This window comes from Phragmites australis, chromosome 11 (genome assembly GCF_958298935.1).
Source record: "Phragmites australis chromosome 11, lpPhrAust1.1, whole genome shotgun sequence".
Classification (NCBI taxonomy): Eukaryota; Viridiplantae; Streptophyta; class Magnoliopsida; order Poales; family Poaceae; genus Phragmites; species Phragmites australis.
In genome coordinates, this window is record NC_084931.1 from 23537669 (window position 1) to 23598616 (window position 60948).

The window sequence follows — 60948 nt, forward strand, 5'->3', positions numbered from 1 at the left end:
ATCAGAGCCTCGTGCTCTTGATAGGATTAACATACTAGAGTTGTGACGTCCGGGGTTGGGATGGTTACCCATAACGCTCCACTTTTTAATGGCACTAACTTTTTCCGTTGGAAAATTAATTCCAATGTCTTGTTATTTGCAAGCTAAAGGCTTAGATGTTTGGAGAGTCACCAAGGAAGGGATGAGACCTTACATCACCAACAAGGCAATTAGATGCATTGGTGAAGAGTATCCTTTTATCATCTTTAAATGTTGATGCATTTAATCATGCTTATTCTCTCACCAATGTACATGATATTTGGAATAGTCTTATTGAAATATATGAAGGCACAAAGGATATGCGCAATGAAAAATATCATGTGCTTGTTACTAAGCTCAATAGCATCAAACAATTTGTCCATGAAAATGCTTATGACATACTCACGTTTGAATATTCTTGTCAATGAGATCAATTGGCTAGGTTTGATGCCAATTGACGATGATCAAGTGGTGAGAAGAATACTTCAAGCTCTTCTTCCAAAGTACAAGTTGATAGTCTCTATCATCTACAACAACAACGATATCAAGAAGATGGCTCTAAGTCAAGTGCTTGGCAAGATCACCGCCTATGAGATAACTATGAATATAGGGGTGGAAGCCTCTTCCTCATTCGACGCTAAGAACCTTGCCCTCATAAGAAAGCAAGCACCATGCCCACACATGAAGGCGAAGACGAGGAGGCAAGAGCAAGAGTCAAGCTCAAGCGAAGATAATAGAGATGAAGATGAAGATGAAGAGAGCAATGAAGATGATGAGCAATGTAAATCAAGTGATGAAGAAATAGACTCCGAAGTCGCCAAGGCCATCTCTCAAGTGGAGAACATCAAGAAGATCAATGACAAGATTGATCATCGAATCTCCATAAAAGACTTGGTCACAACTATTGATCACATCAAGAAGGAGAAGAAGACCAAGAGAAAGAGGGAGACAGGGGGAAGAGTCAAAGCTTTTACAAACATGGGAAGATGGGTGAGTGAAGATGAAGATTCAAGTTCAAGTGATGAGAGCTTAGCCACCCACTCCTCCAAGAGAAGATCTTTCTCAAGGTCGTCATCATGCAAGCCATCATCATACAAGTACCTTATGACCAAAGGTATGGAAAGTGATTTAAGTGATGATGAATTCAATGAGGATTCTCTCTTATATGATGAACTCTTTCATTTGATCGATGAGCAACAAAGGGCTCTTAAGAAACAATCAAAAGAGCTTAAGAAATTCAATATATTTAATGACATTCATGCTACATTTATTTCTAATTATGAATAATTATTGAGAAATTTTAATTTTCTAAACAAAGAGTATGATGAGCTTAAGGTAAAATTTGAGTGCATTGAATCTCAATCTAAGGCCTCTTTAGAGAAATCTACCTCCCTATTTAATTTTAATCCTAAGGTAGATGCTTGCACTTCTTGTGATGATTTAATTGATATATCATGCTCACCCCTTTGCAATGAGATATGTATTCAAAATGTTCTTGTAGAACCATCTAATGAACTCATTGCACAATAAAATGATGAGCTTAAGCAAGAAGTGGAAAAGCTCAAGAAAAACTTGGCAAGATTAAAGGGCAATAACTATATCCAACCTCCTCAAGATAACCATGCAACCATGGTGAAGAAGCTTACGGAGGAGTCCACCATGACATGCTTCAAATGTCATCAAGAATGCCACAAGCCCTTCCAATACAAGAAAGTCAAGAATTCCACAAGCCCTTCCAATACAAGAAAGTCAAGAAGGAGATCAAGGAGAAGAATAAAGCAATGAACCTCTCTAACAAGACCTCCTCCTTCTACACCAATCTCAACTACGAGATCAAGGCTAAGATCAACCACTACAAGCTCAAGAAGAAGGACAATAGCAAGGTGGTTGCACACAAGGTCAGGAGAAAGGAATGGTGGTGGAATCAACCCATTTGGGTGTCCAAGAAGGTTGTCACCAACATGAAGGGGACCCAATCGGTTTGGGTTCCAAAGAAGACTTGAAGCCCAAGGCGGCTATGAGAATTTGAAGACTTGGCTCACAAGATAAAGTGAAGGTTCAAGCAAAGAAGTCAAGTGTATAAGATTAGGCGCTTTGATGAAGATCATGATCATCATATACCCAAATCTCCATCCAAAAGTAATGAGGTAACGGTAGCTAGACTTTTGTTTATATTTTGAAACATTGCTTTGTCTAGGATTGCATGTGCATATTTCAATTCATTGAAGTGCCAAGTGTTGGTTTTCATATGGTAGGTTGCTTGTGTTTCTCTGCTTCTTATGAGCAACCTACATAGTTTATTAGTTATAAGTTTCTTTCATGGCACTAGTTACGCAATTAGTATCTTTTATGTGCTATGAACCAATTTATATGGTACCCTCCCTATTGTTATTAATAACAAGTGCATATGTCTCGCAAGTATTCAAAACTTATATACACATATTTAGGGAGAGTATATCCTATGGGTTGTGATTTTGAGATGTTCCTGGAGATATGAAATGTTTAAATGCTTTAATTAGTATCATTCTCAAATCTTTTATTCATTTAAGATACCTCCATGCATAATATAGCTTAAACTTCCTATCTTGACATATTGTCTAGTTGTGTATATGTTTCTTTCTCATCATATGTATGCACACAAATAGGAGGATTTTAGACTATATTATGTGATTTTTATAAATTGTGATCTATGTGCTTTCATAGCCTACAACTAGTATTATTCATTTGTACTAATATCCATACAAATGGTATTCTTTTAATTGGATCATGATTTGTGAAGTTCTCTCCCATGTACTCTAATGTTTTCCATTTGAGTTCAACATGTGCATATAGCCTTTTGGGAAGTTATTGATAAAGGGAGAGAATTTTGACGACCAAAGCAAGATGCAAGTTTGCAAGATGAACAATGAGGAGAAGATTGTAGCAACTAGCAAGATGTCTAGAAATGTCGAAGTTGACAAAGGAGGAGGAGAAGAAGAATATCTTGCATGGGTCGACACATAAAGAAGCCACCACAGCTAGTACAAAGTTGGACTGAATTGGAGAAGTCCCAGGGAGATAGTGGCGATGGAGAAAGGGGGGCCACAACAAAAGGGGACTAAGTGGTAAGAACATACATCCAAGTAATGTGATAAGACATTGTGCTCGCTTATGATCTTTACATTTGGTATCATTCATTATTTGCCACTTGTTTTTGTTATGTTGTCATTAATCACCAAAAAGAGGGGAGATTGTAGCGAAAATGGCCCTATTAAGCTATGATTATGATTTGGTGATTAATGACAACATAGTCAATGGGACTACATGTTAGTAGGTCTCATGGATGCAATACATGAAGAAGCCACCATAGCCGGGACAAAGTTGGACTGAATTGGAGAAGTCCCAGGAAGATTTGCCTCACCAGATGGTCCGGTGCTCTGGGTGTTAAACTTACCGAAGCATATTAGACAAAGGGGGAGAAAGGGCTGAAGACCTCACCGGAAGATCCGATCATTAGCATATGTACACACCGGAGCATTTCTACTAGAGAAGGTTGCAACCATTGAAGTTGAAGATCAAAGCACCGGATAGTCCAATAATCAATGTGTTGCACACACCAGACAATGAACAGTACAAGAAAGAGTTCACCGGAAGGTCCGGTGTATATGTTGTACACACCGGAGCCTTAACACCGGACTAATTTACACAAAGAGGGTGCTAAGTGTTGAAAAATGAAGTTCAAGGCATCGGATATTCCGGTGATGAAGAGATGTACATTTGATGCTCTCACCGGAGCAATTTACACAGAGAAGAAGAAAATGCTCGGTGGCTCAGGATAACTCATCGGATAGTCCTGTGATGGAGATGAATTATATACCAGAGTGTTCAGTGTTCATAAAGGCTTGAGTGGGGGTTCCTACGGCTAGTTTGTGGGAGTGTACTCACCGGATGATCCAGTGTTAGTACTATTGTTCTCACCGGATCATCTGGTGTTAACAACTTTTCTGAGCCATTGGGTTAACAGCGAGTGTGTGGGTTTGGGTTATAAATACCCCTCCACTCAGTCATTTGAGGTTGTTGGAGTCTAGAGAAGTCCAAAAATATATGAGAAATCATCCAAGCCACCAAAGTTCTTAAAGTGATCATTCAAGGCGATTAAGCATAAAATTAGTAAGTGATTAGTGCTTATAGGACTAGAGAGAGTGTTTTTGGGTTATTGCTGGCTAGAGAGTGGATCAAGGAGTGATCTAACCTTGTACCAAGTGGTATGCTGGCACCTTGAAGTCTTGGTGACTCACCGGCAAGCTTGTTGACCCTTTGACTTGTTGTGGAGCGGCGGCAAGGCGATTATGCGGGGACAAGGAGACCCTTGCCTTTGTGGCTCAAGCTCCGAAGTGATCACGGCAGCAAGAGATCAGAAGAGAGGCTTGATGTGAGGCCTTGCTTTAGTGGCTTGGTGGCTCATCCGGGTTGAAACCTTATCTTTGTAACTTGGTGGCTCAATAGCCACGACCAGGTGCCGTCCGGGAGCATATTCTTGGTGGAGCTCCAACGTAGACTAGGGGTGACATTTATGCCATCGATACCACGAGATAAAAATCCTTGTATCGAGTTTGGTCTCTCTACCTTATTTACGTGCATTTACATTTTTGCAATTCACCTTCATAGATAGGTTGCAAGCTCTTTTGATTGGTAGAGTAGACGCACTAGATAAACCTATAACACATTTAGATATAAATTGATACAAGTTTATCTTGTGTGGTTTTTGGAGTCGAATAGATTCTAAGTATCCTAATTCATCCCCTCTTAGGACGTCACTGATCCCTTCACCCGGAAAGAGCTTCCTGGCTACCATTCACGATGGTGAAAGCACGGGAAAAGAGAGGGGGACACATGGAGTCGATTTTGCAAGGAGTTCGAGCGATGGAGGGGGGAGGCAAGGTCGAGCTTGGCAGTCGAGGCAGCGACACCTTTTCTTCACGCGTGCTTGTGCCGACGAGGTTCCTGGGTGAGAAACCAAGTTGAAATGTGACTTGGTTTATGTGTGATGAGTGATTGATAAAGTTGTCGTTTTGGTTTGTCATGTTTCAGATTGCTTGAGCTTGGTTCGCTTGAAATTCGATTATGTCCAGAATCCAGAAGTTCAGTCCAGAATCCGAAACGTCCGACCCAATCAGAACCTGGAACTCCCAGTCACAATTCAGAACTTCCGAGTGAACCAGAATCCAGAAATTCTGGGTTTAATCTGGAACTTCTGAATTGATGTGAAAGCTGAGATAGAGAAGAGTCATTCGGAGCTCAATCCAGAATTTCTGGAATCTCGAACTTCTAGATGAATAGTGATTTCAGCTCTAATGAATAGTGTTTTTAGCTTTGAATTTCTTCTCTGCATTGGATTTTTTGTGAAGTGCTTTGAATTGATTTGAGGTTTCAATTGAGAATTTTGATTATGGTCTAACTAGAGTTGGAGTTGGAGATATGTGGTTGCTTGGCTCATGATATGTAGGTAATGGGAGTACCTTGGCGGCCGATAGTGGGATGATCAGTGCCAAGCGGAGTGCTTGGTGCCGGAGATTCGAGGAGGCCGGACGGAGTCAAAGGTGATCCTAGCTATACATGTGAAGGTCAAGTAAAGCATTGAAGATGGATAGAGATAGTGTGTTAACAAAGTCAAGCGAAAGGAATGCTGGTACAAGTGACAAGGTGGCCCGAGGGATCGAGAGCGGGAGAGACTTGCCGACGGTCAAGATCACAAGATGGAGTACATTTGTCGACATTGAGGTTAAGAAAATGCCAGTGAGTTACGCTATGAGAAGCGTGCAATGGGTTTCGCTGTTTGGCCTCAAAACTGTGGAAAGAATGGAAGTGTACATGGTGCCATTGTGAAGCGTGCGTCGAGGTGAAGCTAAGTCATGAAGGCGCCATAGTCATTCAATGGATGGAGGAGAAAATGGACAAAAATACCCTCGGTGGTAGATAAGAATGTACTACAAGAGAGGAGTATTTTGGAAACAAGCTAGGAAACTTAGGGGTCAAGAAACCTAGGCTATAAATAGAAGGGGAGGGCTAGTTGAGCTCCTTGAACCAGCCACTTGAGCCCCTTGTGCCATACATATGAGAGCATTGTGCTAGGGTTTTAGAGGAGAGAGAGGAGTTCTTAGCCTATGTATTAGGTGTAAAATTTTGTCTGAAAAACTCTGTAATCCGTCTAAAATAGGGTTGACCTCTGCAAAAAGTAAAATTAATGTTTTTGCATGTGCTTTGAATTCCCCTCCTACTAGTTTCCCTATGTTGATTCCCTTGCATTTTTGCAAGTTTTTAATTCCCGGTTGCGATTTTCGTTTTCGTGCTTGAGCTGAAAATTTTTGCCTTGATGGAGTTGTTCTTCTTGTTGCTAGAGGCATAAATTCGCGCACAAATGTACACAATTAGGTATTGAATTCCCTTACCTCTTATCTATCGACTTGGAGATCATCTTCTCCTAGTGTTCATCTTTTGATCTTTGGGTGATTCTTCTCAAGTTTCAAGATTTGTGTGGGGATGAGTCATGGATTAGTTTACTGCCGAACCTACTATTCGATTCTAACCATGAGACCCACCTTCTGTTGGATTTGCATGTGTGAATTTTGAATTTCGAGCCGCTGTTATGTCCAACACGAAACTTCCAGATTGAAGTGTCACTTTGTGACAGAGAACCCTAACTCGGAAGTTCATCTGGAACTTCCGGAACCCGGATATTCCAGATTTCACCAGGAAGTTCTAGTGAATAGTGTTTTCAGCACTGAATTCCTGCTTTTCGTAGGATCTTTCGGTGTCCTTTGAGTGCATCTTTTTGTCGAGTTTCCGCTGCTTTTTTGTTGCGCCTTGTTGTGATTCTCTTGTGAGGTGCATTGGGTGACAAAATAGGAAAAGGCAGGCCATCTATTTCAAAAATTTTGTTAAGGTGCCTATTCACCCACCTCTAATCATCATTCTTGTTCCTACACAAGGTGTGAGATGCAGTGCGTGGCAACCGTGAGAGAGGAGCTGTGAAGTAGGGGCGATGTGGACGGCGACTTTACTAGTGGTACGGTGCAGTAGTAGAGGAGTTAGGCGGGCAGTGTTGTTACAGCTCGGTGACGGGATCCAACGGTTGCAGTGCTTGGGCACGGGTGTGAGCGGTGGGAGCGAGAGGAAGAAGAAAGGACGTCACTGATCCCTTCACCCGGAAAGGGCTTCCTAGCTAGGCCAAAGGGCCAAAGGGCGAGCTGGGCAGTGGGAAAGAAGAGAGAGAGAGAGAGAGAGAGAGAGAGAGAGAGAGAGAGAGAGAGAGAGAGAGAGAGAGAGAGAGAGAGAGAGAGAGAGAAAGAGAGATAGTGGGTCGGGGATAAGGAGTTGGGCCAGATTGAGCCTAAGGAGGGGGAGAAAAGGGAAAATGTTTTGAATTTTGTTTGGATTACTTTCTGATTTTTTATTTCAAAATTTGCTAGAATTTTGGGATGTTACGGGACATACGTACCACAAAATAAACGAGAAAGGTTTTTGCCGGTCTGTGCTTCTCGGTCCTTGGAAAAGCCCTGAATGAGGCTGGGCCTTCCCCCTGTTGAATGGTGAAGAAGCATCCAAGCAGCTCGTCACGCCACTTGACACCAATGTCCCTAGCCCCAACAGCGGCACCCGTGCAAGACAGACCCATCAGGAGCGATAAATCCTCATGTGTGGGCGCCATCTCACTACACGGGAGGTGAAACGTGTGCGTCTCTAGACACCACCTGTCGACAAGAGCCGCGAGCAAGGCTCGGCCATTGCTAAACCGCGTGGCCACCTCCGAGCCCCCAACCAACGTGTCCACCTCCAACAGCTGACATAGCGAAAGTACCCCAGTAGCACACAACCTACAAATATCATAGTTAGCAACATATACGGAAAACAAGTTGTGTACAACATTATATTGAAATGGTACAAATCTCAGGATCCAGCGCGTGTCAAACCTCATGAACTCCTCTGGCACACGGGGTCATAGTAGCGGGAGCTCCTCAACATGGACCGCTATGTGGTACGAATGGTGCTTAAGGTTGAGTTGAGGGTCAAGCAACTACAGCTATGCCATACCTGCTTACTGCACAAGTTATTTACAATTTTATAAGAACCAAACACAGAGGTAAGGAGTAAGCGTCCAATATATAACATAATTGATTGTTCAAAGCGTACACAAATATGTTAACAAATACCAACTTAACACTTACAACCTCAAACGTACTAGCAATCTCAGTACTACAATAGTAAACTATAATGTTGTGCACATGAATATCCATCACAACACAAATTACAACATATAACTCGACAAAGCCCACGATCGACAACCAAGAGGACATCTCCCATCTGCAGCTGAGCCGAAAGGACCTGCTTTAACAGGGTTAACACTTGGGACACCAATGGTGCATTTCTTGTAAGTGTGCCTAGTTCTGTTGCACTATTTCACGCGATGCTCGGCCTCTGCTTTGTCCATGCCATTACGGAGCCTCATAGTTCTGTGTTGTCCCTTCTTCTACTTCATCTTATCGGGATCAGGGATGAAGACACAATCGGGCCCAGGTTCCTTCATGAAAGATCCATAAATCCTGAAACCATAGACCTCATGGTTCTAAGTGTTGAACGGAGCTTCCTTCTTAAAGTAGTTGAAGACGTACCTCCGAGTCTTCATCCCCATCACAGCATATGCGGCAATCACATGTGAGCATGGCCTCTGTAGTAGCATCAGCTTGTAGCAGATGCAAACACACCTGTCATTAAAGATGGTGCACTCTTGGATAACTCTCTTATGCTTGCCCCTCCTCCTTCCTTTGTCCCTGCATAGAACTTTGTATATGTGTTGTGCAGTTTCCATGATCTTCATCCAGTGCATCTTTGCCTTCTCCGTCTTATCTTCCATGTACTTAGTCATCTTCGTCCCATAAATTAGACAAGTATCATTTAGCGTCGGGTGCGCTATTGCATAGCGATCCCTAAAATACTTGCAGGTCCTTTGAAGTATGAACTCTACAATCCCCACCAGCGGTAACCCCCTCACGCCTTTAATCACCTAGCAGTAAACATATGCTAAATTTGTAGTCATAATTCCATACGTAGTCCCGTTTGTGTCATAGAGAAGAGCCCACTCGTCCACTCATTCTCAATCTACTCGCTAAATGACATGGTAGATAACTTGTTACCACACGTGATTCCAACTTCATTGTCCATTGGTACAGTCACAAGAGGTGCTGGTTCACCCTTTGGTCCCCTCATGGGCCTTCTTGCATGCTCATGTGTTTTCTTCTTCGTCAGCTCATCTTGAATTGGCGGAAGAGATTCTTGTTCTTGAATTGGCGGTAGAAGTTTGTACCCAAATGCCGTATACACTACCTACTCTGCACATCTGGTCACACATGTCCAATCAAGCCATCGCCTATTCCATTTTGCAGATCATGAATTGCTACGAGCATCCCAGCATGCTGGTCATGTATACGGGACACGTTTGGCTGAGCACCAACAATTATCATCCTTACATGGTATAGGAACCAATATCAACTGTTGGTATTCTCACTCTCCACAAATGCAAAGGTCAACCTAGAACTTGGTTGTTCTCATCAACCCCAATAGCAGTCAAGATCTGTCCCCTTGAAGCCATGCACCTGCCACAAGCAACCTTCTTTCATGCACTTGACATCATATTCCTTCTTGCTTTACTTAACAACATAAAATTACCATCGAAGCGATGCCGTCCATTAAGTCACAGCATCCTTCGTAGCTAGATTGATAGGATACCTAGCACCCTCGGTCATCTCATTCTATGTATACTTCCAGGGCACCTGATTCCCCTCATTCACCATAAGGTTGTAAAGTTGGGATTGTTCCAGTCCATGGGAACATGAGTGTCATCCTCGTCATCTGAGATGTCATACTTAGGAGATTCGTCAGCCATCCCACTCAATCTGTTCAATTATAGTAGGGATTCATTCCCCCTCGTCTGCCTCACCGGTCAGTTCAGTCGGATAATCCGATAAATGTGCACCATTCGAAGTGACATCCTCATCACACTCTTCCTCATCACCCTCCTCCTATGTGTACCCTCTACCCTGCATCTCTCCAACTACCTCCTTATTCTTCCATTGCACAAGCAACATAGGAGGCTAATCTCCGTGCACAACATCCTGCATGTACCTCTTCCACACTTCATCTTCCCTAAGTGGATACACCTCCAAATACACACCCTTTCTCATATGGTTGCCCACTAATGGTCATCTCTTGAACCTCGCAATCTATTTTCAAACCCCGCACCAACCAGGCATACAAGTGTCATTGTCCCTATAAAAAATCCTAAGCTACCACTGGTCAGACATACTTGGCAACCATCGACAAAAACCGTAACATTATTGCGAGAGAATATAAAAAATTAAGTAAAACAATATCAATAATAATGCAAAATTCATTACATAGATAGTCCAACATGTAATCTATACTGCAAGAAATTATTTCCAGATCGCTACATCAAACACCTCTAAATCCTATATCTACTACTTCAGTTTTACGTACACTATGTCTAAATCCTGCATCTAGTACCTAACATATATCTAAATACTACATCTAATTACTCAAATATGAGTACAAACACGATCTAGTCTTAAACTGTGTCTAACCTTAATTCTAAACCTAGATCTACATTCTAACCTATGTCTAGTGGCTATCCTACCAGGTTTATAAAAAATCCTAGATATAACCTCTAACCTATGTTAAAATCTAGCACTAGTGGCTATCCTACGGGGTTTGTAAAAAACAGAGAAAACAAAAATACCTCTTTACTTCGATAGAGCATCGCCGCAAATTTTCTCCTCTCCTCCCCTCCCTCTCTCGGTTGAGTTCAAAGCAAATGGGGCGCTGACGTTGATAGGGCCGCGCCGACTGAATTATATATCTAAAAAATCTCATTCACTATTCGGACGAGACCTTTTGGTGGATCCACAGATATCGCAACAATGAAGAACTCGCCCACAAGACCTTAGGGAAAATGTGTGTGTGAGAGACCAGAGCCGAGCACTGTTTGGCCCAAGTGTATTTTTTTCGCCCAGATAACATGTAAGCTCAGCCCAGTTAGCATGTTTGACTGCACTAGTCCCGGTTTCTTTTTCTTCTTTTCGTTTTTTGTTTTTCGTGCATTTCCCTTTTCTTATTTACTCATTTTTTAAAGTATTTTCTTAGTCTTTGACTTTGCTTAGTTCATGGTTCTTTTAATAAAAATATATTCGCCATTTCATTTTTCAAATCTTCTTTGTTTATTTGTTTATTTTAGATGTCTTTAATTACTTTCATGGTATAATTTTTAAGTGTGTTCGTGCTACATTTCATCGTCCCATTAATATTTTTTAGATTTTCTCATGATATGTTGAATTATTTCCGTGGTACAATTGCATTGTTTCAGTTGTAGAATTCGATTGTTCCCTACTATTGCATTGTCGCGTAATGCAATTAGATTGTTCCTCTGATACCTGTAAGATGTTCTCATGACATGTTTTGAATAATTCCCATGGTATGCTTTTAATTGTTCCTACATAAAATCCATTGTGTTTTGTGGTATAATTGATTAATACATTTTCTTTTTCGGTGCCTTTATGGTATATCTTTGAATAATAGTCATGGTGTGATACATAAACAGTCTAATTTAAACAGCAGGTTGCGGTTACAACTAACTACCAGGCCCAATCTAAATAATCGTGGGCGGATAGAATAATGGGTTGGAAGTAGCTAACCAGTAGATTCCCCCCCCGGGGGGGGGGGGTGGACACACACTGTTTTCTGTCCTCCCACGCGACTAGAACGGCTCCCGCCCGTCTTCGCCGTCCCTCGGCTTACTGACTTCTAACTTTTCCTCACCAAGATTTCTCACTGCTGTCTCAAGTGAAAAGAAAATTATCACTGCCGCCCATAAGAATTCACGCTGCCGCCCAAGGGGTTTTTTTTTTTTTTTTGAGAACGTGCCTGAGCAAAGCCACCGCCCAAGTTAGTAGTAACCGAAGCCCTCCCTGCCAGGGTCCCCACTCAGCCTGTCGTCTCCGTCCCCAAAATCTTGCTGGCTTCTGCTGCCTCCCCCAGACATTTCCCCGCGAGTGACAGACCCCAACTCAACTCTTGCAGTGCCGGTTCCGATGGCGGATCCGTCCAGGAGCCCCGACTGGTCAAGCCTCCTAGTTGACATCCTCGTAGCCGTCCTGCGCCGCCTGGACGCCCCGTCAACCCTCACGTACGCCGCTGTCTGCGTCGCATGGCGCGCCGCGGCGTCTTCCGACGTGCCGGGGGGGGGGGGGGGCACGATCACCACGCTGCGCTGCGTCCTCAACGCCGAGAACACCTCCTTCCCTATGGTGCCCTTCCCCCACGCTGCTGCGGCGCCTCCCACGGCTGGATCGTCGCCTCCAATGAGCGCTCCAACCTCGTGCTCTACAGCCCCTTCGCGCCGCCGTCCGTGGCCATCTTCATCTGTCAGCACACTCGGAATACCTATTCCTGGGCCGACAACAGACAGAAGAACTGAAGAAGGAAAGAGGCGCTCTGAACCTGACGAGCCTGACGTCTGACGACAAAAGCACGGCGTCTGAACCTGGCGCGAGGAAGACTGAGCTGGACAAGGTGCGGGCTCGGCGTGAGCGACGTCCGAACGTGCGTGTGTCTGGACCCGAGTAGGTGTGATAGCTGTAAGTGAGCCCGAGGCCAGCTGTATTGCGCGGGAATATAAGCGCTGAGAGGATGAGGGAAGAATTCAAGTTAGAACAGAACAGCTATTGCTGCCTTCCGAACCTCCTAATGCTACTGCTGTTCTTCGCCTAGATCTCCTGCTCCTCCTCCTAATCCTCCAATCGTTCTCTGATTCTTCTACCTAGCTCCCGGTTGCTAACAATTGGTACTCAGAGCACGACCTAGAGACCCACGAGCACTTTCACCCGGTTCCAATGCAGGTTAGGAGCAATGGATCCAAGCACCAAAGCCATCATTGATGAGATGAACAAGCGTTTCGCCGAGTTCGATCTCAAGTGGGAGAAGAGATTCATGGAGCAAGACTAAAAGAAGGATGAACGCGTAGAGGCGCTGGAGGCGATGACCACAGATCGAGTCCACTGTCGATTGTTGGTCCGACCGCGCGGTGGCTGCAATCAGCAGAACGCCACCTGGGGCATGCGAGTTGGGGGACTTGTGTCGGATGATTAGAGTCTGTTTCAGTCATGATCAGCATGAGTCCTTAATTGGTCAGCTATTCCACATCAAGCAGTCAGGGTCGGTCACAGATTATGTGAAAAAATTCTCCCAATTAGTTGATCAACTAGATGCATATCAGGATGTGACCGATCCTTTATATTACACCATGTGATTCTTAGATGGTCTGCGAGATGATATTAAATCTTCAGTTGCTATTCAGCATCCCTCGAATATGGATTTTGCTTGTACACTAGCGTTGTTGCAAGAGGAGATGTCCGAAGGTGGCAGACGCCGAGAGTTCAAGAAGCCGAACGTGCCTTATTTCACCAAGCCAATCTCAAGGGGGGCCTCAACTGCTGCCACCTCCTAAATAAAAAATATACATGTTTGACGGTCTGATACAAGCACAGGACCGATGCAATCTAGATGCAGCCCGAGCCCAGACTCCAGAAGAGAAGTTCGCAGCTCTTGTTGTGAATGACGGCGAATAAACGACGAAGAACACAAGATCAAATCACAGCGGAGACACAAGATTTAACGTGGAAAACCCCTCCAATTCGAAGGGGAAAAAACCACGGGCGCCAGCCAGCAAACACTCCTCACTATTATCAAGAGTCGGGTTACAACGCCGTGCGGCGGCTTACAAGAGAATGAATGAATCAGTCGCAGTGGAACCCTAGCGACGGGTATATGTACCGTACCGCGGGGGGCCAGCCCCCCGCACCCCCCCAAGTGAAGGAGGGCGGGCCTCCGCTTCGCTCCATCAGAAGTCGGCCTTTGTCTTGGGCAATGAATTTGGAACATCTTCAACAGCTCTGTGTGTCGAAGAGCTCAGGTTTTGTGTCAAAGGTGCACGGAGAAATGGAGCAAGGATCACCGGTGTGCTGCCACAGTACCTCTACACACTATTGAAGAGGTCTAGGAATTGTTCAATTGTTAAGACATGAATGACAATCCTGAGGTGGAGGAACCAGTGGAAGGTACCTAGATGTCCATATCAAGAGATGTTGTCAGTGGCACCACTTCACCCCGAACTCTAAAGCTGTCCGGCAATATTAAGAATGTGGAGTTATTTGTACTTGTGGATTCAGGCAGCTCACACTCTTTAGTTAGCCAACATATAGCTGACAGATTGCAACATATTAAAAAGATGACAAAACCTATAAAGGTTCAAGTAGCAAATGGTCATTCTTCTTTGTGATCAGAAGCTTATTCAGACCATGTGGTTCCTTGAAGGGTATGAGTTTCAGTCAGCGCTCAAGGTCTTCCAATTACAAGTTTATGATTTCATTGTTGGTATGGATTGGCTCGAGGCATATAGCCCCATGAAGGTGGATTGGAGTCCGAAGAAGATGCAAATTCCCTACAAAAACACTCACATTACTCTTCAAGGGGCCTTAGAAGAAGTCCCGGCTTGTACTGTTGTCCAGGTGTGCAGCATCCAATTATTGCAGGATTCAGAACAGGCATTAACCCAGGACTTGCTTGAAGACATCCAAACACTGATCTCCAAATATGCTTTAGTGTGGACTGCCCTCAAAGGTCTACCTCCCTCAAGAGCATGTGACCAACGTATTCCACTGATTGAAGGTGCAAGGCCAGTTAATGTAAGACCCTACCGTTATGCTTGAACCTTGAAGTCTGAAATTGAGAAACATATCGCTTAGATGCTTGACAGTGGAGTTATACGACCCAGCGGCAATGCATTTTCATCTTCAGTGGTCTTAGTGAAGAAAAAGGATGACACTCGAAGGTTTTGTATCGATTATCAACATCTCAACACCTTCACATTGAAGTCAGAGTACCCAGTACCTATAATCGATCAGCTATTGGATGAACTTTCAGGGGTGTATTGGTTCTCTAATCTGGATCTACGGGCTGGATATCAGCAAATATGATTAGCACCTGCAGAGGAGCACAAAACAACATTCCAAATGCACCATGATCATTTTAAATTTAAGGTCACAACTTTTGGTCTCTCGGGAGTCCCAGCTACCTTCCTTGAAGTTATGGATGTCACACTAGAACATCTACTCCGCAAGTGTACTACTTTTCTTCGATGATTCCTTGGTGTACAACCCCACGTGGAGCTCTCACCTGTAGCACATGGACAAGGTCCTGCAGCTGCTTCAAAAAGATAAGTGGAAAATCAAAATGAGTAAGTGTTCTTCTGCTCTGTGAGCAACAACTGTAATCCTGAAGTTCCTGCTCATTTTTTCAAATTCAGTTAGAGTAGCACATGATTTCAGGGCCTTGACGCGCATGGCGTGCATGGCGGAATGCGCGAGATTAGCTCGGCTGCTTCCTACCTTTTATTTGCTTTCCAGTTTTAGCGTAGCCTGTGTATAAATACAAGGAAAACGCTGTCACAGTAGTGCAGCACCAAAAATCCCAGTGTCCAATTCTCTGATCTTGCGAGTTCTTGAGAGTTCGTGCTGATCGGTTCATCCTCGCCGGAGTTCCGATCATCGCCGGAGAGAAGTTCCGGCTGACATTTGGTATCAGAGCCGTGACGAGGAGGGATGGACCACCATTCCGCTCCGCCGTGCAGTGGCCGTGAAGGGTGACGAGGTCGCCGTGTCTCGCCCTCGCCAGCGCCGCGAGGTCGTGATCCACCGCACCGTCGGGGAGACATCCGCCGCCGGGACTCAGTTCCCCATGCTCACACGCACCAACTACTAGGAGTGGGCGATGTTGATGCAGTTGAACTTGGAGGCGGCAGGGTGGTGGTACGTCGTCGAGCCGGAGGAAGGCGAGGAGATCGTGTACCGCCATGACCGGCTGGCGCTCGCCGCGATCCTGCGTTCCGTGCCACCCGACATGCTGGCCGGTCTCCGTGAAAGGAGGACGGCAGCGGCAGCGTGGGCGGCGATCAAGCAGATCCACGTCGGGGTCCAGCGGGTGCGCGAGGCCAACGCGCAGCAGCTCCGCCGCGAGTTCAGCGCCCTGGTGTGGAAGGAGGCGGAGAACGCGGAAGATTTCGCGAACTGCATCACCAGGCTCGCTGCTGATCTGCGACTTCTCGGTGACAACATCACTGATGCCAAGGTAGTGCGGAAGATGCTGCAGGTCGTGCCAGAGCATCTTGCTTAGGTGGCGATCTCCATCGAAACCCTGCTCGACATCAACAACATCTCCATCGAGGAGGTGACCGGCAGGTTGCGCGCCGTCGAGCAACGGCGCAAGCCAGCTCCCATCCTCGACAACCAGGGCCGGCTGCTTCTCTGTGAAGAGGAGTGGCTCACCAGGCTTAAGCTCCGCGAGTCCGAGGAGAAGGGCAGTTGGAGCAGCTCCAGCGGCGCCGGCGGCAAAAAGCGCGGCGGCCACGGGCGTGGCCATGGGCGCGGCAAGGGCGAGAGCTCCGGCTCCGCGTCGTGCGACGGCAACAAGGCCCAGTCCGGTGGTGGACAAGCTCCCAACCGTGACCAGTGCAAGCGCTGCGGCAAGTATGGCCACTGGGCCAAGGACTGCCGCAGCAAGCCCAAGGGCGAAGCCCACATCGCACAGGCTGAAGGGGACTCGGAGCCCACGCTGTTGATGTCCCGAGCCATTGTCTTCCCCAATGCACTGCCGCCACAACGCGCCACCGCAGCTCCATCTTCGTCCGAGCACCGGCCCCTGCACGTCGTCGAGGGGAAGGTCTTCGCGATGGCGAGACGGAGCACGATGACAGCCTCTGGTACCTCGACAGCGGGGCGACCAACCACATGTCGGGCTGCCGGGACTCCTTCATCGACATCGACACGGCGATCCGCGGAACCGTCAAGTTTGGCGACGGATCGAAGGTCGCAATTGAGGGATCCGGCACCGGGCTGTTCGAGGGCAAGACCGGCGAGCACCTCCCGTTCACGGGGGTGTACTTCATCCCGAGGCTGACCACCAACATCATCAGCCTCGGCCAACTCGACAAAGGCGGCTGCGACGTCCACACCAAGCATGGGGTCCTTCGGATCCGCGATGACAAGGGCCAGCTGATCGCGCGAGTCCAGCGCTCGGCGAACCAGCTGTACCTGCTGCGCGTGAAGATTGGGCGGCCGCTCTGCCTGGCCGCGCATGCTAGCGACAGCACGTGGCTGTGGCACGAGCGCTACGGCCATCTGCACTTTGACGCCATGCGCAAGCTCGAGCAGCGGGGCATGGTGCACGGGCTACCCCACGTCGAGCACGTCCACCAGCTCTGCGCCAACTGCGTCACCACCAAGCTGAAGAGGAGTCAGTTCCCATCACAGGCAAAGCGGTGGGCGGAGGGGCTGCTAGACCTGGTCCATGGCGACCTGTGTGGCCCTATCACGCCAGCGACACCCGGCGGCAAGCAGTACTTCCATCTGCTGGTTGATGACCGAAGCATGACCGAAGCAGGTACATGTGGGTGGCGTTGCTCGCCACCAAGAGCGACACGCTCACCGCCGTCAAAAAATTCTAGGCGAAGGTGGAGGTGGAGACAGGCCAGCGTCTGCGTGTTCTGCGCACTGACAACGGGGGTGAGTTCACCTCTGTTGAGTTCGAGGAGTACTGCACCGAGCACGGCGTCGAGCGGCAGCACACGACGCCGTACACGCCGCAGTAGAATGGCGTCGTCGAGCGGCGGAACCAGACTGTCGTCACCATGGCGCGCAGTCTGCTGAAGAGCCGGAACATGCCAGCGATGTTCTGGGGCGAGGCGGTCGCCATCGCCATCTTCCTGCTGAACCGGGCGCCCACCAAGGCCGTCGACGGCATGACGCCGTATGAGGCCTGTCACGGGCGCAGGCCGGATGTCCACTTCCTGCGCACGTTTGGGTGCGTGGCGTACGTCAAGGCGACGAAGCCACACCTGAAGAAGCTCGACGACCGCGGCACTCCAGTTGTCTTCCTCGGCTACGAGCCAAGCGCCAAGGCGTGGTGCTTCTACGACCCGGCGATGTGTCGCGTCGTCGTGTCCAGGGACACTGTCTTTGACGAGCCGACGTCCTGGAGCTGGAAGGACGAGGGCGAGGACCTGGAGGCCGGTGCGGACCTCGTCGTGGAGTACCACGCGATGGAGCTGGGCGCCGGGCGCGTCGACGCCGACACCACTGCGGGCTCACTAGAGCCCTCGGTGACACCAGCCCCTGCAGCAAGCCCCAGTGCTCCCGTGGCGGGCACACCAGTGATGTCGCCTGCGGCACCGACTCCTCCTCCCGCGACTCCAGTACCGGCACCGACTCCTCCTCCCGCAACTCCAGTACCGGCATCGACTCCACTGCCCCAACCGGAGTTCGTCTCGCCACCTCTGAATGCGGAGGAATACTGGGACGCTGACAACGACGACGTCGAGCCGAGGTATCGCACCATCGACAACGTCCTTGGAGCGGCGTCACCGCCTGGCTTCGCTTCACGACAGGTAGCTGCTGAGCTCCATCTGCATATCGAGGAGGAGCCAGCCACCTTCGTCGAGGCCGAGAAGCACCAGTCCTGGCGTCGCGCCATGATTGAGGAGATGGACTCCATCGAGAGCAACCGAACCTGGCGTCTGGTGCCCCTTCCGCCCGGTCACCGGCCGATCGGGCTGAAGTGGGTGTACAAGGTGAAGAAGGACGCCGCTGGCGAGGTGATTAAGCACAAGGCGTGGCTCGTGGCGAAGGGCTACGTCCAGCAGCCGGGCGTGGACTTCGACGAGGTCTTCACGCCCGTGGCCCGCATCGGTCAGTGCGGCTGCTGCTGGCACTCGCCGCCCAGGAGGGGTGGCCGGTGCACCACATGGACGTGAAGTCCGCGTTCCTCAACGGGGAGCTAGTCGAGGAGGTCTACGTCAAGCAGCCTCCTGGCTTCACCGTCGTCGGCCACGAGGACAAGGTGCTGCGCCTGGACAAGGCGCTCTACGGACTACATCAGGCACTACGCGCGTGGAACGCCAAGCTCGACGAGACGCTGGTGGCGCTTGGCTTCAGCCACAGCGCGTCGGAGCACGCTGTCTACGCTCGCGGCGAGGGCGCTTCTCGGCTACTGGTGGGGGTCTACGTCGACGACCTCATCATCACCGGGAACGACGCCAGCGAGATCGCGAAGTTCAAGCGGGAGATGAGCGCCAGGTTCAAGATGAGTGATCTGGGCTTACTCTGCTTTTATCTTGGCATTGAGGTGCGTCAGGGGGGCGACGGGATCACGCTGTCTCAGGCGGCGTACGCGCGTAAGATTCTGGAGTGCGCGGGCATGGCGAGCTGTAACCCGTGCCATACTCCCATGGAGCCCCGCCTGAAGCTGTCGAAGACCAGTACGGCAGCGCCGGTGGACGCCACTGAGTACCGGGGCCTCGTCGGCTGCCTCCAGTACCTGGTGCATACCAGGCCGGACATCGCCTTCGCCGTCGGCTACGTCAGCCGGTTCATGGAGAACCCCACCACCGAGCACCTCAACGCGGTGAAGCGGATCCTACGCTACATCGCGGGCACGATCGACTATGGCTGCTACAACAGGCGCGGTGACAAGGAGCTGAAGCTAATCAGGTACAGCGACGCCGACATGGACGGCGACATTGATACTAGGAAGAGCACCACCGCGCGTGCTGTTCTTCCTCGGCTCCTGTCCTGTGACTTGGCAGTCCCAGAAGCAAAAGGTCATCGCTCTCTCTTCCTGCGAAGCTAAATACATTGCGGGGACGACGACGGCCTGTCACGGCATCTGGCTGGCGCAGCTCTTGGCTGAATTGAAGAGCAAGCAGCGCGCCACTTTTCTGTTGAAGATGGATAGCCAATCTGCTATAGCTCTCAGTAAGAATCATGTCTTTCATGATCGAAGCAAGCACATAGATGTCAGATATCATTTCATTCGAGAGTGCATTGGTGACAGGAGGATGGACATTGAGCATGTACGCACTGAGGAGCAGCTGGCTGACATCCTGACGAAGCCGCTGTCGCGTGATCGTTTCTGCAAACTCTGTGTGCAGCTGGGCGTTGTCAAGATCGGCAAGGAACCTCAGGCTTAGGGGGTGAAATGTGAGCAACAACTGTAATCCTGAAGTTCCTGCTCATTTTTTCAAATTCAGTTAGAGTAGCGCATGATTTCAGGGCCTTGACGCGCATGGCGTGCATGGCGGAATGCGCGAGATTAGCTCGGCTGCTTCCTACCTTTTATTTGCTTTCCAGTTTTAGCGTAGCATGTGTATAAATACAAGGAAAACGTTGTCACGGTAGTGCAGCACCAAAAATTCCAGTGTCCAATTCTCTGATCTTGCGAGTTCTTGAGAGTTCGTGGTGATCGGTTCATCCTCGCCGGAGTTCCGATCATCGCCGGAGAGAAGTTCGGGCTGACATGCTCCACAGAAGATCAATTAGCTCGGTCATGTTATTCGCAAGCAAGGTGTAGCTATAGATGAATCCGAAATTGACGCAATCAAAACTTGGCTAGAGCCTACCAATGTGAAAGAATTGAGGAGCTTTCTATGGTTGTCAGGTTACTACAGGAAGTCCGTCTGAAACTACAGAATTATCAGCAAATGTCTTTTAGATCTTCTCCAGAAACACACCCCTTTTCTATGGACCACTGATCACCAAAATGCCTTCCAGATATTGAAGCAATCTCTATGTACTGCACTGTGTTGGCCATTCCCATTTTTTTGAGCCATTCAACATTGAGATAGATGCATGTGACATTGGAGTGGGAGAAATACTTCTACAGGATGGTCACCCCATTGCCTTTGTCAGCAAAGCTTTGGGATCTCGCACACGTGGCCTCTCTACTTACAAAAAGGAATATTTGGTTGTTCTCATTGCAGTGGACAAATGGTGTTCCTATTTATAGAATAGCGAATTCACCATATTCCCAGACCAGTGCAGTTTGTCCCCTCTCAATGAGCAACACCTGAATACACCCTAGCAACAGAAGGTTTTCTCCAAGCTTTTGGGATTGCGCTACCTCATTGTGTACAAGAAGGGCTCTGACAACTGGGTAGCCGATGCCCTCTCACGTCATCCCCAACCACCTGAATCCATATTCTCCATATCTATGTGTTACTCGCAATGGCTAGAAGATGTGGTCAAGGCCTATGATATTGATGCCCGAGCTCTTCAGCTCCTTACTGAATTGTCAGTCCGACAACAGAGTAGCAAGTTCCAGCTCCAATTAGGTATAATTCGCTACAAGAATCGTGTCTGATTGGGGCATAGTAAGCAATCACAACAGCAAGTAACGAGTGCCTTGCACGACAGTGCTATCAGGGGGCATTCTGGATTTCTAGTCACCTACCACCGTATCAAGCAGTTGTTCTTCTCTGAAGGTATGAAATCCAACATTCAACAATTTGTCTCCTCTTGTGCTATTTGCCAGCAAGAAAAACCAGACTGAGCAAGCTACCCAGGACTTCTCCGACCGTTGCCAATTCCCATCCAGTCATGGCACACGATCTAGATGGATTTCATCGAAGGGCTTCAATGCTCTGGATTAGCTATTTTCATTCTTTTGGTGGTGGACAAGTTCTCACAGCATGCACACTTTCTACCACTTCTGCATCCTTTTATTATATCTGACCATGACCGAGTGTTCACAAGTGTCTTTTGGCAAGAATTATTTCAAATCACAGGCACCCAATTGCGTATGAGTATATCATATCATCTGCAAAACTGACAGTCATATGGAGTGTGTTAATCAATGCCTAGAAACCTTCCTTCACTATTTTACACAAGCACTCCATCTCGCTGCGCCGGTGTGCACAAACGAATGGGAGAGTAGGTCTCTGGAACCCATCGCTCTTGGGATCCTATACCGAGAGAGGGTGAATAAGGTTCTTGGGAGAGCTCGACACGACTGCTCATGGTCTACTTCATTTATATCATCATGTTCTACTTCCTCTACGTCCTCTTCATCGTTATCTGCTACATCACCATCATGGGGCCTCTGCATCTCATGCTACCGCTATATACATTCACTGCAACCCATCTTATATTAGAGAGCTTGTCGGATAGCTTAACGGAGTTGGTCAGAGCATTTGTCGGAAAGCACCCGAGTACCCCGAGGACCCAAGGAAGTTAGCGTCGGGAAGAGAGTGCTCGGAGCCGTGAACAGTGGCCCCCGAGCACTCAAGTCCCCCGACGACCAGAAAAGCCGAGTACCGGGAAGGGTGTGCTCGGGGCTGCGAATAGTAGCCCCCGAGCACCCGAGTACCCCGTGGACCCAAGGAAGTTAGTTCCGGGAGAGAGTGCTTGGGGCTGTGAGCAGTGGCCCTCAAGCACTCGGTTTCCCGAGGACCCGAACAGCCAATTCCGGGAGAGAGTGCTCAGGGCCGTGAATAGTGGCTCCCGAGCACTTGGTTTCCCAAGGACCAAGAAAGGGCATATCCGGGAGAGAGTGCTCGGGGCTGTGAACAGTGACCCCCGAGCACTCGATTCCCCGATGGCCTCAGAAGTCCTTTGCCGGTGGCCCCCATAGAGGTCCAGCAGTGAGGTGTCAACCAGTGAAAGGCCCGATGCCGCATTTAAGAGGGCGCGTGGCCTGTCACTTCCAACTGCTCCTGCCACGCTCGGTGTCAGTCCCTGCCACGGCCTGGCAGGGACGCGTAGGGACATTTAATACGCGGGTCCCATCCCACGTCATCTGGCGCGCCTCAGGATAACATCGCGAAGCCCAAGGCGCCCCGCTTGCCACCCTGTTGTGTCAGACCCGCTCTGACCGAACGGGCATGCCGGAATGCTCGGTGGCTGCCCGGTGGGCCCTCCCCGCGGCGGCCATTGCAGAACGACATGATGACGAATAGACCGGACGGAGGCGCGTTTTCAACCCTTCCGGTCACTTCGCGCAGCAGCCCATGATGGTTGTTTTTCCATTTATGGCACCTTGGAGCTCATGCCCTCCCTTTCTGGGCACGCTACCACCGGTGAGTATTTAAGGGGGGATCGAAGTAAGAAAAAGAAAGACACAGACAAGGAGGAAGCTGAGGAAGAAGACAGAGGTCTAGTACAAGCACAGAAGCTGAGATCACTGACGAACAAGGAGCCCGAAGCTCTAGGATAGACAAATATTCTTGTAGCTAGCAACATCTCTGAGAGACATTCTATGTGGGAAGGCCCCTTTACCGTGATCGGTGTCCCACGACAAGGCTCATTTCGGCTGGATGCGGAGGATGCGCAGCCGCTCCCAAACGCGTGGAACATCGAGCATCTACGCAAGTTCTATCCTTAGGTGGACATGTTTGTGCTCAGGCCAACCAGGCCGGGGGTCCCCCCCCCCTCGCCCAAGTTGGCCGGGGGCTACCACCAACCATGTAAGTCACCCAACCTTGTACAAAATTGTCAATATATATTCTCATTTTCTAGTTCTTATTTCAAATTTTATTTTCTCTCTGGAATCCATATGTTTAATCTGTCTGATGAGATGCTCGATTGTGCGAGAAAAACATGCTCTCTCATTTTTCCTGTTGATAAAAGAATCCCGATCGGTATGCGCGCAGGCAGTTGCCACTGACCTAAGTCTGTTGTGGTAGGTTGTGGTGTTCGGTGCCATGGCAGTGCCCCGAGCATCACCGAGCCTCTGGGGTTCTCGGGTAATCCTACCGCTTGAGCAAAGAGTGGTCGGGAGCCTAGACCCCAGGGGCGGGCTATCGGTGCTCGGTCTGGTTAGTCCTTCCCGGACGCCACCGAACCATAGGACCTCTGGGTTATGCCTCTGTCTGTATACTTCGCCGGTCCGGGTATTCGAGAGGTCTCGGGTAAAAAACGAGAGCAATTTATAATGGGTACCGCACTAACAGAGCGCACCAAACAACGAATCTTTTCCTATTTTCTAAAGCTTACAAATCAACAACCGAGAATAAAAGCAGCTCGACCGCAAGGGCCTCCGTGCCCAGGGCGCTGCTCAAGCCTATGTGGTCCTCGGGCAGTCCTACTGCTCAGGCACGAGTGGTCGGGACCGCCTGGCCCCAGGCACCCTCTCATGCTTTCCGGTGCTCGGGCGCTCCGTCCAAGAGAACCAAGTTCCCGGGCACCCCGAGCTCGGAGCCCATACCCCTCCTGGATCGGTCAGTCGAAAGGCTGACAACTGTCTGGTGAGTGGCTAAAGTCATACGAATTTACATTCTTACTTATTTAGCAATCTATTGTTCCCGAGCTATCCTCGGGACCCTCGCATTCTAATCTGTTTGGCGAGATGGTCTCCTCGCGCACAAAACCCTGCCCACGTGTTCGCTTTTTCCGGAACGACAGAACGGACAGTAGTCGGGTGTACCGTACGAAGGCGATGTCTGACTGAAGTCCTTCATGGTGGTCATGGTGTTCGGCCAGCTTGGCAGTACCCCGGGCACTACCGAGCCTCTGGGGTTCTCGAGTAATCCTACTGCTTGAGCAAAGAGTGGTCGGGAGCCTAGACCCTCGGGGCGGGCTGTCAGTGCTCGGTCCCGTCCGTCCTAGCCTGGACACCACTAAACTGTGGGGACTCTTGGTCGCATTTCCGCCCGCACGTGTCTTTGGTCTGCTTGTTTGAGTGGTCGCAAAGTGGAAAAGTGTTCACTGGTCGTGGCGTGTTCCATGCTGGATCGACCTATCTCTCAAGCAAGGAAGTTTGTGCCTTTGTCTTGACTTAGCCGCTGCAAACTCGCGAGGGCCCGGGGGTTTAACGTGTGGAGTTGTCTCATTACTTGGACGATGAGTGGTCGGGGCGACTTCGTTCTCGGGGGGGAAGGTCGGGCTCGGTCCGGCTAAGTACTCCTCGGAACATCAAGTGAAAAGCGAAAATACTTCATCAAGCATCAAGACAAACATTGGAGTTGCGATCCCAAAGAAAGGCTTCCATTATATTCAAAAAAGAAGAATCATTCGGAGGGATCACTCCCATATTTACAACAAGTTAAAAAACAAAAAACAAAAGCCTAATCTAGGTCGGCGGGCTCTGAAGGCGGCGAGGAGTCTTCGCTGCTGCTGCTGCTGCTCGGTACCAGCGGCGACTCCCGCGTGAAGCAAGCTGCCACCTCGGCGGTGACGCCCCGGACAGCCTCCCGGGTGGCTCATTCCTCAGCCTCAACCACCCCCTGTCGGATTGGCTCCAGCGAGAAGTTGGGGTCTCGACTTCGGTAGCAGGCCAGGACGTGCTCGACCACCGCTTGAGCCAGAGCGCGCCCCTCCCGGGAGGCCAACTCCTGCATAGCCCGGGGAAGAGCCTTCAGTCGCCAGCTGATCTCCTCGAAGCCGAGGGCGATGTGGCCGATGGTCTCTAGATCCATTCCCTTCTCGCCCACGTTGACTCGCCCGAGCCCGGCCACCCTCACGGACCTCCGTGCTTGCCGAAGAATGTCTCGCATCATCAGCTTGACGTTGGCCCGCTCGGCGACGACGGTCTCAAGCTCGTCCTTCGCGATCTGCAGCCGCTCCTCGAGGCTAATCCCCTCGGCCACGCTGGTCGGGACACCGCTGGTCGTCGGGTCTTCGGCTTGGCCCCACTTTACCTGCTCGGCGAGGGCAACAAGGGCTTGCTCTCAGGCGTCCAGCTTAGCCTCCCATTTGGCGACCTAGTCCTCCCGAGCAGTTAGGGCCGCCGACGCCGTGGCAGCCTCTTCTTTGCGCAGGGTAAGCTGCTCGTCCCGGGCGTCCTGAGCCGTCGTCGTGATTTCGACGTCAGTCTTGCGGACCGCCACCTCCTCCTCCTGACGGAGGACTTCGGTGCGACTCTGCTCGAGTTCGTCGTTACGACGGGCTAAGTCTGCCCGGGTGGTCTCCACAGCCTTCTCGCGTTGCACGATAGCCTCCTCCCGAGCACGGACCAGACGCTCCCTAGCGAGCAATTCTGCGACCCGCCGCCGTGACATCTCCCCCAAGCGGTTTGCCTCCTCCTGCTCGGTGACGGCCTCCTCACGCACCTCCCGCTCCTCGGCCACTGCGCGCATCGCCCTCTCATGGGTTGCGCGGGACGAGGCGATGCGGGCCTCCAAAAGTCGGCCGACCTCCTCCAAGCGCCCCCTCACCTCGACGAGGGCGGCGCGGTCCGTCTCGAGCTGCACTCGCTCCCCCGCCACGATCGCCTCCAGCCGCTCGATCACCTCCCGGGCGCTTCCTAGCACGTCCGGGAGGGGTTCTGCGGCCTGGCTGGACGACGGCCGGACGCTGGGTCCCCTGCGAGCCCTCTCTGCAGAGGCGCTCGGGGTCCCCAATTGCTGCCATGATGGCGCCGCCCTCGCCATGGCCATTTGCCCCGCCCTCGAAGTGCTCGGGGTGAGCTCGGCCGACACCGGCTGCTTGGGCGCGGCCGCTACCCTCGGCTCAGGGCAGGGCGGCGCCTGAGGCTCTGGGTCGGCCGGCGCGCTCGGCTTAGGGGTAGGAGCCGGCCTTGGCGCCTCCGGTCACCTTTGGTCCCCGACGGCGTCTTTGGGCGGTCTGAAAATAGAAAAAAGGTTAGTCCCCTAACTTACATCCGGGCAAAGTGCGCTCAGGAAAAGGAGAACACTCACGTCGATTTCGGTCCGCGCTACTGCCACCGAGACTCTGGGATCTTGAACTCCGGGCCCTGCGGCTTCGGCCCGGGGTCCGCCTTCCTCCTCTTCGGTGGGGGGCTCTGTCCCATTTGCTCCACAGCACTTGGGAGATGTACAGCTCCGTCAAGCCGTCCCGCAGCCGGAAGTTGCAGCAACCGGCGACGTCCGCGGTGGAGGAGCCTCTCTTCTTTCCGGTCGACCGCAGCACGAAGAAATGGCTGAACAGCGCCACCAACGGCGGCACCCCCACGAACATCTCCCAGAAATGCGCGAAGATGGCCAAGATGACCACCGAGTTCGGACTCAGGTGCGCCAGCTGGATCCCGAACGTGTCGAGGATCTGAAGGAAGAATGTCAAGAATGGCGGCACCAGCCCGACCGCCATGAAGGAGACGAAGACAACGACGCGCTCCGACCGGTCCGTGACGGGTGGGAAGCTCACTGGCCTCACCACCGACGCCTCCCGCTAGCCTTCGGGCACCATCAGCTTGCGCACCTTCTCCGCCCCCTCCTCGTTGACAATCCTCGACTCCGGCAGTATGCTGTCAGGCCCCTTGTCACGGCGGCTCCTTCCTGCCCTCGGCATTGTTTCGGGGTGGGGAGTGTGCTGGAACGGTGGGGAAAGAGAGTGTGCTGCGGGCCAAATGGAGGGCTAGAGCTCTCGAGCGCAAGGAAGAAGAAGGCAAGAAGGTTTGATCGCGGAGATGGGGTAAAGGGGCAACAGTTCGCTCCCCTCTTTCTTTTATATCCTAAGGATTTCAAACGACACCTGCCGCGGCGCGTTCGGTGAGACAAATTTCCTCGGTCGGCGCGGGCGCCAGGCGAATCTCCCTCGATCTGCGCGGTTGTCAGGCGCACTACCCTCGATCTGCGCAGTTGCCACGCGCGCCGCCTGCCTCGTTATCACGCGCCTCGGGAGTTGGCTGGACGCGTATCCGTCCGGCTCCCCGCTGCGCCGTACCAGAAGCCTGGGCCTGAGAGACCAGTGCCTGAGGACGTGCCACGTGGCGTCGGTGCTGGGCTCGGCCTCAATGAAGACGAGGGCCCCATCCGCAGTCTCTGGGCCATCGCCTGCCAATGGGCCCGGGGGCTGCTGTCGGTGACACAGGAACTAGGGGTCCCCGAGTCCCGAGGCCGGATTAGCAGTTTGCCACTTGGCGCCCTCCCACGGGGATCATCGCCGCGAGGTGCGAGAAGACTAAGTCCCAGGAGAGGGTGCTCGGGACCATGAACAGTGGTCCCCGAGTACTCGAGTTCCCCGATGACCCGAGAAGACCAAGCGCCGGGAAGAGAGTGCTCGGGGCCGTGAACAGTGGCCCCCGAGCACTCAAGTCCCCCGACGATCAGAAAAGCCGAGTACCGGGATGGGTGTGCTCGGGGCTGCGAACAGTGGCCCCTGAGCACCCTGAGGACCCAAGGAAGTTAGCACCGGGAAGAGAGTGCTCGGGGCCGTGAACAGTGGCCCCCGAGCACTCAAGTCCCCCGACGACCAGAAAAGCCGAGTACCGGGAAGGGTGTGCTCGAAGCTGCGAACAGTGGCCCCCAAGCACCCGAGTACCCCGAGGACCCAAGGAAGTTAGTTCCGGGAGAGAGTGCTCAGAGCCGTGAATAGTGGCCCCCAAGCACTTGGTTCTCCGAGGACCAAGAAAGGGCATATCCGGGAGAGAGTGCTCGGGGCTGTGAACAGTGACCCCTGAGCACTCGGTTCCCCGACGGCCTCAGAAGTCCTACGCTAGTGGCCCCCACAGAAGTCCAGCGGTGAGGTGTCAACCAGTGAAAGGCCCGATGCCGCATTTAAGAGGGCGCGTGGCCTGTCACTTCCAACTGCTCCTGCCACGCTCGGTGTCAGTCCCTACCACAGTCTGGCAGGGAGGCGTGGGGACATTTAATGCACGGGTCCCATCCCGCTTCATCCGGCGCACCTCGGGATAACATCGCGAAGCCCAAGGTGCCCCGCGCTGCCACCCTGATGTGTCAGACCCGCTCTGACCGAACGGGCACGCCGTCTGCTCGGTGGCTGCCCGGTGGGCCCTCCCCGCGGCGCCCGTTGCAGAACGACATGATGACGAACAGACCGAACGGAGGCGCATTTTCATCCCTCCCCGTCACTTCGCGCAGCAGCCCATGATGGTTGTTTTTCCATTTATGGCGCCTTGGAGCTCGTGCCCTCCCTTTCTGGGCACGCTACCGCCGGCGAGTATTTAAGGGGGGATCGGAGTAAGAAAAAGAAAGAGAGAGACAAGGAGGAAGCCGAGGAAGAAGACAGAGGTCCAGTACAAGCACAGAAGCTGAGATCACCGACGAACAAGGAGCCCGAAGCTCTAGGATAGACAAATATTCTTGTAACCAGCAACATCTCTGAGAGACATTCTCAGAGCATTTATTGCACACACACAGGAATAGGGTATTACGCTCAGTGCGGCCCGAACCTGTCTAAAAACCTCCAGTGCATTTACTGCATTCTACATTCGATCCTTCCATCCCACCGGCATCGCATTTACGCACATTTATTTCACCCGCAAAACAGATTCAAAATCATCCCCCCGGCCGAATCTCAAAAGGGGTCCCTCCGGATCCCTGCTTGAGGAGTTCACCCTCCGACAAGAGGGATGGCCAAGAAGGAAAAAGGATTTTGAAATTGATTGAGGGGTAAATTTATTTGAATTTATATTTGGATTTGGATTTGGGTTTGACATGAGTTCACCCTCCGACAAGAGGGATGGCCAAGAAGGAAAAAGGATTTTGAAATTGATTGAGGGGTAAATTTATTTGAATTTAGATTTGGATTTGCATTTGGGTTTGACATTAATTCAAATAGGAGTATTTGAATTAAGATTTGGATTTGAAGCTCTAAGATTTATGAGGGGATTTGAGTTAAATTTGAAATTTAACTGAATTGAATCAAATACTAGATTTGAATTTGAGAGACATTCAAATTCAAATCTCCACTCAAGAACCATAAAAACAATTAAAACAAATGCATATGATTAAAATTATTGTAGGGGTTAAACTAGAAAATAATTTGGTGCTCTTTGAAATAGTTATCCAAAATAACATATTTGAATACACACATACAAGGATATATATTTTCAAATATATATTTCCTTGATTTTAATTTATTTTGGATAATTGGATTTTTTTTTAAAATGAGTAAATGTTGCTCGGGATGGTACAACTGCGACCCGTATTATATTAGAAAGCTTGTCGGATAGCTTATCGGAGTTGGTTGGAGCCTTGTAGAAAAGCTTACCGGACCTTGTCGGAGAGCTTGTCGGACCTAGTCGGAGCTCCTTGATTGCATTTGTTCTGGTTCACGTTATATTTAGAAATTAAATTAAATTTAAAAGTGTGTTTTTTTCTAATAGCTCATACATCTGTTTCGTTGGCACATGACATTTCGTGCTTGAAATTTCTCGGACTGCAATATGAACATTTATTATCCAAATACTCTTAGGTTACATAAATTTCTTTTTGTAATTCTGATTGTTGGCTCATTTGTCTTGGTCGAAAATTTGGAATTTGTCAGCTGTAAGTGAAAGATATTTTACTGGAAGATGATAATCAATGGATACAGTTCTTCGATCAGTACTAGTGAAAATATTTGATTATCCAATTAGACGGCTCTCCGCTTTTTCACTTTTAAAATTCACGTTTTTGAATTCTTTTTGTGGAAATTGGTGGGACTAGAGGTGGTTTTGAGGGGATGAGGTGGTACCGTCTGATAGCAGAGTAGTGGACGACTGTGGAATCGCCACTTGGCATCTTATTATGTTCTATAGACATTATTGTTCTTGACAATGTCTTTGACAAACTTCTGTAAGAAGATAATTTCTCCAAAAGCTATTGTAATAGGATATGGTAAAGAAACTGTTGCATAGTACGATGTTCTTAGCATATCCGTCGAACTACCAGTGGCCCGCGTTAATAGCACAACTATACTCACTACATCAGACGCGAAGCTATAATACTCCACTCGAGTGCACGGGCACCAAGGAAAAAAAATTTAAATCTCAGGTATCAGTAATTCAATTTCACTTAATGTGCATCACATAATTCTAACCATATGCACCATCTAGATCTAAATACGTTGAAGTGTGCACTCGGATCTTCAAAGCTCTAGCTTCACCCATGTGCTACATTATATTTCTTCAGCATTTTTAATTTGTAAATGTCACGTTATGGTGTTGCACTTTGTCTCAAAATGATTTAGTGATGATCTTGAAGGATTAGGATAATTTTCTTTAGTTTAAGATGCTTCAGACTTTTAGTGACATGGGTGGTGAAAGTGAAAATACATGAATGATCCATAGTGCCATTTACTAAGATATTGCCACGCGCTCGTGCCACAACATGTATTTTAAAATTGTATATGTTACTTTGGTCTCTATTTCTTTTGATTATTGTGCTGTTTCAGTTGTTGTAGATGTATACTGTTGAGATAATGGGTTCATAACCATCAGCAGCAACATGCTCTCCTTTCTGACAGACACATATATGACATGCTTGCGCTCAAGGTGGCCCGCACATTTGTGAAGCTAGACTAATCATATTCATCAAATTTGATTAAACCACTCCGTACTATACTAATGAGAAAATAAGGAATATTATGGAACTACTTTCAATGTCAGTTGTCCTCATATTGGATTGTTCATGAGAGTACCACCATTTACTAAAAAAGGGTATAAAAGCATGATATCTAGAGAAGCCTATTGACCTTGGCTAACAATTTATGCTCATTCTGTTTAGCTGTACGTATAATTGTAGATGATTTTGAGCCATCTCTTCTTCATATTTATTTCATGAAAAATATAACATTTAATTTATATTTTTATCCTAAACATGTTATGTTACCTAATTCATAATATTTGTATTTGTGAAAAATTGTTCTTTCTAGACGATGAATAGATAAACTTTATCTTACTTGTTAGTTGAGGGAAAGAAAATGAGCTACTATTTTGATGCGTCCAAAATCTGGATCACTTTTTTGGTCATTGGATTTATACGGAGAGTAAGAAGATGTTTTATTGGACGTTGATGTAAGTTTAAGTCACATCATGATAGATTGTGAAGAAATCCTTTTGATGTTTTTTGATGAATTGGAAGAAAGAAAACAGTGAATCAAAAAATGCATTTACAATTTGTGCAAGAAGCTCGTGTTTGGAGCTTGGTGTCGGCGAGTACATGGCGACCGATGTCCTCCTCCTACAGTTTTCATCGTGAAGCCCTATTACCATGCTGTTGCTGCGTCACCACATTACAAACTTAGCTCTCAGTAATAATATGGTCCTTCTTGCCAGAGGTCTAGATAATAGCTTCTCACGTCCACTTCGTCACGACCAACGCTAAGTTATCGTCCATTGTCTGCTCGTCATGGCCTCATGAATACACAGCCTCCCGTGGAGATCAGATCGACACAAAATGGCCAATGATGTTAGTTTCTTCTTCTTCTGTTATTAGATGCACATGGTCCTATTTTAGAGTTGTATTATATTACTATTGCTATATGTATCTATCTGTATCAAATCAATATTTCGTAATACATGGATTCCAGATATGTTACATGTAATATGTGCCGTTATAATCAAGGCCAACGACAATCAACGGCATGGATCTTTCTCTTCTTCCACCGATTAACATGGTAATTTTGTCACCTTAAGAGCGAATATGGAGGCTCGTTTTAACACTAATAGCAAGGTGATTAGCGTGGCTAGTCTTGGTGCAATATTTTATCACGATTACATTTGATTAATTATATTTTACGTAGACTCTTTATTTAGATATTTGATTTTTTTTTTCTAAGACTATATTTGATACGGATCCCTTTTTTTCTATTCTAACCCCAATTTTAATTATTGTTGATTTTATTTTATTTGGACTCTTTATTTAGATATTTGCTTCCCCAACCGTATGAAAATCGAACTGCTTATTTTCTATAATATTAATTCCGAATTTAGCTATTTATTAATCATATTGATATAAACTTTTTGATTTAATCTAGACTGTTAGATGTTCATAACAATGATTGGTCTATATTTTTTTTCTTTTTTAATTAATATAGTAATTTTGTGGCCTTAAACATAAACGTGATGGCTTCTTTTGCATCTCAAATATTAAGATAATAGATAGACATGATCAGCTCTGTTTATACCTATTAATTATATCCTGCTCTAGCTCTAATAATTCAATTTCACGTACGCGATTGCGTGTATGAAACCATAAAAAATAGCACACCCAGGATTCAGGAGTCGTCGTCTATTCAAGTTCACATTATCATTTTTTCAACTGATTTGTCAGTTTTCATCCCTAGTTTCCCGATATAAGCAATCTCTGCTGTGAAACAAGTCTCTTTTCAAAAATATTACCTAGCTCTTTCTTTCAGCTGGTTGTAACGTGTGAGTCTTCTGCTGGCGCGTGATAGGATCAGCGTACTCCACTAATTGAAGTGAACAACGATCCGGACATGGCCACAACTATACTTAACTATCATGATTGCTTTTCGCAGCATGATCATGATCGTCACACAGATGGATCTTTGACAGTATGCTTACAATACTAGCTCCAAGATACCGATCCCTTTCGAACTTGCAATCCTTGTGCATGTGCAGCTGAGACTAATTAGTTATTAACAACACCCATCCTCAATAATTACCCTCTAATCATCTTACACCATTCCACCGGTGGCCGCGGCGCCACCATTTTTATGGACATAGGAGAGCTCACACTCTTTATCATGGTCACCATATTCTTCCGCCACCTCCAGTGGCTTCATGGCGTAGAAATGGAAGCAGATGAGGTAGTAGCAAAGGTTGAGCACCATGATGCAGGTGACGAGCCAGTAGTAGTTGTCGATCCTGCCCCGGTTGATGTTGTCCTGGAGCCACTCGGCGCGACCTCGGGTGGCGTGCTGCACCGCCGTGACGAGCACCGTGCCCATGAAGTTCCCGAGGGAGCCGGCGAGCCAGAAGAGCGCGACGGCGGAGCTGCGCATGCTCTCGGGCGCCTGGTCGTACAGGAACTCCATGTGCCCCACCGACGAGAAGGCGTCGCCGATGCCGTGGATGGCGAACTGCGGCACCAGCCAGAACACGCTGAGCGGGACGACCGCGGCTGGGTTGTCCACGAGCCCGTGTTCGGCCGCGGCGCCGCGGCGCTTGGTCTCGACGAGCGCGGCCGAGCCGACGCTGACGATGGAGATGGCCAGTCCGATGGCCATGCGCTGGAAGTAGGTTATCCCGGACTGCAGGCCCGTGACACGGCGCGCCAGAGGCACGAAGGCTCGGTCATAGAAAGCCAGGGTGACGAGCATGGCCGTGGTTGAGAAGATGGACAAGGTCGCCGGCGGGATCTCGAAGTGACTCGTGATGTGGCGTTCCATGGTGCGCGCCTGCATGATGGTGAAGGTGTAGTTGTGCGAGCCGGCGGTGGCGAGCATGATGCCGGCCGACCAGATGGGCAGCAAGCGGATGATGGACTTGAGCTCCTCCACGCGGTGCACCGACGACAGACGCCACAGGTCCAGCTGCCCGGAGTCCGAGATGTCGCCCGGTGTCACGATCGCCGCCCGGTCGAAGAACCTTAATTCACATAGGAAGAGCTTCGTAAGTTAACTTCACATGCCGACAGCAGCAGGTCTCAGATCAAGAAATAGGAGTTGATGTAATTTTTTATTTAATTATATCCGTTAAGATTCAAACTCGAGACATATAATCTTCGTATCATATTAAATTGTACACACAATCATAATACCAAATTAAGTTACATACACTGACTAATTCATCTAGAAACTAAGTTGATAAGAAAGATAAACAATTTACTAATACTTAAACGACTATGCTAGTGAGAGTGTGATATTGGGCAGCGAGCGTAGCAATGAATCTAGAGTACAAATAAATGTAAAAAAGAGGTATGTTAAAGCAGTGCGCGCTCTTGCTTTAAACTTGCGGTTGCATTCCCCTTTTGTGCACTGATAGTGTAACCACCACAAAAAGTCGCTGACGTGTCTAGTAACATTCAGGTACGCAGGCGCCAACGTAAAACACATCACGTGCACACTATCTTACGGCCTTATTACGGGCTTGAAGAGAGCACGTCAAAACATACGGAGCACGACAGATCAAAGAAATGCACTTACGTGAGCTGGTTGGTGTGCAGGAGCCTGCCGTTGGTTGAGATGAGCGCGTCAAGCTCCTGGTCCTGGTACAGCATGCCGGGGTCCTCCGGCACGGCGGCGTTGCGCTTCTTGAACGCGGCGACGACGACCTGCGCGAGCCGCATGAACGGGCTGCCCCCGGGCTTGAGCAGCACGTAGAGCGGGTACCCGACCAGGAACACCACGATGGAGAGGAACATGCCAATGGCCGGAATCCCGAACCCCCACCCCCACCCCACGTTCTCCTGGATGTAGACCACCACCGTCACCGCCAGCAGCACGGCGAACCCCATCGTGAAGAAGTAGAGGTTGAAGTACCGCCGCTTCCGCTCCACCACCGCCACCGCCTCGGCGCCGCCCTGTTGCTTCTGCTGCTCAAACTGGTCGGCGCCGAACGCCACGACGCACGGCCGGATCCCGCCGGAGCCGAGTGAGGTGCACAGAAGGGAGAGTTGGAGTACTGAGAGCTGCAACCCGGAGGCGCGCTGGCACGGGGTGGTCGGCGGGGAACACGGCGGCGGGCGAAGCGAAGGGAGGAGCGCGGACACGACGAGGCCGACCATGCCGATCTGGTAGAATATGGAGCCAGCGATGATGGTCCAGAAGCGGCCGGCGAAGGAGTCGGCGGCGAGCGCGCCGAGGATGGGCGTGAAGCCGGACGTACCGCCGAAGTTGGTGAGTGTGTTGGAGGCCTCAACCAGCGGCAGGTGCAGCTGCTGCGTCAGGTACGTGATCAGGTTGGCGCCGAACCCGGCCATGGCAAACCGGTCGAAGATCTCGCTTGCTGCAATAGACAAGCCATGAGAACATCAGCAAATCCGCAAGCCAGAAACTGCACGTAGAATCTAATTCGCTGTATCGTCAAGATTGGTCTTTTTTTGGTTCTCCAACTCGTTTGTTATCAAATCTACCGTCATCCAGGTTACGTTTATGGTGTGAAGGTATAATTGAGAAAGAAAAAAATGTCAGGGTGATCATTTTGCTAACAACAAAATGTAAACGAATAAAGAATCCAAAAACAAACAAACAGGACAAAGTTAATGACAACGGCAAGGCACTGGATGTAGATTTACAAGAACAGGAAAGCGTACGTCTTCGTGCAATGAAATCATATAAAATTGTGAAACCTGCTTAGTAGACCTCGCAATCTTCGCTAGACGTGTACAGCTAGCTTTGGACACTTGTTTTCTTGATTTGTTCAGAGTCTACACTACACAGATGGCTAATGTTCATGCAAGTATAGTACTCTGCTCACCTAGTATGAGTGGCATGGTCCTGAAGCCTCCCTTCTTCCTCTTCTTCTGCTCTCCATCTCCAGCCCTGTCCACCGTCGGCGTTGTGGTCGCCATCGCCGCAGAGAACTCGCTCCTTGCTGCAGTGAGTAAGTGAGACGTTGGTGGTGCTCAAGCAGAGCAGGGCATATACCAGTGTGAGCTTCACATGCCCATATATGTGATGTGAGGATGGAGCCACACATATATAGACGCGCCGAGCCTGCAGGAGACAAACATCACCGCACTGCCCACGGGAGACCTGATAGCAAGTTCAGACCACAACTGAACACATTTGGTTGTATCGGATTGATAATAATAATAATAATAATAATAATAATAATAATAATAATAATAATAATAATAATAATAATAATAATAAAGTGGACGATTGTTTATGAAATCAATTGTGTGATCAAGTCAGTGTTTGTAACACCCAGCTCATTGGCATGCAGGGGCCCAACCGCCCAAGTGGTTTGGTATGACAGTGGGTTTATCCCATATTACAAATTTATATAAAGCGGATTGTGATAGCATACTATGTATCTCTTCTCTCAAACGCATCACCATACATACCCATTTTATAGTAGCATGAATAAATATGTAAACGAGGTGCTATATATACATAGCTCGTCTCACGTGATACAATGGTTGGGCATAGAGCTGGTATGAAATTAGAGCATCAACCCCTACTACATGTGTACATATGCATGTGAGACCTTCGCGATGGGGTATCCATGATGTATCAAATGAGTGACAATAACACCTAGCCCTCTAGCATGGGGCCACATGATCCAAGCAGTGTAATGTGCTGATATAGTTATGTTGGAAGTTCAAAGCGTGTTATGCTAACATTAAACATTTAATGTATGTAGGTCGAACATATCATTTCGGAGTTACTTTTTTACATGAAGTGAGTGAAAAAAACTTAAGCAAGATGCTACACATACAACGTGTAGCAGAAGTGTGCATTCAGCTTGTTGGTGAAAGCAACTGTCTTTCACGAAGAAGGTATGGCGAGAGTCAAACTCACTAGAGCGACTCAAGTTTAGAGAAGTAGTGGAGAGGAAAAGGATGCCTAGGGTAGTTCTTAGAAACTTTCGTCCCTAGCAATGTGTGTCCATGGTCAGTATATATATTGCCTTCCTGAGCGTATGGTTACAGACATGCCCCTACTAGCGGTAGAGATACGAGCTACTACTGGTACAACCGAGTTACAGGGCTAGTTTAGTAATACATTACTCAACCCAGAGGCCAAAATATCGACAATGCTGATGACACCGCCCAACTATCGTAGTCACAGTGGCGGTGAGCGGCCACTGTGCATGGTCAGTCGTCAAATACGACGCCAGTCTTGTTTGGTGTGTTAGGGTGGCCACCCCTTGCACCAGCGTGTCAGGACGGCCGCCACTTGACTGGTCATGAAATGCTAGTCACATCATGGCAGATACCACGTGGTCGGTGGGCCCGCCCCTGCTGGTCTTAATGAGGGACCCCTCGCCCCTCCCCAAGACTCCATGGGTCTATGGCTTCTAGTGGTTAGCTGCCTCTGGGCCTTCGGAAGGCCCTGAATGCTTGGGTCACCAGGACCGCTCCGGAGCCTAGGGGTTCTGGAACGGTCCTCAGTGTGATGGTATTCGATCCTAAGCGGGTAGAGTCAAGGGGCAACTGGGGTCCTTGATAGTGACCCCCAATAGTAGCCCCTCGCGAGAATGGCCAATGGAGCGGCCATCCCCGTGGTCCCCGGAGCAAGGTTTCTGGCAATCCTTGGCTCCATTGCTATAGGGCCCACGACCCTCTGGTTGTTTTGAGCCGTTTAAAGCGCCAACCCAATGGTCAAGTTGAACGTCTAACGTCACCTACGAGAGAGGGCATTAAATGCAACCTGCAGTTAGCGGTGATGTCACGTCCTGGTGGCGGTAGTGGGACACATGGTGTCTTGGCACTGGAGGATCATGGGGAGCAGTTACGACTCCCCATGATCCTGAGTCAAGGAGCAGGGCATGCGCACGCGCCCTGAGGAGGCAATAACCCCTCTCTTAGCTTTATAAGGTAGGGGTCCCGACCAAGCAGCGGCCTTATCTGGCAATCCTGTTTCTAGCCATCTTCATTTTAGTGAGCACACGCTCGTCGGACCTATCTTCCATCACCGTCAAGTGCCCTCACCGCCTCCAAGGATCCTTCATGGCTCGCTCTAGTGCTCGCGACAGAGCCAGTTCCCTGGCCGGGGGGGGGGGGCTACATCAGGGGACCCTATCGTCGTGTCGCCAACTTCGCATCCGCCTCTAGTCGCATAGAAATGGCATCCACCACTGTCAGAGGATTAACTCCTGTCGCAAGGATCCCGAGAGACCCCTTTTTAGAGATTCGACCGGGGGGATGATCCTGAATAAGTTCGTCGGAGAAATAAATGGGAATGAATGCAACGGCCGGTGGTGGGGGTGTTGACCTAGTGTAAGAAGCAGTAAATGCACCAGAATTTAGACAGGTTCGGGCCGCACGGGGGCATAATACTCTACTCTTGTATGGATGCTATAACTGTCCTGAGGAAGTCACTCAAGGATGTTGCTGGTTACAAGAATATGGGCCTATCTAAGAGCTTGGAGCTCCTTGTTCTTCGGCTGGAACTGGGCTCTGTCTTGCTATTCTTCGTCTCTTGTTCTGTCTCTCGTCGTTGGTCTGGTCCGTCGTCTCCGGTTCCTCTTCTCTCTTTTTTTTTGTCGTTCCTGCTTCTGTGTTGCCGGCTATTTTAAGTACCCGCCGGCCGAGATATGCCCCGAACGGGAAGGAGGGGGCACGAGTTCCAAGATGACATGAATGGAAAGGGTGTCATCATTTCTTCTGGGCGAAGTGACCGGGGTGGAAAATGCGTCGCACTCCCGGTCACCCGTCACCATAAATGCCCTGGCAACGGGCGCCGTGGAGAGGGCCCACCGGGCAGCCGTAGAGCAACCCGGCATGCCCGCCCTGTCTTGTTCCCCTGCCACAGCAGTGCGGCAGACGGAACGCCTTGATCCTTACGACGTTATCCCGAGGCAAGCTGGATGGCGCGGGATGAGACCCGTGCAATTAATGACCCCACGCCTCTCTGCCAAAGCATGGCAGGAACTGACGCTGAGCGCGGTGGGAGCAGTTGGAGGCGACAGGCCACGCACGCTCATTAAATGCGGCCTCGGGCCTTTGACTGATTGACACCTCATCGGTGGGCCCCTCGGGGGCTTTTCTAGGTCGTCGGGGTACCGAGTGCTCGGGGGTATTGTTCATATCCCCGAGCACTCTCTCCCAAGAATGCCTATCCTTGTCTTTGGAGTGTCGGGTGCTCGGGGGTACTATTCACCTCCCCGAGCACTCTTGCATGGACCCTCGGGGAACCGAGTGCTCGGGGGCTGCCACGTGCAGCCCCGAGCACTCTCTCCCGAGTACTCTTGTACGGACCCTCGGGAAACTGAGTGCTCGGGGGCCGCCGCTCGCGGCCCCGAGCACTCTCTCCCGGAACTTAGCTCTTCTAATCGTCGGGGGACTAGGGTGCTCGGGGGTGACCGTGCACCTCCCCGAGCACTTTCTTCCCGGTACTTAGACTCCATGGATCATCGGGGAACTGGGGTACTCGGGGACCACTAACTGTGGCCCCGAGCACCTTCTCCCGGGACTTGAGCTTTTCTCATCCTATAGGAGAGACCTCGCAGGATGGCGCCATGTGGCGGATGGCTGGCCTGGCCTCGGGATTCAGGGACCCCTTGTTCCTGATACAGCGACAACCACCGTCAGCAAGAGCACGTTGGCGACGAGCAGGGCCACTGATGTGCGCGTGCCAACAGAGACCATGGTAGCATCGGTTCCTCTGCCACTGCCCGGGCCATTACTGGGCATGGAGCTCCATCACCACAGCAAGAAGTACCCCTGGCAGACCAGTGCTCTGGGGGCGTCCACCATCACCAAGGCCAAGCTCAACCAGATGGTTAAGGAGGGGAAGATCTCCTCAAGATCCATCGCTGGGGTCCCTTGTGAGAAATGGTTTCGGCGCCATGAGGCCATGAGACCATGGTCTTCGTGGCCTTCTTCGATTCCAGCCTTGGTTTCCCAGCTGTGCTGCTTCATGAAGGGGTTCTTCACCACTTTTATGTGGAGCTCCCCTAACTCTTGGCCAACACTATCACCCGCCTGGCTATCTTTGAATAGGCCATGAGGGCGGAGGGTTGTGAGGGATGAGCGGAGCTTTTCGCCGCCATCCATGAGGTCAGGTACCAGTCGAAGATCTGAACGAAGGACGGAGAGATAATGACCCTTCGCTTCAGCAGCATGAAGTTCCAGCTCCAGTAGGAGTACCGAGAAGCATTACCGTTGAAGGCCATCAACGAACAGTTGTACATCGGGTGATCGAAGGGGTGATTCTACTACGATGTAGGCTCTGGGTCCCGCCTCCCCTCTACCAATCGAGACATCCATCACGTCCAATCGTGGTGGTGGACATCTTGAGGCTCAGCTGGCCTCGAGGGTAGTGCTCCTTCGAAGGGTTGCACGGAAGATGAGCATATGTGACCTCATAGATGAGTTCACGATGTTGCACGTCAGGCCCCTCCGAGTGGATTGGGATCATGTGTAGTGAACATGGCCCTTTTAGGGCATGTACATGATTTTGTTGAGTAATGACAACATATTCAATGGGACTAACATATTTGTTAAGTGTATGCCTTAGTATATCTCATGAATGTAATACACGAAGAAGCCACCAAAGCCAAACTCAAGAATAATTGAATTGGTCGAGTTCAGGAAAGATTACACTCACAGGATGGTCTAGCGCTCAGAAAGAAGAACACACCGGATGGTCCGGTGCTCAGTTAAGTGTACACACCAAAGTGTTTGACTCACAGAAGAAAAGTGAAGACCTCATCGGATAGTCCGATGCTTAGCAAGTATGCACACTGGAGCATTTTCCAAGAGAAGTGTAGATCTTCAGAGGAATGGTTTGAACTCACCGGATGGTTCGGTGTTCAGAAGATGAATACACCGGAAGCTTCATTAGAGGATTTCCCAAGAGATTTTCAAAGGTGTGAGAAGTTGTACACACCGGATGGTTCAATGATCAGAGGGGTTATACACACTAGACTATTGCACAGTGAGAAGTGGCTTGGTCAGGCTTAAGTATACACATCGAATGGTCTGGTGATGTATTTGAAGATTATACCAGAACATCTGGTATCCACAAATGTGTTTGAGTGGGGTTTCAATGGCTAGTTCATACTGTTGTACACACCAGATGGTCCGATGTTGATTCTACTATTAGTGTTGGATCATTCGATGTTTACAGTTTGTTTGAACCTTCAAAGCAATAGCTAGTTCACGAGGTTGATGCTATAAATACCCCCCCCCACTTGGCCATTTGAGTGTGCTGGAGTCCAGAGAATCTCATATACACTTGAGAAGACATCTAAGCCACCAAAGTGCTTAAAGTGATCATCCAAGGCAATGAAGCACAAGATTAGAGAGTGATTAGTGCTAATAAGTCTAGAGAGAGTTGTTGCTAGGTGTTGCTACCTAGAGAATTGATCAAGGAGTAATCCTACATTATATCAAGTGGTACGCTGGCACCTTGGAGTCTTGTTAATTAATCGGCACAGCGAACCTTGGTGGCTCATGCTTGTTGACCCTTTGACTTGGTGTGAAGCGGCGGCAAGACTCTTGTACGGGGACACTGAGACCCTTGGCTTGGTGGCTTAAGCTCTGAAGTGAAGACTGCAGCAAGTGACGGGAAGGGTTATGATCAGGTGCCGTCCGAGAGCTATAGCCTAGGTGGCTGCCCCAATGTGAACTAGGGGTAGTGTTTGTGCCATTGATACCATAGGATAAAAATCTCTTGTGCTGAGTTTGCTCTCTCTACCATCTTTACGTTTTCGCATTTACATTCTTGCAACTTACCTTTATGTATTTACATTCCTAGAGTAGTTTTCTAGGACTGGCTATAGTTTGTAAACCTTTTGAATGGTAAAGTAAACACATTAGATAAACTAGAGTGTATTTAGATATAAATTGATATAGGTTTTAAGTGCCCTAATTCACCACCCCCTCTTAGTACGTTACCAATCCCTTCAATTGGTATCAAAGCCGGTGCTCACACCTTTCAATTGAATTAGTTAGGCTTCACTGCCTAGTGAGCTGTGACATCTAGGGCATGAATGGATACCAGTAGTGCTCCACATTTTGATGGCACTCTCTTCCCCCGTTGAAAAATTCTAATGAGTTGTTATTTGCAAGCTAAAGGTTTAGATATTTGGATAGCCATCGAGGACGGGATGGAGCAATGTCCCACAAACAAGGAGAGACAATTTGATGCTTTAGCGAAGAGTATCATTTTATCATTTTTAAGCATTAATGTATTTAATCGAGTTTATTCTCTCACCAATGCTCATGATATTTGGACTAATATCATTGAAATACATAAAGACATAAAGAATATGCGCAATAAGAAATATCATGTGCTAGTCACTAAACTCAATAGCATCAAACAAGTTGCCCATGAAAGTGCTAATGACATGTACTTTATATTTGAATATTCTTATCAATGAGATCGATGGGCTAGATTTGATGCTAATTAGAGATGATCGAGTGTTGAGAAGAATATTTCAAGCTCTACTTCTAAAGTACAAGTTGATAGTCTCTATCATCTACGACAACAACGATATTTGCAAGATGACTTCAAGCCAAGTTCTCGGTAAGATCACCATCCATGAGATGATCATGAACATGGAGGTTGAAGCTTCCTCCTCATCGAGCACCAAGAACATTGCCCTCACATGCAAACAAGATCCTTGCCCATACATGAAAGAGAAGATGAGAAGGTAAGAGCAAGAGTCAAGCTTAAGCGAAGATGATGCTAATGAAGATGAAGAGAGTGATGAAGAAGATGAGCAAAGCTATTCAAGTGATCAAGAAATGGATCCCAAGATTGTCAAGCTCATCTCAATATTGGAGAAAGGCCTAAGAGGATCAACACCAAGATTAATCATCCAATCTCCATGAAAGACTTGGTCAACACAATTGATCGTATCAAGAAGAAGAAGAAGACCAAGAACAAGAGGGAGATGAGGGGAAGAGGCAAAGTATTTGTAAGCAAGAAAGATGGGTGAGTGAAGATAAAGATTCAAGCTCAAGTGATGAGAGCTTCACCATCTACTCCTTCAAGAAAAGTTCTTCATCAAGGTTGTGATCATTTAAGTCATCATCACACAAGTGTCTTATGACCAAAGGTATGGAAAATGATGTAAGTGGTGATAAATCCAATGAGGATTCACCCTCTCAAGAAGAACTTCTTGAATTGATCAATGAGTAAGAAAGGGGCTTAAAGAAATAAGCTAAAGAACTTAGGAATTCAATGCCCTTAATGACATTCATGCTTCTTTTGTTTCTAATTATAATCAGTTATTGAGCAAATTTGAATTACTAAACAAGAAGCATGAAGAGCTTAAGGTAAAACCTGAGGGCATTGAATCTTAACCTAAGACCTCTTTGAAGCAATATACCTCTCTCTTTAATTTCAATTCTAAGGTAGATGATTCCACTTCTTCTGATAATTTAATTGATCTATCTAGCTCATCTATTTGTAATAAGGCATGTGTTGAGAATATTGTTGTAGAATCATATAATGAAGTCGTTACACAAGAGAATGATAGGCTTAAACAAGAAGTGGAGAAGCTCAAGAAGGACATGGTAAGATTAAAGGGCAAGAATCATGTCCAACGTACTCAAGATAACTGTGACAACATGGTGAATAAGCTTGTGGAGAGATCCACTGTGACATGCTTCAAGTGTCATCAAGAAGGCCACAAGTCTTTCCAATGCAAACAAGTCAAAAAGGAGACTAAGGAAAAGAAGAAGATGATGAATCTCTCCAACAAGATCTCCAACATCTACACCAAACCCAACTACAAGATTAAGACCAAGAGCAATCACTACAAGCTCAAGAAGAAGGGCCATGACAAGGTGGTTGCACACATAGTTAGGAGAAAGGATCGGGGGTGGAAACAACCCATTTGCATTCTCCAAGATTACATGTGTATATTTCAATTAATTACAATATCTAGTATAGGTTTATTATATGGTAGGTTGCTTGTGTTTATCTCTATCTCCTGAGTTAAACTACATGGTTTATTAGTTGTAGATTATTTACATGATATTTTTGTACAATTGGTATCATTTATGTGTTATGAGTCCAATCTATAGGATAAATACTACATTATTATCAATAATAAGTGCATGTCTCTCACAAGTATTTAACACTTGTATGCACACATTTAGGGGGAGCATATCCTATGGGTTGTGATTTTGGACCTTGATGCATGTTGTAGAGGGTTTTGCCTTGACACAACTGAATCCGATGCCTTCAAGGTGCGGAAGGTTTTGGATCTCGATGCATGTGATGGAGGGTTTGGACTTCAACACGACAGAGGCCGATGCCTTCATGGTGCGGAGAGTTTTGGACCTCGACGCTTGTGGAAAAGGGTTTGGACCTCGACGCAACTGAGGTCAATGCATTCGAGGTGCGAAGGGTTTTGGACCTCGATGCGTGTGGCAGAGGGTTTGGGCCTCGACGCATATGGTAGAGGTTGGGCCTCAACGTGACTGAGGTCAATGCCTTCGAGGTGCGAAGGGTTTTGGACATTGACACATGTGGTAGAGGGTTTAGACCTCGACGCGACCAAGGTCAGAGGGTTTTGGACCTCGACACATGTGGCAGAGGGTTTGGGCTTGACACAACCGAGGCTGATGCCTTCAAGGTGCAGAGGGTCTTGGACCTTGACGCATGTGGCAGAGGGTTTGGACCTCGATATAACCGGGGTCGATGCTTTCGAGGTGCACAAGGTTTGGGCCTTGACGCATGTGACAAAGGGTTTGACCTCAACACAACTGAGGCTGATGCCTTCGAGGTGAGGATGGTTTGGATCTCAACGCATGTGGCAGAGGGTTTTTGACCTCAATACAACCAAGGCTGTAATGTGACCTATGGGTTTATTGATGCCATTGTTGTGGGCTTTTTGCTTGTTGTGCGATATGCAACACTATTGAGTAGAAATTTAAGTTTTTGCGATTACTACTATTAGCGAACAACAATTGCAGCATAAAATATAACTGGCTTGAACAGCTAATCTTAGCACATGCCAACCTAAGCCTTTAGTACATCATGTAAAGGTCAAAATTAAATAGCGATGTTGAACTGGAGAGGGCAATGGTGAGGCGTACCTTTGAGTCATGCCACGCACATTGCATGTCCTGGTTTATTGGGTGGGGGGGGGGGGGTTGGAGCCTGAACGTGACCAAGGCCTAAGGCCTTCGAGGTCTAGGTAGCTTGGAAAGACATGGGTAATGTTTCGTGTATTACAAAATGTGGCCAATGGTTTGGCCCAGGTACATTGCTACTTCCATATATCAACTCCCTCCTTACATATATCAGGGGAGGTTTTCTACATGTAGTATTTGCGGAGTGCCTTCGTATTCTAAGTGTGCTCGAGGGGGGTCCCTTCTATGTCCGCCAAGCGATAAGAGGTAGGGGCCTTCTCATTTGTTCCGTAGTTTCCCTAGAGCCAGTGCACGCCGGAGGACTAAATCTCCAGGCGCGAAGGTTCGCGGCGCAACCTTGGGATTATACCATGCCTTGGTCTCGGTGATGTAGAGATCGAGATTCTGGATAGCATAGAGCCTTGTTTCCTCAATGAGGTCGAGGGAGAGTTCCCTTTCTCCCGTGGTCTCCGGGAGTTGTACTCGGAGGGAGCACCCATTGATCTCTGTTGGAGTCATAGCCTCAACGCCAAATAAGAGGTGGAAGGGGCCGAAGCCGGTGGGATGCGTGACTGTGGTGTGGAGGGACCACATGACCTTTGGTGGCTCTTAAACCCATAGGCCATTAGCGAGCTGAGGAGGCGTCGGTTAAGGTCTGAGAGAATGTTGCCTACCATAGCATACCGTAGGTTTGTTGTGGCACAGAGGAATGGGCCGATAAAATCCTTTCCCCAACATGCCAAGGGATAGATGGGAGCGATTGGTTATAGAGGAGTCGAAGGCCAGAGGCTTTGGTGCCCCATCCACTAACATTCTTTGCAGGTGAGGATGAGTTCCTCGGCATCAGTCATGACATTGGGCCAGTATAGCCCTTGGCGAAGTGCCTTGCTGGTGAGGGTTCGAGGCGCGAGGTGGCTGCCGTAGAGGCCTTTGTGGATTTGCTGAAGGAGGTCAGCCCCCTGATCTCTGGCAACATAGCGAAGGAGGGGGTGTAGACTCCGGCCTTTTAGAGGGCTCCATCCACCAGGAGGTAGCCCCTAGCACGTTGCCTGGTGTAGCGAAGCTCGATAGGATCATCAGGCTCCTCTATTCCATTTAGGAAAGAGAGGAGTGTGGCCTCCAATTTGGGGGTGTAAGGCCATCTCCAGTGGAAGCACCATCGGGCTCGGGTGCGGCATCCACGTCGGATGCGGTGCCGCCTGAGGCGAAGAGCACTCTCCAGCGGAAGTGCTATCGGGCGGAACATGGATGCGGAGAGGGGAAGGGAGACGGCAAAACTACGAAGGGATGCCGCATCACTGTGCGTGAGGAAAGTTGGGCGCCATTCGGGACTCCCGTGGTGGGATGAAAGGGGAGCTGGAGGCCGCGTGTGGTTGGGAGGCGGGCGACGTCGGTGGCCGGCACAAGTGAGAAGAAGCAGGCGACGCGGCCGAAGAAGCGGCGTCCCCGGCTGAGGAAGATTGGGCGGCGACGGATCTGGCGGGTGCTCTCCTAGGATCCCCCCCCCCCCCCGTCGGTGTGCTCCGCCGCAGTGGCAGGTTCACAGTCGTCTCCTAGCCTCTGGTACGTGTTCCTCTGAGTTGGAATCAGTAGCCGTAGTGGGGGGGAAGGGGGTTTGGTAGGTGGGATGTGCGATGTGCCGGAGGTCGTCGCCGTTGGACGCAAGGGGTGGAGAGGTTCGGGGTTGGGGAGGAGTTTGGGGAGGACGGATCTGCCGCCAGGTCGTTGAGGGCATTGCATCATTTTTGATCGGTGTTCTTGGCAAGAAGGAGGAGATCCCGCTGTTGGGTTGGAGTAGCTTGTGGGAAGGGTTGATTGGATTGGAGGTCAGAGGTGGGTAGATTGGATTGGAGGTCCTGGCGGTATGTGCATTGGGATGCTTCGGTGTTCTTGGCAGGCATGCCGAGCTCCCTCCCTCGTGGTCGAATTGCTGCTGCAAAGACTACCTTCCATTTGAAAACGGTCGCCTTGTGTGATGGGTACCATCCCCTGGTTTGATGCAGAGAGAATTACCTAGCTTCTTATTACATTGTTCAATGCATTTTGTGAATATTGCAACCTGTGAGTACCAACTGATGATGGTGTTCTTACTACATTCTTCATTTCCCTACTGTCATTCATATATGGAATTGCGTGGAACACATATCTGTCCATGTTTGTGTTATAGTTCATATGAACAATGTCTTTGTCTGTGCTTGTTGGTGACTGTCCAATCCCATGGTTTTTGTTAGTTGGGGACTTGCCAATTTAGGAGGTACTATTATATGTCATATGAACATAATTAGTTGCAATGGTGCAAATGTTCACATTATAGGATATGAACGAAACTGAATTGAAAATAGTGATTTGCAAAGGTGCATTTGCTACTGACTATAGGAAAATAAGTACTGTGGTTTAGGAAATTAAGTAGATAGATAAAACATGGATCATTGCTTCCATGCACTGTGGTATGATATAGATCATATAAGTTTTTGTAGTTAGCTGAACATGGTGCCATACTAAGGGTTTACTCCAATTTGTCTTTGAATTTCGACACTATGCTCGTTGATGAATGGCCTGGTTCTAGATGGACGCTCCGAGCTTGTGGCTCTTCTATCCATGCTCCAGGACAATGTGCAGGAGGCAACGCAAGCCTTGAAGAAGGTAGCCTTGGACAATTTGACCGCGGACAGCTGCCCCGCGGCCATGGATATGAATCGGGCTCTACTTGAGGTTGAGAGCATAGCGCAAGACTTGGAACAGGTTGTGTTTCAGGTTCAAGATGCTTTGATCAGCGCTAGCGAACCTGAGCACTCAGGCACTGTTACCAGCCGTTGAGGAAGCCGCAAGATCAATGGCCACTGACGAAGATGACGTACTTCCCGATGACTGGAGCTCCGAAACCGTGTTGTGCCTTGAGTCCGAGGAGGACATTTCCATTGAGTCAGATCGATCATGGAGGCTGTAGGATGCTAGGTTGATTAGTGGCGACTATAAGCCGAAACATATATTTGTGTGTACTGTCAACTTGTTTGCAATAATGTTTTTAGACATGTTATGGAGCTCCTCTAATTGATCTGGAATGCAACATGTTGCAATTGTTCTATACATGGTCTCTGTATGTGCTTATTTGTAAGTGTGCAGGGACTCCATGGAGTATGCAGACTTCCTTCGAGGGGACAATGATGCTATTACATGGGACGATGTAGTACCCCTGACCCAAGAAGGCTTAAGCAGCACACAGCCCCCGGCGCCTGTGGTGCAGAGTCAAGATGCACCGACGGAGTTCGCCACTGCAAGTGGCCGTGGGCAGAGCTACTCCATGAAGGAAGATCTACTGCTTGTATCATCATGGCTAAACATTAGCATGGATCCCGTGGTGGGTTCGAACCAAAGTTTAGGCGCTTTTTGGCAGCGGATCGAGTCTTACTTCCACGACAACAAAGACTTCCCGTCAACTCGCAATAAGAAGTCATTGCAAGGGAGGTGGACATTCATCAATGGCATGGTCCAGAAGTTCTACGGTCACTACGCTCGGGCAATGCATGCTAGACGCAGTGGTACCACGGAGGGGGAGACGGTAAGATGTTTTATGCTGTCCTCCGTAGTTGGTTCTCTTCATTTGCTGCTTAGATATGAGTCCATTCGGTCATGACGATTTGTAGCTGCGCTACTTATCTGATGCCCGATTTACATACTTTTTTGGTAGGAGTGAATACCTAATCTATGTCTTATTGGGACATACTAGTGCTGCATCTTTATGTATCAATTAATTTGACATGTCCAAAAAGAAATGGTGAAGATGTTTTCTATCTGCGATGTTCCAATCATCATGTGCCTTCTGGCACACAATTGTACGGTTAGAGATTAAATGTGTTAATGAATATGTTGCCAATATCACGTATTCATTGGAACACAAATGTCCAATGGGAAATAAACTTGAAGGTCAGCTATGCCATGATATATTTGGAAAAAAAGATTTGCTGATCACAGATGTCATTATTTTTACAATCGTCATGACCTTCCAATGAACCATGCATGAAATGTTTACACAACTGGATTGCTTACGATTTGGTTTCTGTATGTGCTGATCTGAGGTCATGACATACATCATAGAGCAGCTCCTAAGCAAACTGATTTGACATTCACATATTGTTATGACAAGCGTTGCAAACTTATTTCAGATTGTGGAGGCGTGCAAAATGTTCCAGGCCGTGGAGCATAAAGAGTTCACGTTGCTTCCTTGTTGGCGTGAATTGAGGCACCATCCAAAGTGGCAGTCCGAGGTGTCGCGAAAGAAGCAGAAGACGTTCGGCGGAGGTGAAGCTAGGAGCCCTTCTTCCACTCATAACGTGCAATCGTCACCAGTTGCAGGTGCCCCGGAGGAAGCAGCATGCGAAGGCGTGGCAAGAGCTAGACGTCCTACTGGAAGGACCTGGTCCAAAGAAGTGGCTCGAGGTTCAACCTCGTCGAACTCTGCTTCGGCCCCAATGAAGGACATTTTTGACAGGCAATTTTGTTTGAAGGAAAAAATTGAGAAGGATAGGGCGAAGAGGTTTGCAGAGATGATGAATGTAGACCGGCAGCGCCTTCGGCTAGAGGAGGAGTGCATGCAACTAGAGAAGGTGAAGGATGAGATGAGGATAATGAACATGGATCTTTCGCAAATGGATGATGACCAAAAAGAGTATTACAAAAGTCTTCGCCAGAGTATTATTGCTGCTAGGCGGCCCTCCTCTGGTTCTTTGTTTTGAGACTTAATGTTAGCTAAACATTCGTACGGTACCTTTTATGTTTGTGTGTTTGTTTGAGACTTAAGGTTTGCTAAACATTCGTATGGTACATGTCCTGGTTCTGAGTTTGTTTGAGACGTTATGTATTGCTTGCTAAGTTCAACATTCTTATCCCATTATGCAATGCTTCATAGATTTAATTCATGTTACCACAATGCGAGAAATACAGTACGAGACACATTACAATGCACGAACCGTACAATCCAGTACCCATACGCCACTACATGGAATGCAGTAACTAAGGGAATCCTAATGTTACCATGACACTATCAGTCACCTCCGTGTAACTGCCACAGATGTTCGACTAGATCATCCCTGAGATGAAGATGGTACTGCTTGCTTCGAATAGCATTGTAACGTTGGCTCAACGCCATCAATGGTGGGGTGATGTCATGAGAAGGCTGGACGTCCTCACCTGCTCCCTCGTACATGTACTCCACATCTTCGTCTTCACGCTCGTCTTCGATTATCATGTTGTGCATGATTATGCATGCGGTCATGATGGAGGACAGAGTTTCCTCATCCCATAACCTCGTGGCCACCCTGACAATGGGAAACCGCGACTGGAGGACTCCGAAGGCGCACTCCACATCCTTACGAGCCGCCGCTTGTTGTACGACGAAGTGTTGGCGCTTCCTGCCGACAGGCACCGGAATGGACTTCACAAACGTGGCCCATTCTGGGTAAATTCCGTCAGCAAGGTAGTACCCCATGGTGTAATGGTGACCATTGATGGTGTAATTAACCTTTGGGGCCTCACCGGTGGCAAGGTCGTCGAGGAGATGCGACCGGTGTAGGACATTGATGTCGTTCAGCGAACCAGACATGCCGAAAAAGGCATGCCAGATCCACAGGTCGTGCGACGCTACCACCTCGAGAATGATCGTCGGAGCATTGACATGCCCAGTATAAGACCCTGCCCACGCCGTGGGGCAGTTCTTCCACCTCCAATGCATACAATCAACACTTCCTAGCATCCCGGGGAACCCTCTGCGCGAGTTGATGGCAAGCAAATGCGCCGTGTCCTCCTCATTAGGAGATCAAATGTACTCATCGCCAAATGCCTCAACGACAGCATGGACGAAACGACGCATGCTCTCAATGATGGTGCTCTCCCCTAGACGAAGGCACTCATCTAGAGAATCGGCCGGTGCATCGTAGGCTAGCATACGAAATGCCGCAGTCACTTTTTGCAATGCGGGTAGCCCAAGCTCGCCAGCTGCGTTTCTCCTCTGCTGAAACCAGGGGTCCTTCTCTTCTGCCGCCGCAACAATCTTCAGGAAGATGTCGCGTTTCATCCGGAACCTGCACCAACATACATGATTACGAACAACATGCAAATTTTTAAAACATAGCCCTTGCGAATGTGGAGCGTGGCTGTTTGTAACAATACCTGCGCCAGAATATGTAGTCGAGGTACATGGGGGGATCCGCAAAGTAGTCGTTGAACAACCTCATATGGCCCTCCAGCCGGTAACGGTTGATGCGCTTCCGACCTCGCACTGAGCCGCCCCATGGTCGCCTCTCCGATTCCTCCAGGTCGGCTTGCCAGGCTCTCATACCCTCCATGAACAAATCATCTTCCTCATCGGACGAGTCGTTGGACGAGAAACACAGCTCCCTCAGGTATTCCTTCCAGGCTTGGCGAGGATCCATTTCGGTGGCTTGCAATTCTAACACTACTCCGGCCTCTTATTTATAGTGCTTCGCTCAACCTTCTGAAGGAAGCAACCTCACTTACTTCCACAGGAAGCCACTACTCCGAAACCTTCCTCTACAAGCCAAGTTGTCTTTCGCAGCAAGCTGGAAGAATTACCATGATCATAACCATACATATATTTACGAATATATTTATGAATGTTAAAAAAACAATGCTGGTATGGCGGTTAAGGCTGTTGGAGAAATATCATTTAAAAACAGGAAAGAGAAAATAGAGGACGAGATATAAGGTTCCTGCTGGAGATGGAAGGAATGAGGGAGGCTAGAATAGTGATAGGGGATGCTGTAATAGTGTTTTAGTGGATCCGATTTTAGGGTACCTGCTGGAGATGGCCTAATGGAGAGGGTGGTAGTGGCAGCCTAGTCGGGGGGTACCCGTCGTTGAGTTGTGGAGGACTTTGAAGAAGGACCCCTCTAGAAGGGCTCCGCTCCCAGCGATAGCTTTTGCTAGGGCATCAGCCTCTTAGTTATCCATGTGTTGTATGCTTCACACTGAGATGCCACAGAAGGATACCCCGGCTTTGTGTATGGCTTCGAGGTACTTCACAAGGTCTGAATGCCAAGCCTAGAAGCTCTTATCAACATGCTCGACGACAATCTAAGAGTCTGCCTTGACGAGGAGCCTGGCGGCTCCTAAGGCACAGGACTTCCGGAGGTCCAAGAGGATGGCTTCATATTCGGCGATGTTGTTGGTTGTCATGAATTCCAAACGGGCAATGAACGCGGCTCCCCAGCCGGTCGGGGAGATGAGAACTGCTCCGACCCCAGTGTCAGTGGACTCATATGCCCTGTCAGTGTATATAATCCATATATCTTGGGGCGAGGTTGCTGGGGAGCCTTGCGTTGGGGGGAGTCCATTCGGCGATGAAGTCAGCAAGGATCTGCAACTTGATAGCCGACCGAGCCACAAACTTCACCGCAAAGGGTGCTAATTCCACAACCCACTTGCTTATATGTCATGTCGCCTCGCAATTATGTAACATGTCACCCAACGGGTACGAGGTTGGTATGGTGATATCATGGGCGAGGAAGTAATATCGGAGCTTATGTGAGGCCATCAGGAGTGCATATGCTATCTTCTCGAGCTCGGTATAGCATGTTTTGGCCCCAGCTAGGGCTTCCAAAATAGAATAGACCGCCCTTTGCCCAGAGCGTCCCTCACTCTGCTCCTCCTGCACGAGTACCACACTTACATCGGAGGCAGAGGCAGATAAGTACAAGAGGAGCCCTTCGCTAGGAAGGGGTATAGCTAGTGTCTTGAGCTTGGAGAGGTGGGTGTTGAGGACCTCAAAGGTGGCCTGGCACTCGCCGTCCATCTAAAAGGTTTGGAGTCCCTCAGTGATTTGAAGAAGGGAAGGTTCTGCTCGGCAGATTTGGTGAGGAAACGGTTGAGGGCTGTGAGGCACCCGGCCAAGCGCTGGACCCCCTTCTCATCGGTGGGGGTGACATTTCTATGATGGCACATGTTTTACCAAGGTTGGCCTCAATGCCTCTCCTGGAGACCAGATACCCCAGTAGTCTGCCAACTTTTGTGCCAAATACACACTCCTCCGAGTTGAGCCACATGCCTGTAGTCCGGAGGCTATCAAATGTTTCTTGAAGGCCAGCAATGTGGTCAGCCTATAGCTTGCTTTTCACGATGATGTCATCCACGTAGGCCTCCATGTTGTGGCCCAACTGTTGCTCCAGGATTTTGCGCAATAGGTAGGAGAAGGTGGCTCCGGCATTTCGAAGACCAAAAGGCATCCGAACGTAATAATACACCCCAAATGGGGTAATGAAACTAGTCTTGCCCTCGTCCTCTGCGACCATCCATACCTGGTGGTATTCAGAGTCCACGAGCTGGTTGATGCGAGGGAGTGGGTACGGATCTTGGGGGCAGGCTTTGCTGAGTGCTATGAAGTCGATGCACATATGCCACTTCCCATTGGGCTTAATGACCAGGACAGGGTTTGATAGCCACTCAGAGTAGATGACCTCACGGATGACACCAGATTTTAGCAGTTTTTGGACTTCCTCCTTAGCGACCTCTGCCCATTCGGAGGATAGCTTATAGAGCACCTAGCGCATGGGCTTTGCTCATGGGTCGACTCGGAGGGTGTGCTCGATGATGCGGTGGTCGATGCTGGGGAGGTCTTGTGGAGACCACGCGAAGACATCGATGTTGTCATGTAGGACGGTTAGGAGCCGAGCTTCCTGCTCCAAAGCGAGGTCCGCCCCGATCTGAAAAGTTCAGTTGGGGTAGCCCGAACATGATAGAACTTGCCTGACGTCCCTCTCCGGCTTCGGCCTCAGGGCGCCTTGGTGTCCAAGGTATGTCAAATGGGGTTCTTCGAGGGGCTCCTTGGCTACATTGTGAACATGACGGCTGTTGAGTGGGGCAGGGTGCCCATACTCGATGCGCCTAGCCAGGTCTGGATTGCCATGGATGGAGATCAGCCCCTGAGGACTAGGTACCTTCATGAAGAGGTAGTTATGATTGGGAATTGCACCAAGCTTGTTTAGAGTCCCTCAGCCTAGGATGACGTTGTACACATAGGGCACATCCACCAGTTCAAATGTGATTATCTCGGTACGCAAAGTGGGAGCCCCGACAAAGGTGACTGGAAGTTCTATTTGGCCCATGGTGTCCAGGGAGGGCCCCATTAAACCCTTGAAGGGGCCTCTGGGCTAGAGTGAGCCGGTCTCACAGGATGCGAAGCTGATCAAAGGCATGCATGAAGAGAAGATCGGGGAAGCTTCCCCCATTGACCAGTACCCTCCGGACTTCGATGTCAACAATGTTGACTACGATGATAAGGGCATCAGTGTGCGGGAATTTCACCCCATCAGCATTATCGAGGGTGAAAGTCATGTGGGCCTCGGCCCATCCGTGGTCTTGACAATGAACATGGGTTTCCCCGACATGGTTAATACCATGCTTGTAGTCCTGCCTTTGCCTCTCCGAGGAGCCCTCGGAGGCTCCCCCTCTAGTTATGGGTAGGACCACATTTCTAATCCGGTTCCCTCTCTCGTCATGCTGCATCGCGAGTGCGAAGGTGGAGGAGGCAAGGCCAACTGAGGAGGGTTTGGCAAGGACAAGAGATCTACCTGATAGCCCGTTGCAGGCCTATGGCCTCTAGCCCACTCATCTCTGGACCCATCTCCCATCACGTGCACGGCCTACCACTCAAGGTATTCCCCTTGGAATATTACAAGGGTTCAGTAGTCCTTCGTGTTGTGGGCTCACCTGGCCCCGTGCAGGGTGCATTAGTACCCCTCTTCGGGCTGTTGGCTGGGGTCGTGTTGCCGCCCAGGGACCGCGCCGAGGCTCCCGCGATGGCATCCCCTAGCCTGAGGTGGGTTCAGAGCCCCTCGGACGCGGTTAATGTTGTGGATGCCGTGTCATGGGCGTTGTCAGGGCCTGCGCCCTTTAGAGCCCTCGGCCTCCTCAGAGCCCCTTTTCATTGGAATATATGGAGGGGCTCGGGAGGACCGTACTTGCGAAGTTGATCTTGCAGGTTCGATGGAGGGGTCTAAGATGTCCTTCGTGGTATCATGATGGAGCCACTCCTCCATGGCTCGAGCGTATTTCTCAAACTTGCACATGTGGGCATTCATTGTGCACACCGGGCGCCAGTGCAACCCATCGAAGAGTGGTCCGGAGGCCAAGCCCTGGGTCACCATGTCTATGACTGACGACTCTGACATGCCCTTTATCTGGGCCTTAGTTTGGGCGAACCTTCGAAAGTAATCCCGGAGGGTTTCTCTCAGTTGTTGCCTGACGGTGAACAGGCCTTAGGCTGCTAGAGGTGACTAGCTCAATGAAGGTCCCCTGGAAGTTGTTACAGAAGGCGTCCCAGAGCTGGAACCAGGTGTAAATGGACACCGGCTCCAACACCCAAAACCACAGGAGGGCTACTCCCTCCAAGGCGAGTGGGAGATACTTGGCCATGATGGTCTACCCGCCTCCGTTGGCCTCGATGGCAAGAGCATACGAGCGGACAAACTTCTCTGGGTCCGAATCGCCCCTAGATTTGGGATGTTTGGGGTCTGAAACCCGTCTAGGAAGGGCACGGCTTGCAGGCCCTCATGCAGGGGTGAGTCTAGAGTCAAGGAATGGAGCTTCACCCCTGAAGAACTCGGGGCTCAACCGCATGCGGATTGTTCGAGGGTGGCGCTCGAGGGCGATGAGGGGCACATGTGACGCCCTCGGTGACTCCCGAAGCTCGGAGCCCTATGGCGTTGGCCGTTACAGGGGTGACCTCAGCTACAACTGTGGTCAGATGCATGACCTGAAAAGGGCCAGCTGTAGCTCTTCCAGTTGGGCCCGAAGGGCCACCACATGTGCATGTTGGCTAGTGGCGGCGGCTTGTACAACTGCGATCTCAGCTGCAACCCCTTGAGGTGCCACAATGTTGTCATCATGCTGCTATTGTAAGGTCTCTGAACCGATAGGGTCCACAGCATAAGCCACAGTCGGGACCATGGCCACACCGGCGATGGTCATGGCGCCCTTGTTCCGCCCGAGCGTGGACTCATCGTCGCTCTCGGTTGGGGTGTTAGTAATGACGTAGTGCGCATTTGGCCACGGCTACCATGTGGATTTTCGCGCATGTGTGGCCATGGAGCTAGCCGCTCGGGCCGCCACCTAGGTGGTCTTTTTCTTCAGTAGAATCCTACCTCTCCTAGTGCTTCTACGCTCCTCACGGACAGTGCCAGCTGTTGTTGAAAAAAATTATCTTCCACGAACAAGGTGTGGTGAGAGTCAAACTCACTAGAGCGACTCAAGCTTAGAGAAGTAGTGGGGAGAAAAAGTATGCCTTTGTAGTTCTTAGAAATTTTCATCCCTGGCACCGTGTGCCCATGGTCAGTATATACATTGCCTTTTTGAGCGTATGGTTACAAACATGCCTCTACCAGCGATAGAGATATGAGCTACTACTGGTACAACTGGGCTACATGGCCAGTTTAGTAATACATCGCCCAGGACAGAGGCAAAAATATCGACCACGCAGATGACACCACCCAACCGTGGCAGTCACAATACCGGCGAGCGGTGCTTGGTCGGTCACCAAATATGGCACCAATCTTGTCCGGTGTGTCAGGACAGTAACCACTTGCACTAGTGCGTTAGGGCGGCCACCACTTGACTGGTCATTAAATGCTAATCATATCATGGTAGATATCACGTGGTCGGTGGGCCCACCCCTGCTAGTCTTACTGGGGGGTCCTCGCCCCTCCCCGAGCCTCCGGGGGTCCATAGCCTCCAGTGATAACGACCTTCGAGCCTTGAAAGGCCCCGAAGGCTTGGGTCACCAAGACCACTCCGAAGCCTAGGTGTTCCAGAGGGGTCCTGAGCATGATGGTCTTCGGTCCTAAGCGGGAGGAGTAAAGGGGGACAATCCTTGATGGCGAACCTCCAACAGAGCTATTTTGGCATGTGCTACGAACCGCGGTTGGGCTCTTTTAGCGTGTGCCATCCGATTGTACTGAATTAGAAAGTGAGTTTCTAGAATGCTCCAGATATGCCATATGTTCTAAAAAGGTTGTTCTTTTCCCAAAGGTGCCTTTCTAAACCACCATCTTTAGAGTAGACAGCACTAGGATGCATATATACTATATACTAAAGCGTTCGGAACTCGGCGAGCTCCCAGGAGTCCAGCTACTGTAGTTTCCTGTAGCACTTCCCCGCGATGTGGTCCTCGGTCCCCTCGCTAGCTTCCACCTCGCGTGAAGTCCAGTTCCACTGCTTCCCCCCTGGCGAACCCCAGATGCCGTATATTCTCCAAATCAGATGCTTAGTGCCAAGCTTTTTTGGATTACTTGAAGATAGCCTGCTCATGTGTATGCATTTAAAAACTCCATACTTGGAATGAAGCTGAGCCTGGAGTTTGTTGATTAAAAAAAATCATGCAACCTTCCTTATATTTCCATATTGTAAATGATTACAACAAAAAATACAGACGACTCATGAGTATAGGAATTCCTATTTTTGGGGAATAGCTATGAACACTTGAACAGAGAAAATCCATATGTGTTTGATGCTCTGTTACTAAATAAATGTTTATAATATCATGCCATTTTCGTTCCTCTAGGCATCAAAAAATCTAATCCCATTTGTTTCATCTTTTTTTGACAAGTACTGCTGTTATGCCACTACTCCAAAACTAGAATAGTTTGCTGTGACTACTTCAATGCAGTTTTGTTAGGTTATAAAAGTTTCTGTAGCTCTTTTTTTTCGTTATCTACTACCAATTATTATGCTGTCTATTATGTGCAAGCATTATGAACACTGTCATTTACTGTTCCAAAATGAAGTTCTCTCTTACAAATTTTTACCTGCCAACAGTGGGCCAGGTTCGTTCTTCTCTTTACGTTTTGCTTATTGTCAGTTTGTCATCCAGCAATGGTAAGCCGCCCGTTTGTTTTGCAGTAGCTCATATATTCTCCAAATCAGATGCTCAGTGCCGAACTTTTTTGGATTACTTGAAGACAGCCTGCTCGTGTCTATGCATTTAAAAACTCCATGCTTGGAATGAAGTTGATCCTGGCGTTTGTTGATTAAAAAATTCATACAGCCTTCCTTATATTTCCATATTGTGAATGATTACAATAGAAAATACAGACGACACAATTACCTCTACGCGCGCAGCGAAGCACACGAATCTGCCTAGTATATATAAAAAGCAACGGAGAACTTGTTCTTTCTCTATGCTTTGCTCGTGGAGTTGCCGTCAATTGCTGTTTACCTGTACAATGTAAAGCTCAAGTGGGTTAGAAACTTAGAATCGAGCCACGAGCCCACGACAAGCCAATCTAACTCGGCCGGTCCTGAACACGGACTCAAGCCCGGTTCCATGCGGTCAGGGCCAGTGCCAGCCCGAGCGCTTCCCCGCTAAACTACACGTACGTCCTCCTCCAGCCATCCTTGTCGTCTATTCATCTGCCACATCGGCCGGACAGCCGTTGGCGCCAGCCAGTTCCCATTTCTGGGCCTGGCTGAGCTAACACCGCCCGAAAGCGCCTCCGGTCCTGGAGGGTTTCGCGGTGGTGAAGACCAGAAGGGTGATACACTGGTACAGAGACCGGCGCCGAACCGAGACGCATCCATCAACCGCGCCGGGAAAACGAAACAAACTGGACGTTGCCGGATGGGGACGCGCGGCCGCTGCGTTGCCATCTGCGTGGAGGCCGTGTCACGGGGGAGGGTGGTGGACTGGTGTGGTGACATGTGGACCTACGCGGTGTCAGCCTGACACACTAAAGTCATGGCGCGCTGTGGTACCATCCTATGTACAGCCACTCGAAGCAACCACAGATTTGATCGCATCTGCATTCTGAACTTAAAAAAAAAAAACTGCTTAAGTGCAACTATGCCCACAGTCTGAAAACTGAACAGTATCTTGGCAGTGATAACAGTTCAATTGCCATGCCTAGTTAGTACTAGTACATGTTGTAATTTCATCTTAAAGAAACAACTTGCAGATAATGTGCCGGCAATTTTGACCACCTCACAGAAATCTCAAGCAGGACCGAAACAGCACCTCTTATGCTGTTATGCAGTAACTTAAAGATAGATTGTTCTGCAGTCCGCAACAGGTCTTGAACTACTCACTGAAATTCCAACCTGAGAAACCAAAAAATCATTCTCAAATTGATTCAAAAAAGGTAAACATCGTTCTCACACTTCAATCTGATGCTGAATCACGCTTTCGTCCGCGACAATACAGGAAAACCATGACAAGGAAACCTAATCATGAAAAGATCTTTGAACTCCCAGTGAACGGCGTAAATATGCCGTTCACGCTTCAATCAGATTCTCATCTATAAGTTTCTTGTTTGTCTTCGTCGTGCTCATTGGTAAACCATCATAAGGAACCAGGGATCCTGGATGCCAGGCACTAGCGGTGGTGTACAGTAGAAAAAATGCTGCCAAAGAATGTTGTATGATTAACTGCAATCGTCAGATTGTTTCTTGGCGGCTAGGCAAAAAAATTAGTACTCATAAGTTCTATTGTTATTCAATTGCTCGTATCCACACTAAAGCGCACGCTGACACGCTGATTGAAATATCAGTGCCTGCATTTCCACATGTGCCGACATTACGAATTCTGTCAGAACAAGCGATGAAAATATGTTAATCACCCGTATGACAAGATTGACCGACTCACCATCACGAGCAAGCTAGCCGATTCATTAAAGAAACAATCCTTGCAAAAAGGAAGATAAAGAAACAGTGGGCCATGTTGAGTCATAAGACGTACAAATCTAGTTCCACTCAAACTTCTGTTTGCTTGTTATACTCGATCACATAGCTCATATGTGGCTTCGTGGATGTATACATGCACCCTGCAGTAGGCTAACTGGTTTTTTCCGCTATCAGTCCCCATGATGGATGATCATCGATTCGGATGTTGCAATCACTGGACGCTCGAAAAATGAGTCGCTTTAAGACTGTATCAGCCATCTGTTGGGTTTGAATGTTTTCCTTTCTTGGAAGCGAGCGGTGCACGCCTGGCGAGATTGCGGAGAATTTGGGGTGTAATTCTTCTCCCGCCTCGTCTGTCGATCTTGTTCTAAGTCCTAACTGCAGCGAATTTGTGTCGTGTCGTGTCGTGTCGATTGGGCTCAAAATGTCCAACAGGCTCCCAGATAAGTTTGGTTTGTTGCCCATAATGCATCGATCGGCATTGCTAGTCCCGCGGCCATAACGCATCGATCGGCATTTCTAGGTTTGGCAGGTCGGTCGCTCGAGGCATGGTCATCACTCGTCAGAAAACTGGACGTTTGTTTTGTCCGACCTCCACTCCAACCAGGTATCAGGACCTGGTGGTGAGGATGATGGTCATGTGGTGGCTATCTCATGATCCGGTCAACTTGCATCTTCTTGTGCTCAGCATCGTATCTTCTTCTGGTAGCATTATATTATTAACGGATCCTGACATGATTTGTGGTCCGCGTACTTCTAATCAAGCTAGCAATCATTCACCGATCCAGAGATAACCAATGGAGATGGATCCATTAGAGTGTATGTCCAATTTTCCTGTCAAAGGTACTAGTGTACTACTGCTGCTACTAGTGCGTGACTGCATGAGTCACAGCAGGTGCGCGACAGCGACAATGCAATACCGGCAGGAAGGCTGGCGCGCTGGACCAATCCGTCCGTTGCCTGTCATG

At 49.1% G+C, this 60948-nt stretch overlaps 4 protein-coding genes across 4 annotated transcripts; 1 reads left to right on the forward strand and 3 right to left on the reverse strand.

Moving 5' to 3' along the window:
• Positions 1-33161: 33161 nt before the first annotated feature.
• Positions 33162-36219, reverse strand: LOC133883899 (protein NRT1/ PTR FAMILY 3.1-like). The gene is made up of 3 exons (XM_062323295.1): positions 36013-36219; positions 34740-35541; positions 33162-34182 (listed from the first exon to the last, which is right to left on the reverse strand). Exons 1-3 carry the CDS (start codon positions 36104-36106, stop codon positions 33270-33272), a joined length of 1809 nt encoding a protein of 602 aa, XP_062179279.1. The 5' UTR covers positions 36107-36219; the 3' UTR covers positions 33162-33269.
• Positions 36220-48428: 12209 nt separating this feature from the next.
• LOC133884073 (glutathione S-transferase T2-like) lies at positions 48429-50031 on the forward strand. Its single transcript, XM_062323458.1, has 2 exons — positions 48429-48857; positions 49462-50031. Exons 1-2 carry the CDS (start codon positions 48429-48431, stop codon positions 50029-50031), a joined length of 999 nt encoding a protein of 332 aa, XP_062179442.1.
• A 308-nt stretch (positions 50032-50339) lies between these two features.
• Positions 50340-51047, reverse strand: LOC133884074 (uncharacterized). The gene has a single exon (XM_062323459.1). The coding sequence runs from the start codon at positions 51045-51047 to the stop codon at positions 50340-50342; it is 708 nt and encodes a 235-aa protein (XP_062179443.1).
• A 63-nt stretch (positions 51048-51110) lies between these two features.
• On the reverse strand, positions 51111-51726 carry LOC133884075 (uncharacterized). Its single transcript, XM_062323460.1, has 2 exons — positions 51464-51726; positions 51111-51375 (listed from the first exon to the last, which is right to left on the reverse strand). The coding sequence occupies exons 1-2, from the start codon at positions 51724-51726 to the stop codon at positions 51111-51113; spliced, it is 528 nt and encodes a 175-aa protein (XP_062179444.1).
• Positions 51727-60948: the final 9222 nt, after the last annotated feature.

Excerpts from the sequence above, each read along its gene's own strand:
- LOC133883899 (XM_062323295.1), bottom strand. The coding sequence starts at position 36,106 with ATGGCGACCACAACGCCGACGGTGGACAGGGCTGGAGATGGAGAGCAG. Across the intron at positions 35,542-36,012 it reads GACCATGCCACTCATACTAG|CAAGCGAGATCTTCGACCGG; the intron begins GTGAGCAGAGTA and ends TGTCTATTGCAG. Across the intron at positions 34,183-34,739 it reads CTGCACACCAACCAGCTCAC|GTTCTTCGACCGGGCGGCGA; the intron begins GTAAGTGCATTT and ends ATGTGAATTAAG.
- LOC133884073 (XM_062323458.1), top strand. The coding sequence starts at position 48,429 with ATGGAGTATGCAGACTTCCTTCGAGGGGACAATGATGCTATTACATGG. Across the intron at positions 48,858-49,461 it reads GTACCACGGAGGGGGAGACG|ATTGTGGAGGCGTGCAAAAT; the intron begins GTAAGATGTTTT and ends AACTTATTTCAG.
- LOC133884074 (XM_062323459.1), bottom strand. The coding sequence starts at position 51,047 with ATGCTAGGAAGTGTTGATTGTATGCATTGGAGGTGGAAGAACTGCCCC.
- LOC133884075 (XM_062323460.1), bottom strand. The coding sequence starts at position 51,726 with ATGGATCCTCGCCAAGCCTGGAAGGAATACCTGAGGGAGCTGTGTTTC. Across the intron at positions 51,376-51,463 it reads GACTACATATTCTGGCGCAG|GTTCCGGATGAAACGCGACA; the intron begins GTATTGTTACAA and ends ATGTTGGTGCAG.